At 41.2% G+C, this 72,089-nt stretch overlaps 1 protein-coding gene across 2 annotated transcripts; it reads left to right on the top strand.

The window, feature by feature from the left end:
* Positions 1–27,482: 27,482 nt before the first annotated feature.
* On the top strand, positions 27,483–71,408 carry LOC126259544 (autophagy-related protein 13). Of its 2 annotated transcripts, none has more exons than XM_049956422.1 (5): positions 27,483–28,185; positions 28,329–28,677; positions 44,152–44,338; positions 66,225–66,540; positions 67,241–71,408. In XM_049956422.1, the coding sequence occupies exons 1-5, from the start codon at positions 28,009–28,011 to the stop codon at positions 67,451–67,453; spliced, it is 1,242 nt and encodes a 413-aa protein (XP_049812379.1). In that variant the 5' UTR covers positions 27,483–28,008; the 3' UTR covers positions 67,454–71,408. The 2 variants fall into 2 exon arrangements, with proteins under 2 accessions (XP_049812379.1, XP_049812380.1); XM_049956423.1 differs by having other exon boundaries at positions 27,488–28,161.
* Positions 71,409–72,089: the final 681 nt, after the last annotated feature.

The following is a 72,089-nucleotide window of genomic DNA, read 5'->3' as shown; positions in this document are numbered from 1 at the left end:
GTCATGAAATCCTTTACATTGTAGAATGGGTTTACAACTAACCAGTCATAAAGTGTTTGTTTGTATTGTTGCTCTGGTAAATTTTGTATACCTTGTGGAAGTTTGTTAAATAATTTGTGGCCCATAAGTTCATAACTGTTAACTGATTTTGACAGTTTGTGGTAGGGCGTATAGATAGAGCTGTTTGTCCTAGTGCTGTATATTTGCCCTGCGTTTTACTTTACGTAAGTTCTTTTTTGTGTAGATTAAAACATAATAAATATATAGGTTTATTACTGTCATGATTTTTTGTTGAGTAAACAAAGGTTTACAATGAGCCTTGTATGGTGAGCCTGTAATTATCCTAATAGCTTTCTTTTGCAGCAATAGTATATCATGCACACAAGTGGAGTTTCCCCATAAAATAATGCCATAGAATATGATGCTTTGGAAAAATGAGTAGTAAGATACTCTAACATAATTTTTAGGTACACAGTGCATTAATCGCCTTAACAAATAGATTACCCTAGACAATTTACCGCTAATATACTTAATATGTGGATTCCAAGAAATCATCCAAATATACCCCCAACAATTTAACACAACTAGGATCATCTGATGGAAACTTGTCTTTTAAACTAAATACCATCTGCTGGGTTTTGCTTTCATTAAGCAAGAACCCATTTGCTTTAAACCAGAGTGAAGCTTGCTCAATTGTCTCTGTAACACATGTTTTAAGGCTATTAAGATCATTACTGCTGTTCAGAAATGTTGTATCATCAGCATAGAGTACTGTTCTGGATTTGATAAATGATGGCAGGTCATTTATCATCATTAGGAAAAGGAAAGGGCCCAGCACGGATCCCTGCGGAACACCTACCTCAACTTGTTCTATACTGGACATTTCTTTCCCAACACAGACGGCTTGCTTACGGTTTTGTAAATATGATCTTAATAGCTTAAGGCTGTTACCTTTAACACCGTAAAAGTCCATTTTTTCGAGTAGTAGTGTATGTTCTACACAGTCAAAGGCTTTGCTTAGGTCACAAAAAGTCACTTGGGCAAAGCATTTATCTTCAAATACTTGATGGATGTATTTAACAACATTGTCTATGGCATCAATGGTTGACAGGTTTTTCCTGAAGCCATACTGTGATCCACTTATTAATCCTATGTTATCAAAGTAAACAGATAATTGTTGGTAAATTATGCATTCTAGAACTTTTGAGAAAACTGGGACTATGGATATTGGCCTGTAACTTGAGACAGAATTTTTATCTCCTTTTTTATGTACTGGAACTACCCTAGACAGTTTAAGCTCATCAGGGAAAAAACCCTCCAGTATACACTTGTTTATACAATATGTTAGGGGGTACACTATACAGTCTATTACTTTCTTAAGCATGTTACAAGACAGGTCATATATGTCTACACTGTCTGATGATTTTAACTGCTTCACTATTCTTAACACAAAACCAGGTGAGACCTCAGAAAAATTGAAGGTATTTGTGTTTGTTGATGACATAGCAATATTTTTTGACAGTAACTGTGATGAGCTGATTTCAGGTTTAATTATAGCACTTCCTACTTCCTCAACTGATTTAATAAAAAAGTCATTAAATTCCTGGGGAGAGGTACTAATTTTGTCACTTCTTTTATCTTTGGCGACACTATTTATTAGAGTCCATGCTGCTTTGCACTTATTGGTGGATTTCTCAATACTTCTGAGATTGTGTGCTTGTTTGGCTTTCACAATTGCTTTTTTGTACTCATTCCTACATCTAACATAGGCTAGTTTAGCATGGTTGGTTTTCAGATTTTTATAAATATTGTGCAACAACATAACTTGATTTTTCATAGTAGACAGCTGTTTTGTATACCATGTATTTTGTCTATTTGGAACTTTTGCTTTTAGGACTCTGTCAGTTACTTTGCATTACTTTATTGGTATGCAGTCATTAAAGTGTCCCAAAAATGCTTTGAGAAACCTATCAAATAGTACCTTTACTGGCAGATAATTGCTTAGAGTATAATGTGTCTCATCATAACACAGGCCAAACCAATCTCTGTTAGAAAGGGACGTACGAAACCTGTCAATTTTCTCATCTGTGACTGGTCTAGTGACCACAACTTCTGGGACAAACTTATTTACATAACTCTTAGCAAGAGGGAACCTACTTGTATAATTTAAAGATACTGAATCATGATCAGAATATGGAAATACTGTCACAAAACATGATTCCTCTGTTGTTCTAAAATTTACAAAAATATTGTCAAGACATGCATGTTCTCTTGTAGGTTTGTTATTAACTGAATGTAAGTTGCACTGTGTTAGTAGGTTTTGGAGTTCAGTGACAGTACGTTTTTGTGTTGTGACATCAAATTCAGCATTCACATCTCCACCTATCACAATATCATAATGTATCCATCTAGTATCTGTAAGTACATGTAACAGCAGGTCCAGTTTTTCTAAAAATACATTGGTTATACCCTTAGGTGACCTGTACAGGGAAATTACAACTAACTTAAAACTGTCTATTACTATACCAGCAGCTTCAAAGTTCTGTTCATCACACAGAAAATCTAGATCTAATCTATTGAATGTACCGCTAAGTGACTTGTTAACATATATTGCCACACCACCTCTTAAATGGGCATCTCGTCCGCCGGAGGTAAACTTCCATTCAATTTCTACTTAGAACACAGGTCACTAATGAAATTGATTTTGAGATGTACCCATAGCTTATACAAGTGTCAACAATAGTGAAGTAAGGGTTCTGAAAATAAGCTGAAACGTCAAAAACTACAAAATATAATGTATTTAAGTAAATGTGAAATGATGACAAATGCATGGTACGAAATGTTTTTCGTACAAAGACTACAGGATTGTCCAGAAATGTGATCAAAAGTATCAGGTCACCTGGCTGAGAATGACTTACAAGTTCCTGGAGCCCTGCGTCGGTAATGTTGGAATTCATTATGGTGTTAGCCCACCCTTAGCATTGATTACAGCTTCCACTTTAGCAGGCATACATTCAATCAGGTGCTGGGAGGTTTCTTGGGGAATGGCAGCCCATTCTTCACGGAGTGCTGCACTAAAGGGAGGTATCGATGTCGGTCAGTGACACCTGGCACGAAGTCTGCGTTCCAAAACATCCCAAAGGTGTTCTACAGGATTCAGGTCAGTCCATTACAGGGATGCTATTGTCGTGTAACCACTCCACCGCAGGCCGTGCATTATGAACAAGTGCTCGATCATGTTGAAAGATGCAGTCACCATCCCCGAGTTCCTCTTCAATAATGGGTTCACCGGGCGTTTTCGTCATACCCACACCCTGCCATCGGATCACCACATTGCGTACCGTGATTCGTCACTCCACACAACGTTTTTCCACTGTTCAATCATCCAATGTTTACGCTCCTTACACCAAGGGAGGTGTTGTCTGCCATTTACCTGCATGATGTGTGGCTTATGAGCAACTGCTCAACCATGTAATCCAAGTTTTCTCACCTCCCACCTAACTGTCATAATACTTGCAGAGGATCCTGATGCAGTTTGGAATTCCTGTGTGATGGACTGGATGGTTGTCTGCCTATTACACATTACAACCCTCTCCAACTGTCAGCGGTGTCTGTCAGTCAACAGACGATGTCGGCATGTACGCTTTTGTGCTGTATGTGTCCCTTCACATTTCCACTTCACTATCACATTGCTAATGGTGGACGTAGGGGTGTTTAGGATTGTGGAAATCTCGCATAAAGACGTATGACATACGTGACACCCAATCACCTGACCATGTCCGAAGTCCATGAGTTCCGTGGAGCATCCCATTCTGCTCTCTCACGATGTCTAATGACTGCTGAGTTCAATGATAGGAGTACATGACAGTAGGTGGCAGCACAATGCACCTAATATGAAAAACGTATGTTTTTGGGGGTGCCCAGATACTTTTGATCATATAGTGTATTATCAGTATGGAAAAGATTGGTAGAAGATGGAACTGGCTTCCTAAAGAAGATTCTTAAGAATGTGAATATGAGAATGAAATCAGGAAAGAAGCACTTCCGACACTGGATTTTTCAGTGTTCCTGAACTAAAGTCTTCTGTTTAAGTTGCACGTTAATGGGTAGTATGAATACAATGACTTGCTAAAAGCATTTAAAAAGTTCTGTGCAAGTACACATTTCCAGCCACTTCATAAACATTAAAAAAGTGGGAACTGTATAAACTATGACTTAAAAACTGTTCGGAACAGAGTATGGAAATTCTTAACTAGAAGTCATATGGCATACGATATGCAACATTATCCAATGCTTATGCACAGTAAAATTCTTAAATGTGACAGAAATTTCTGATACTGATGATATTACTGAATTTTTTGAAAAATCTTGGTGGAAATGTCATCATCCAAATCGAATTTGTAACAGAGAAATTATATTCAATTTGGAAAACGTCTGTAATATTGCTGATTCCTTAAGTCAGGTAAACTTGTTCATGATATGAAAAATGGACTAGACTATGATCCTGAGAACAAAGAAATATTATGTAAGAGACAGAGGAACAAGCAGATTTCAGAACAAACACCCCATGAACCAACATATTTTAAAATTTGCTCCTATGCTTAGGGATATGATGGACAGTAACACAGAATATTAGCAGTCTTCTTAAATTTTAAGGCTCCTATAACTCTATGTTCCACCATAAACAATGGTCCTTTTAAAGGTGTGGTGGTTCGTGTGCAAGACAATACAGATAGCTGTAACATAGGTGTGTCATCAAAGGAGTGTCTGCGGTGAGACAAACATGTGGTTTCTGAAGAGGGACAGCAGCCTTTTCAGTAGTTGAAGGACAAACAGTCTGGGTGATTCACCAATCTGGCTTTGTAACATCAGCAAACATGGCCTGCTTTGCTGGTACTACAGTCAGCTCACAGCAGTTTAATTCTTAAATTCTTTGCATGTTTTTGTATTTAAAAGATGTAATCCAATAGCTAGTAGCTGTAAAGTGTAGATTCATGGAGTCTGTGAAATAAGTCACTTCTTTTGAAAGGCCAGCTACAAAGCTCAGTAGGTGTCAGCCTCTATTAGTGACACATCAGGAGTGTAGCAAGTTACATATTTAGCTTTCTCTGTGTGCTTTTATAGTTAGTTTCTAAGTTAGTAATACTGGGATGGATAGAATGTGTGCATGCTATGTGTGAACATAGGAGGAGCTGGCTGCAGTTTGCAAAGAGCTGAAGATGGTTTTGGCCATAGCCAGCAGTTGCCTCGAGGTGTAGCAGTAGTGGAGAATCAGGTATCTTATGGGACATCTCAGATGTCATTTGTTTCACCAACAGGCACTGCTGCCAGTGCAATGCACCTGATCAGTAGACCTGGCCTGACTGTGGCGTGAGTGGCAGGTAGTAACATTCTGACATCGTTTGAGGTAGAGGGTCAATGTGGAAGCTGGCTGGCATCCCCCATTTATCTTGTGAGTGGACAGGCAGCCGCTCCTGCAGCAGAGTCCGAACAGGCACATGGGGGTAGGGGTTTGCAACTTAATAGCAGCTCCAATGTCAGACACACTACGGAGCCCCTCAGGGAAACTGCATCTGGGGCTTGGTATGTCTGTTACAGGGATCTCATCCAAGTTGTGGATGAGGCCCTGCATGTGGCTATCAAGTGTGAAGGGTGCAGTCATCTGCAAATTGTGGCTCAAGTTGGCACCAATGACATCTGTTTGCTTGAGTTCTGAAGCCATCGTCAGTTCATAAGGGCAGCAGGAAGAAGTAGTGAAGACTGCTGACCTCATGTGTGAGGTGTAAGCAGAGCTCAGAATTTGCAGCATTGTTCCCCGAATTGATCAAAGTCTTTTGGTTTGGAGCCAAGTGGAATGTCTCTATTAAACACTCAATCGATTCTGTGGTGGTTTAGATTGCAGATTTCTGGACCTGCATAATGGGGTGGAGAATTGCAGAACTATCCCTGATAGGTGAGCAGTGCACTACACAAAGGTAGTAGGTACTTTGGGTACCAGAGTACTTGTGGAGTGCACATGGGGGTTTTCAGACTAGGTGGTAGTTTTATATCCTCTGATGAGTGCTTGCCAGTTGATATGCAGAGGGAAAAGCCAGACTGAATACAAAGGAAAGACAGTTTGGCTGTCAAGATTTTAACATTAAAATGTCGAAGTATTCATAACAAGGGTCCTGAGTTTACTGGCCTCCAGGGAAATTGTCATGCTCAATTTATTCTCAGAACCGAGAGCTGGCAGAATCCTAAGTAGAAACCTCCGAAATATTTAGTGAGACATGTAACATATATCAAAAAGACAGATTAGATGATACAGGTAGGAGAGTATTCATTGAAGTCAACCACAAGTTTACGTCTGTAAAGTTTGAAATTGAGTCTGTCTGCAAAGTTAACTGGATAGGTGTAACAGAGCTAGGTGAAGTCAAGTTAATTAATTAATATTTTTACTGGACATCCAATTCTGGCATGACAGATTTAGGGTCATTCAAGGAAAGTCTACACTTAGTAGTGCAGGAATACCCAGATCATGCAACATAAGTTGGAGATGACTTTAACCTATTACGTACGAGGATTGGAACTTAAATAGTGGCAACTATTTATTCACAACCGATACAAAAGAGTTACATGTTTACACCTGTTACTGTCCTTCAAAGTAGTCACCAGTGTTGTGTAGAACCCATTGCCAGCGATGTGGAAGCATAATATACTGTCAGCAGAGCCTGTTCTGTTGATGGTATGAATGGATCAGTCTACTGCCTGTTGAATCTCTGGAACAGTTCTGAAGCGAATGCCACAAAGTGGTTCCTTCATCTTTGGAATCAAATCAAAGTCACAAGGACTTAAGTCCGGGGAGTATGGTGGATAGTACAGTACTTCCCAGTTCCATCAACCGAACAGAGCAGCCACAGCTTGCGTTGTATGCGCCTGCACATTGTCGTGCAAAATGATGGGTGGGTTGTGCAGAAAGTCTCACCACATCTTTTGCAAATCTGGTTGCAGATGGTGCTCCAAAAACAAACAGTAATACTGAGCACTGACAGTCTGCCATGGAGGAACGTAATGCATGAGGATAATACCATCACAGTTGTACACAAGAATCACCATAACTTTAGACTGCTCCATTTGCATCATCAACAGATCAGGCTCTGCTAATGGTACACTACCCCTTCCACATCACTGGCAACGGGTTCTACACAATGCTGGTGACTACTTTGAAGGACAGTAACAGGTGCAAACATGTAGCTCTTTTGTACTGGTCGTGAATAAATAATTGCCACTATTTATAAAAGTTGTAACCCACGTATTTTCATTGCAAGTGGTATGGGCAGGCAGTCTTGTGAAGTACTTTTAAGCATGTTTTACAAAAACTGTCTTGAGCAGCTAGTTCAATAGCCCACAGACAATGGAAATATTTTAGAGCTTGTAGCCACCAATAGACCTGACCCAAGCAACTGTATCAGTATAGACACATGGATTAGTGATCAAATGCCATCATAGCAACAGTTAATAAACGTGTCAAGAAGGCTAGGAGAGTATTTTTGCTAGAAATAGCAGATAAGCAGTTCTCAGCATCCCTTTTAGACAGGAAATGTAAAGCATTTAGTTCTAATTTGATGGGTGTAGAGGAATTACGTGCAAAGTTTAAATGGACTGTAAATTATTCTATGAAAAAGTGTGTGTTGATTAAATGGATGAAGAACAGAAAAGATCCACAGTGGTTTAGTAACGAAATTTGGTAAATGTCGAGGAAGTAGAGACTACTGCACTCTCAGTTCAAAAAAGAATGCAGAATTGACAGACAAAAGTTAGTAGAAATTCAGGCATCTGTAAAAATTTTGATGCATGAAACATACACTAAGAGTGTGTGTGTGTGTGTGTGTGTGTGTGTGTGTGTGTGTGTGTGTGTGGGGTGAGCATCCAGAGATGGAAATCCAAGGACTGTGGAATTTTTCTTTCAAAATTTCAATAGACTATATTTTATGATTTCAGTGATGCATTCTGGGAGAAGACAGTGGCTGGACCTGGCCAGATGCATACTGGATGTTATTAGATGTGCCACTGCCCATGCCTGGTTCATGTGGGTGATGTTTCCACCATGGGTACTGCTGATATAAGACACTGTTCCAAAATGTTATTGACAGTAGAACACCATGGGGTACAAACCCTGCCAGCCAATAGGAAGGCTGGAAATCTAATGTGAGGGACACAGAGTGAGCCAGCTAGTGGAGTTCAGGACACACAGTCTCTCCGTTGCCTACCAGCTCTCCTCCAAGTTAGACATGTTTGCTAGCTTCTCTTTTTGGGCACCATGCCCTCAGTCTGACAGTGACAGTCTTCCATTGCCATAGCACACCCCCTTTGTTGCATCACTTAGAATAGAGCTTGGATCAATAAACTCCAAATGTGGCACTAAAGAGAAATTCGCTAGCACACTTGGGCATCCATGACCTGCATCCATCCTAACTTGGCACAATCTGGTGTCAGAAGTGGGACAGAAGCAACTCTTGTTGACATATCCTTTTGTGGATGGTCGCTACTTATTTTAGGGAGAGAGAACTGGTATGTTGCATCATTTCCATCATTTAGTGCTTGATGTGCTATGTTGCACTGTGCTGCACATGCATGAGCAAGGGTGTTGTGAACGTACATTGACATGAATAGAGAGAGCCAGCAAGTCAAACTAATGCAAGCACTTCTTTGGCCTCTGCAGTGAAGACTGAGACATACGCACCAAATGTGGCTAGTACCCTTCTGGCAGTTTCGTTTGTCTCTTCTTGTTTGAGAAAACCTGGTGTGCTACCACTTATCTGCACAATGTCCATGACTTGGGGTATACTTGCTCCTTTCTGGAAAATTTTCTCCTGAATGTAACCAAGTTGAAATTTTCAGGCAGTGCCCTTACTTTTGTTGAATCTGTTGATGTATTACACGATGCGACAAGTTTTGATATTCTGGTGGCAGGTTTATCAGAGCACTACTCAGATAAAAAGGCATCAGCTATTGCCTAGATTGGTTGTCCACTTTGTGCCAGGAAAATGGCGAGGACTTTGAGGCTTTTGCAGATAGAATACAAACTGTATCTTTTCGTGTGTACGCATTGGGCAAAGACGCCACGCGAAATGAGGTTCCCACAGAAGAAGCTGATCTGAGAGCTATTGGTGTATTTATCCATGGAATAAATCCACAGACAAGGACTGAGGTTAAGATGGTACCATGACCTCATTACAGGAAGCTGTGAGATTGGCTCTGTTACATGAGGAAGTAAGTGGATTTGTGTCAGCCCCTTTGTGCAGCACTGAGCCACATCGTGTTTATGTAAATGATACAAACAGTCAGCAGTGTGGGAAACCAAACCATGCAGCTGAGGATTGCTGCACTCCTTGTTGTACAAAATGTCATACGGTAGGGCATGCAACCAATGGCTACTCACAAAATCAGAGGTACAGCTTTCCATAGTGGAACACATCACAAAGCAGTTGGTGAAATGAGACAATACAACGGGGAAATGCAAACACACAGTGGGGAAACAATCGCGGGGCAGGTCCTGCCACTGACCCTCATCCCCTACCAGAACAATGAACCTAGTGAGAAAGGGAGAAGTTGAGGAAGTACCAAATCTAGTGTCAGAAGACAAGCTCAGAGGAAGGACTGTCCAGAACGCTAAAAGATACAGAAGCTTGTTTCACAAAATAACAAATGTGTGTTTAAACTGCCATGCTACAACATCAGTGGTTTAGGTAAGGAGGTAATCATTCCTGCAGATATCTGTCGAGTAGAGTTGTAGACTGATGGGATAAGGTATGAGTTTGACATGGAGGTGGTCAGGAAACGCAGATGCGATTTTGATGTCACTTAAGGGAACAATTTCCTAAGCTGTTCTCAGGCAGTGATACATTACAAGATACGACCTTTGCAATTCAGTGATGTGACTCCCTGTTTTGACAGTAAGCGTGCACCTCAGTCACAAAGAATCTGTAGTGTGAAGTCTCCTCTGCAGGCTCTGACAAAATTGTATACATGGGCATTAAAAACTAGAACTCCTGTCACAATGAGTGGAGCTTTGGGAAACGTTCTCAGATATCACTCAGATCAGAATTTCTGGTTGATCTGCTCAGCCAAATTACATTTTTGACCACTTGCAAATCCATGTCAAAATGAGTGTAAGTAAAGCAGAAGCAGTAGGAAAGAAGATTTGTGTTGATAGTTTTGATCAGATGTAGAGATCCCTTGTGGAACTATATTGGTCAGTGGAGAGGAAGTAATTGAAGAAGTTGTTCTATGTGAAAAACAGTTTAAGCAAAGTAGGAAGAAGAGTTGCCGGTGAGAAAGGGGTCATGCAATTATGCCTTCATTAAGAAATCAGTTATGAGAGAAATTAGCACAAATGCCTGAGTCCAAGCAGCCTCTTTTGTATCCAGTTCTGGAGGAATATAGGTGGCTATTTTAAGTATGGCAGCATTTGCCAGCAACTGACCTCATACAGCATGAAATTCCCATGGGAGACGCTAGACCAATCACCCAGGGACCGTAAAGACTACCATTTCATCATTGAGGAAGCTATTCAACAGTAGTTGGCTGCAGGAATAATTCAACCCTCTGCGAGCCCCTGGTTGTCACCTATTGTTGTGGTCCCTAAGAAGTCAGTCAATGGAGAAAAGTCCTATCTTCTGTGTGTCGATAGGAGAATGGTAAATAAGGTCACAACCTCTGATACATAACCTCTAACCCCTGTCAACAAAACACTACACAGATTAGGAAACTGTCAGTATTTTACCATCCTTGTCATGCACTCTGGATACGACCAAATTCTAATTGCAGTACAAGATTGACCCAAAATCACTTTCGTGTTTCCTTTTGGATTATATGAGTTTTCCATGTGCCTTTAGGTCAAAAGAGTACACCTGCTGCTTTTCAGAGATTTGCTGACCTGGTATTGAGAGATTTTAAGCCCACTATGTGTTTCATATACCTGCATGATATAATAATTTTTCTTGAGAACTGTTGAGGAACATGTAGAGAGGATAAGAAGTGTGTTGTCCATATTGCAAAGTGCTCTTTTACACCTGAAAATAGAGAAATGTTCTTTTGCAGACTCACAGGTCTAATACCTGTGACTTGTTGTTAGTGCAGAAGGAGTTTAGCCAGACCCAAGTTTGACAGACGCAGTTGAGAATTTTCCAGTTCCTATTAACATTAAGGATTTAACAGTCGTTCCTTGGTCTAGCTAACTATTATCATCATTTTGTGAAGAATTATGCCGTGGTGACTAAACCTTTGATGAAGTTATGAAAGAAAGTTGTTGTATTTGAGTGGAGAGAAGAGAGCGAGATAGCCAGGAGACAAATTGAGGATTTTTTCACAAGTTCGCCTTTGCTGGTCTACCCAGATTTTGAAAAATCCTTAATTTTTTTCAACAGACTTTTTGGACTATCTTCACAGAGCTGTCCTTAGTCATAAGTATAATGGAGAAGAAAGATCTATAGGTTACACTTCTAGGCTGATGAATTTAGCAGAATAAACTATAGCACTACTGACAAACCCTAGTGTGGATGTTATGTTTAAAGGATCCCAGCAGTCATTTAACTTGGTGGTTTCTGAAACTGTCGGAATATGTTATGATGTACGATATAAACCATGATGTTTACATCAAAATGCTGATCGGTTAAGCCATAGAGAAAAGGTTACTCAGACAGATGATGATTCCCATAGAAGAGTTGAAAGCAGCAGAGAAAAGAGGTGCAGAATGTCACCAGTGTGCTTCCCATACAGAATTTGTCACGGAGGATAGTATCTTGTACTGTAAAACCACGCTGAGTAACAGAGTAGTAATACCTAAAGAGCTGCAACAACTCATCATGGTGCAATTTCATGACTTTTTACAGGCACGCCTAATGGGCGACGAATCGCAAATGCTAGGATAGCCTCCCATTTCTGGTGGAAAGGTAGGCACACAGATGTTTGGAGGTATATACATAACTGCTTGTGTTGTGTTCAAAGGACACCTCCACCAAGTGCCATAGTTCCTCTACAGACCCTCCCACAAGTTACTAAACCATTCCAAAATGTTGCCCTTGACATTGCTGGCCTCTTTCCACAAAGCACACAGAGTAATAAATTCATCCTCTATATCACAGATCATTTCTCCGGGTACCTTATACTCAAACCACATGCAGATATGACTGCAGAAACTGTTGTGTGTCTCTTTTCCAATCATTTTGTCTTGCCCTACAGCATGGATGCTATTCTGACTGACCCAAAAGGGATCATGAACCAACAGTAATGCAGTTGTTTCATTTACATGCATAGCCATTTTGACACCTCTAGGAACCCCTGTCTTACAGCATGCAGGGAGTATGTGCATGAGTTGCACTCGTCCTGCTATGCCTTTGTCACATTTCTCTTGAAATGTAGTAGATACTGAACCCACTGCAGTGTACCACTCAACCTGCAGTTTATCAGCAGCCCTACTATAGGCTTTATACTGGTCATCATCTGACCGAACAATTGATGCTACTATCGTCCTGGTTTTGTATTGAGCAGACATGAGGTTGTTGATTGGTTCTCTGTTCATCCAGGACCAAGAAACTAGCAAAATGTGATTTGGGATCACAGAGATGCCAAGGCGGTCATAGTATTGTCTTCCGATTTGTTTTCATACTATGATCTACCCGCTGTCTGTCATCTTGCTGTCACACAGAGACACGCACATTTCACTGGAATGCTGGGTACTATGGAGTTTCAAGTAAGTCATAGTGAACCTACTCTTGCACAACACAAACACATACCGAACACACTCATTCTGAGACATGTTGTAGAGGATATTGTGAAGGGTACAGCCTTCTCCTATTTTGTTTTTCCTCTTCTTATCCAACTAGCAACCTTTGTGTTATGGTTAATAATACCAATACTGCCCCTCCACTGGCGTACCTCAGTTCACCTTGCCTGTGACATAACATCTTCACAAAGATGATGATACTTACCAAACAAAAGCGCTGGCAGGTCGATAGACACACAAACATACACACAAAATTCAAGCTTTCGCAAGAAACAGTTGCTTCATCAGGAAAGAGGGAAGGAGGGGAAAGACGAAAGGATGTGGGTTTTAAGGGAGAGGGTAAGGAGTCATTCCAATCCCGGGAGCGGAAAGACTTACCTTAGGGGGAAAAAAAGGACAGGTATACACTCGCACACACACACACATATCCATCCGCACCTACACAGATACAAGCAGACATTTGTAAAGGCAAAGAGTTTGGGCAGAGATGTCAGTCGAGGCGGAAGTACATAGGCAAAGATGTTGTTGAATGACAGGTGAGGTATGAGCGGCGGCAACTTGAAATTAGCGGAGGTTGGGGCCTGGCGGGTAACGAGAAGAGAGGATATACTGAAGGGCAAGTTCCCATCTCTGTAGTTCTGACAGTTGTCAGTTTTACACTATATATAATAATACTAAAAATAGACAATAAACTAATAATATACATGGTGTAACATCTACAAAGAAGTATTTTAATTACAATTATAGTGCATTGTTGCCATTCATGAAATCTTCTACACTATAGTAACATTTATCTTTCAGATATTTTTCCAGGTCTCGTTTGGTACCTTTTACATTTGTGTCATCCATATCTTTCCATATTTTATTTACAAATTTCATGCCCATATAGTATGGGGTTTTTTCATATGATTTTAAACGGTGGGTAGGTAACATGTAGCTCGTTCTATATCTAGTATCATATTGATGCAAGAAGAATTTGCCCTCAAAAAGTTGTGGGTTTCTTTTCGTGAAAGTGAGAGTTTCATAGATGTATATGCTTGGAATGCTCATTAGATCTAGTTTTACAAATAAAGGTTTACAATGTTGCTTTGGTTTTGCTCCCACCATTGCTCGGATGATTCTTTTTTGTAGTCTAAAAGCTCTAAGTAAATTTGTTTTTCAGACCCCCAGAAAATTATACTATACCTAATGACTGAAACAAAATATGCATTATATACAGTTTTTCTTACAGCTAAATCAGTAATACTATACAAGATATTCATAATATATACAAGGCTATTCAGTCAACCCAGTATGTTGTCCACATGGTGACTCCATAACAGGTTTTTATTGACTAATACGCCAAGGAATTTGACACAGTCTGCAATCACTAATTTTTTGTCCGTATACCTTATTTCACTTATAGACTGTGCAGACTGTTTTGTGGTGAAATGAACAATTTCTGTTTTTGTAAAATTTAATGTCAAGTTATTGTTTATAACCCATGCCTCCACTTCCCGAAGTGTTTGTTCAATATGACGAATTAGGTCTACCTCATTTTTTCAACAGACTACAGCTGTTGAGTCATCTGCATAGAGGATAGTATCAGACTGGACCTGACATGGCATATCATTAATATAATACAGAAAAAGCTGTGGCCCTAATATTGAACCTTGTGGAACACCTAATTGAGTGTGTTTCCAGCCAGAGAGAAATTTCTTGCCGTTGATGTTAATAAGTATTCTTTGTTCTCTGTTTGCCAAGTATGATGACATCCAGCTAAGAGCTTTGCCTTGAAAACCATAGCGTGCCAGTTTTTGGAGAAGCAGGTCATGATTTACTGTGTCGAAGGCTTTGGACAGGTCACAAAAGATGCTTGACACACACATTCCATCATCAAGACATCTGCTGACTTTTGTGACTAGTTCATTTATTGCATGGATTGTGCTGTGGCCTTTTCTGAAACCATATTGATTGCCTAAGATAATGCTGTTAGATGAATTGTGATTTTCGATCTGATCACATGCAGCTCTTCCAAATATTTTTGAGAAAATTGGTAACAATGAGATTGGCCCATAGTTGCCCAATTCATCTTGTTTGCCTTTTTTATGTATGGGCTGAACTTCTGCATATTTTAATCAATCTGGGAAACATCCCTCATCAAGAGATTAGTTGATTATGAAAGAGAATGGATATGCAATACTGTGACGGACTATTTTTATTATTTCAGTGGGGACCTCATCCCACCCCGCAGATTTTGAATTTTTTAGGGACATCATGATTTTGATGACATCTGAGATGGAAACATGAGAAAACTTAAAACATGGGCTATCGCTGTCTGTCATATTGGGCTTTGTTTTTGGTGGTGAACAGTCACCAAATTTGTTACAGTTTATGAAAAAGTCATTAAATGATTCACAAATGGCACTGAGTTCTGTAACAGCTCTACCATTTGTCACTATTTTAGAAGGGCATTTTCTCTCTGCCTCACTGCCAACTTCGCTTCTTATAACAGACCAAACAGCTTTTGATTTGTTTTTTGCATTTGAAATGAAGTTATTATTCACAGTACGTTTTGCTAGTTTAACTATTTTGTCAAACGTTTTTTTGTATGTGCTTACATACTTAAGAACTTGAGGGCTTCGATTTACTTTTGCCTCCATATGCAGTTTCCTCTTAGTATCACTAGACACTCTAATTCCTTTTGTTACCCAGGATCTACTTTTTTGGGACCTGGTCCTCACTGTTACAAAAGGGAAGCATTCATTGAATATACCCAAGAATTCAGTTAAAAAGTTATTGTAATTGCCTCTTGTGGAAGTGTGTTTGCTGACTGTCCACTAGGTTTGGCTTAGTTTTTTGCAAAATACTTCCACATTTTCTTGACTGAAATTCCTACATCTTTTTGTTGTGCAGACTGAATTTTGCTTCAGTAGTGATACAAATAGCGCTTTATGGTCTGCTACTCCTAAATCTAGAATAAACTTTTCTTTTACATAATAATTATAACTACTTACAATATTGTCAATACATGTTGCAGAGGTTGCTGTAATTCTTGTATACTGATCAAAATTGAGATTTAGCCCATTTGTGGCTACCAGGTTCTTTAAGTGTGAAGAAAATTTGTCATCAGTCCTTAAATCTATGTTGAAGTCAGCACATATAACTACTTTCTTGTAGTTTCTCACTTTTTAATTTATGTAGCAATGTATCAAACTTATCTAGAAACACAGAGCTTACATGGTACCCAGGGGTGCGATATAAGCTGATGATTAGTATGTTATACTCTAAGTTCTATACAACAACTTTCAAATGTACCTTCTTCATTCAGATGGCTAAAATTCTGTCTGATACCATAGTCTACTGTGGAATGAACTAGTATGCAAGAGCCTCCATACCCATTGGTTCTACAAAGGTTGGTAGCCAGTTTATAACCTGTAAGTTTATTCAGGAGACTGATATTTTCAGATTTTAGCCAATGTTCATTAAGGCATATTACTTTCACAGATTGCTTCACACTTTCTAGCAAAATTTCTATATCATAAAGCTTCCTGATCATTCCTTCAGACAGACCTCTGATGTTTAAGTGCATAATGAAATTACTACTGCATATATTATTAGGTAGAGGGTCTTTAAAACTAATTTGACTATAAAGTAATGGAACATCGGTCGACCTGAGTGTTGACTGCTTGTTCTGGATTCATTGTATTGGGCCAAACTCGGAAAGAATTGGCCCCCTTCATCAGTTTCCCTGTGTGTGAGCATGTGGATGATGAGTAGGTACAGTTTTCTTGACGATAATTTCAATCTCTGCTGTATCTTTTGAGGCTGGTTCTGTCACCGTCTCATCATCTGGACGTGATGTTCCTGTTTGAGCTGTCGCTGTGGCTGCGACTGTGTGTGTGATTTTGAAGTTGTTTTCCCGTTTTTCAATTTCCTTGGTCGAAATTGGTTGCATGGCAATTGGTTTTCTTGCAACGTCGTCATCTTTTTGTATTAATTTTGCTAGCATTTTGCCAACGTATGACTTGCCAGTGTTGTTATAATGTAGTCCATGTTTCGTAAACAAATCTCTTGCATCAGGAAGATCAAAAAATGTTACATTTTGTTGGGACTTGCATATTTTGTAGAACTGTCTGTTTACCTTTGCAAGCTCCAGATTTACGATGGAATTGTGTTGCAGGTTGTATCTGTGAGGCAAGCTAGTAACTATGATGTTCGGAACTTTCAGATCAAGTAATGTAGTTTTTAAACACTGAGTCGCATGTTTACCCTCATTTCTGTATACATCACTACTTTCACCCATGATTATGACAGCATCATTCTTAGTTAGCTCATTAAGTGAGTTGCTGCTCTTAATTATCTCAGTCAAAGGTGCACTGGGTTTCATCATACCTGTTGCCGTGAATAACGTACTGTATTTATTTATTTTTTCGGCAATTTTCTTGGCGTGGCTATCACCAAGTACAACAACTCGTCGTTTGATGTTCACTGGTTTATTTTTCGCATTAGATGTTTTCTTGACTGTGCACTCGATTGGAAGTTTCGTCGCTGATTTTTGTTCGTCATTGTTTGTTGTCCTATCACAGTCTTCGCCTAGTGCTGTGAATTTATTTGATAGCGGTATCGCTATCCCACAAGTATCCTCAAATTACTGTGCCAATTAAAAATAACCAAGCACCACTTAAATAGAAAGAGCTGTTAATATCTCAACCCTTTCTGCATCCGGAGCTGGTATCTCAACTAGCAACGCTATAGCCCTGGTTAAGTTCTTGGAGCTCCTGCATGAATTAGAACCAGAGCAAGATTCATGAAAACACAGTGTGCCTAAGAACATGGGGGCTTTGCAACCCATGCACTAGGTCTCACAAGTTTAAACATTGTGTGTAAAAAATCACAGCATCACTGCACTTATTTACCTGACAGTGCAGTACTGGTAGTGACTACTCATGGATTTCTCAGGTGTTCAACTTGTAATACTCTCTTTTAAAGTGATGGGTAGCCTTGAGGCAAAGTTGGTGTTCCCCATACCCCTGCTAAACGATGCTGTACTTCTGCCTTGGCCACTGAGGTTAGCCAATCTTTCTTGCTGTCTTATCAGACGACGTGTGAGAAACAGTCTTCTGCTTACAAGCCCCTTATTCATGCTGGCGCCATTTACAAGGTGGACCTCAATATGAGGACATCCATAATTATTATATGTGTGCACTACCTTGTGTGTCTGATCATACCTTCACAATTGCCCCTGCTCATTGAAACTTGACTATTAATTTCTTCATGTTTTTGACATTCTGATGAAATTAAGTACTCATACAAAATGGACAAACTCATACACATTACACGTCTGCTGCATCTACATTCACTATGATTAATTTCTTATCTTACTATGGATTTACACCTTTACATACATTGTTTCTTTGCAGTTAATGTAACAAACATGTTCTCACCCGAGAAGTCAACTTACTCTGCTCAGACCATTTGCACGCCCTACACTTTGAGGCCTTATGCCACAACTGACACTCCCTTCTAAACGGATAAAAAGTCTCAAGCTAAAATACATTTGGGATGCATTTTTTAGGCACTTACTACTGATAACAATGGTATCAGGAAGCATTTGACAGTCATTTCCTGTATGATCATATTTGCATTTGCCAGAGTTGTCCATATTACACTAAACAACCATATTTGCGCGCGCGCGCGCGCGCGCGCACACACACACACACACACACACACACGTCACATATTACTGTACTCCTTTTCGACATAGCTGCAAATTTCAATTGTTACACTCTATTACAATGGGGTTGCTGTCCCCATTATTTTTTGGGTAATTGTACCTAACCATACTCAGTATAAAATACTTGCTGTCTTTCATGCCTCCCACCATGCATCGTGAAAACTACATATGCACTGTCTACATTTTCTGGAAGGGGTCTTTCAGCTTTTATGGAAAGTATCTGGCAACCTGGTGGTGCTTCTCTGCAATTGTTGAGGGGGAGACTGCACTTGGTCCTTGGTTATCTTCCCTTGAAATCCAACCTATCCCCCACCACGTTCTATACTTTGTGCCTAGCCGAGAGCACCTATACATGGTTCACCACACTGCAAGTGAACTGGCACAGTGCATAATTTCCAGTTTCCTTAGGACACTGCGGGTCCGAACAAATTGTCAGAAATACCTTCCCAGCCACTCTCACACTTGCCTTCCATTCTACTACTAGGATGAATATTCATATGCATGTTGTATCATTTGATTAGTTTAATATTTCCTGTGAAACCTGCACTACCAATCCGTGTGGAAAACATACCTAACTTTTACTTAGATTTCTCTACAGTAAACTGCTATGCAGCATCTACATATGACACGCAAATCATTAAATTTTAGCTACTGAGCTGGTACGATATGAAACACTAGAACCTCAGTCCAACATGAAGTAGTCACTGTATACAGAGAATTATCAAACCTGACTGCCACCCAGCAGGTACCGAAGTGTTACAAATCTTGTTATACAATACACATGCAACCCAGTTGTATATTAACACTTTACATTCTATTATTCAGCTGGCACTGGAACACAGGTTCGGCCCCAACCTGTTACCCACCAAAGCCTTTTTGGAAACATTAACAAAGATTTTTTTCTTTTATCAACACCTATGCCGATGATTTACCCCATATGGGAATCATCTCTGCCATATTACTACTCAGCTGCTAGGATACAATTGTCACAATCTCTGGATATGCAAAACATGCAGATATTAGTGAGAAATACATCCTCTGGCAAACCAAGCACATCTTAATTGTTAGTAAAGACTGCCAGACACACTTGACTGTGTTGCTATATAGACTTCAATCTTGCATTCACGTTAATTAATGCTGTGGCCTGTCCTGTCCTATGCTATCCCTTAGCACTGGGGTGAATAACTGTGGAATTGTACTATTTTTAGAAGAAATGAAATACCTCCCACTGCCCCTGAACTGTTGTTGTGATATATGAACCCTGGTTCATAAAAGCTCATTATATTCTGTGCCACAACCCACTATAGTGGCCTTACTTTGTTATGATCATGCATTTATGACTCAGACATATTTGGTTTCTTTGGCTAATTGGACTCCTGTTTAACAGTTCCACCTGTGACATAGTTGTGCCTGCCATCAAACTATCTGCCTGTCTTACATATGCACATAAAGCTAGTATTAAGCCTTTTTTGTTTTACCTGCCTGAAGTCCTCCGAGTGTTGTCTCGCCCTGACTGCCTACCTGTATTGACAAATAATACCAGAACTTTCTTCGTGGCATCTATAAATGATTTGTTGGTTCAAGAATGAGGACAGATTACCCTTGACCATGCAACAGTCCATATTAATGACTGTAATACTAAGGATTACATACACCAAGTAGTCGTTACCAGTGTTACATGTGTGATCATTGTCTGCTTCATTATATGGGTTCTGCACATTGAGGTGTCAAAAGTCGTGGCATAATGATATGCACATACACAGATGGCAGTAGTATTGTGTTCACGAGATGTACAAGGGCAGATCACTGGCAGAGCGGTCATTTGTACTCAGGTGATCCATTAACAGACTTTGAATGCAGAATGGTAGTTGGAACTAGATGTGTTGGACGTTACACTTTGGAAATCATTAGGGCATTCAATATTCTGAGATTCACAGTGTGCCGAGAATGCAAGATTTCAGGTATTACCTCTCACAACAGACAATGCAATGACTGATGACCTTCACTTACTGACCGAGAGCAGTGGCACTTGTGTAGAGTTGCCAGTGCTAACAGACGAGAAACACTGCATGAAATAACCACAGAAATCAATGTGGGATGTACGACAAACATATACATTACAACAGTGCAGTGAAATTTGGCATTAAATGGACTCTGGCCGCAGACGTAATGCAAGTGCCTTCACTAACAGCATGACATCATGTGCAGCACCTTTCCTGGACTCGTGACCATATTGATTGGACCCTAGATGAATGGAAAACTATGGCCTGCTCAAATGAGCTCCCATTTCAGTTGGCAAGAGCTGATGGTAGGGTTTGGGAGACCGGATGAAGTGATGGACTCATGTAGCCAACAAGGCATTGTACAAGCTGGTGGTGGCTCCTTAATGGTGTGGGCCGTATTTACATGGATTGGACTGAATCCTCTGGTCAAACTAAACTAATCATTGGCCGGAAACAATTTGCAACAATTCATGAACTTCATGTTTGCAAACAATGAAGGAATTTTTACAGATTACAATGCATCACATCGCTGGGCCACAATTGTTCATGACTGATTTGAAGAACGTTCTTCTGGACAATTCGAGCGAATGATTTGGCCACCCAGATTGCCCATCATGAATCGCATCGAATATTTATGGGACATAATCCAGAGGTCGGTTTGTGCACAAAATCCTGCACCAGCAACACTTTCACAATTATGTATTGCTACAGAGGCACCACGGCTCAATATTTCTGCAGGAGGCTTCAATGGACTCATTGAGTCTATGCCACATTGAGTTGCTGCACTACTTTAGGCAAAAGGAGGACTGACATGATATTAGGTTGTATGTCATGACTTTTGTCACCTTGTACACCCAGGGCACTGTAGATGGAGTAAAACACAGCCTTAAGCAATCCTTGAGCAGCAGGCATCTGGTGAATACTATGGCTAAACAGTTAGAAACATGGAACCCTTCAGGCATGGGCCCTACTCCCTAGTTTAACATTTAACCATTACATAGTCACAACAGTTAGTTATTTTCCTTTTAAAACAAATATTTTCATTTTATGTACTTTATACTGCAAGAATTATTTAACTAAACATAATGAGATGTAGTAATACAGGAGTACTGAGTTGCTAACTACTAATGTTGTATACCATTCTTCTGTAAGAGTACAGCATAGATTATTAATTAGCCTAGTAATATAAGCTTTTGCTACTACCCCCCCCCCCCCCCCCAGACTGAGTGTGGAGATTGTTGCTCTGAATACTTTGTACAATTACTTGTAAACCCCCCTTCCTCCTTTCTATTGACATTTCCCTATGAGCCCTCACTGATGCACACCTGTGATTCAATGCTGCAGTCCCCTACCACATGTGGAGCGAGACCGCCATACCTGCCGGCCTTCCACGGCAGCATCAATGCATTTGGTTACTGCCTCAGCCACATCACTGCACTCAGGCACTACCAACGCACTGGCTTGGCCACCGCCTGGCTGCTGCTTCCGCACTGCCTTCCGTCAACTCTAACCACTGTTGCCGCTCTGGCACAACTCCCATCTCACAGCGTCACATCAGCGTAATGACTCAAAGAGTTGCTTTGTCTCTCTGTTTTGTAAAGTTTTCTATTGGGCTCATTTCACAACAAAATTCTTGTATATGCTTTTGTAACATCAGTGAATATTACCTTGATTTGTATCCCATGAACACCTATAAGCAACTTTGTTCCGGCACCTCCCAATAGAATAAGCCCCATACTAAATGTCAGCAACCTGTACACAGGAACCCTTAACCTTTTGCTACCAGTTGATGTTATGTTATTGATGTTTGAACATTCCTTTGACCCACAAAATGGCTCCTGTGGAAGGGGGAAAGTTGTGCATGATGAGCAGCCAGACAGGGAGAGAGAAAAATCCCAGGATTAAGGAATTCTTCATTCAAAATTTTTTTACACAATATTTTATGATTTCACTGCTGCGTTCTATGATGAGACAGTGGCTGATCTTGGGCAGTTGCATACCAAATCATACTCAATATGCCAATGCCTTGTTCACATGGGTAATGTTCCCACCAGGGGTGTTGCTGACAGGGAATGCTACTCCAAGGTGTTGCTTTGGTGTACCACCCTGCCAGCCAACAAGAAAGCTGGAAATCATCATGTGAGGCATACAGAGTGGGCTGGCTTGAAACGACTCACGGTCTCTCTCTCTCTCTCTCCCACATCTACCAGGTCTCCTACCAGCTTGACTATTTGCTAGCTCCTCTCTCCTCTTTTAGGGTATCATGCCCTCAGTCTGCCTGCAGCAGTCTCCCGTTGACGTAGCACATCTCTTTTGTTGTATTCCTTGGTAATAGAGATTGGAACAATAAATTCCAAATATGGCACTGAAGTTCTTGTCATATTTCTCATTTCGAGAAATTTCATAGTACATGTGGGCACCCACATCCCACCTCCATCCTAACTCAGCTGTCCCTGCACACAACTACTTGTCATAACTCTGTAAAAGATCTTGCCAAGATCCTGAGAAAATCCTTGTCCAACTTAAAAATGGTGAATGGGTCAAAGGTTTTTATCCACTAACTCATTGACCATCAGGTGTGGCAATAAAAGCAGCAAAAGGAAAGCTTAAGTTTTAAATTTCACGTTTAAGAAATCATTCAGGCAGGAGGATCGTACAAACATACCACTGTTTAACTGTCCCACAGATTCCATTATGGAGCTACAGTTATAGGCATTCCTGGTAAAGAGAAGCAATTGAAAGAATTGAAAACAAGAAAGTGACTAGGGTCTGAATAGAATCCCAATTTGGTTTTACAGGCAGAACTCTGCAGCATTGTCCCCTTACTTAGCTTGGATTTATCGCAAATCTCTCGCCAAATGCAAAGTCCCAAGTAACTGGAAAATAGTGCATGTGACTCCTGTACGTAAGAAATGTAAAAGAATGGACCCACTAAATTACAGACCAATATCTGTAACATTGGTTTGCTGTGGAGTTCTTGAATGGTAGTTTCAATTAGAACACAATAAATTTTCTTGAGATGGTAAAGCTTCTGTTCACCAATCAGCACAGATGTAGACAGCATTGCTGGTGCGAGACTCAGTTTGCTCTTTTCTCATGTGATAGCCTGCGAACCACAGATGAAGGACAACAGACAAATAACATATTCCTAGGTTTCTGGAAAGCATTAGACATAGTGCCCCACTGCACATGTAACAAAGGTACAAGCGTACAGAATAGGTTACCAGGTATGGGAGTGGTTCAAAGACTTGTTAATTTTATTTAGTATGTTGCCCTGAATGGCGAGAATTCATCAGAGACAAGCGTACCATCACAAGCGCCTCAGGGAAGTGTAATAGGACCACTCTTATTCTCTACAAACAAATGATCTGACAGAGAAGGTAGAGCAGCAATGTGCAGTTGTTTGCCGATGATGCTGTGGCATATGGAAAGTTGTCATTGTGCAGTGACTGTACAAGGATACAAGATTACTTACACAAAATTTTTAGTTGTTGTGATGAATTATGTCTTGCTCCAAATGTAGAAACACGTCAGTTTATGTACACAGAGTATGAAAAACAATACTGCTATATTTGAATACAACATTAGTAGTGTGCTACTTGACACAGTCATATTGATTACATATCTAGGCATAATGTTGCGAAGTGATACAAAATGGAACAGCCATGTAATGATGGCAGTAGCGAAGGCAAATGGTCAACTTTGGTTTATAGGGAGAATTTTAGGAAAGTACGCTTCATGTGTAAAGGAGACCACATATAGAACATGTACAAGTATTCGGGCTCTCCACCTCATCAGAATAAAGGAACACATTGAAGCAACTCAGATGTGGGCTGATGGATTTTTTATCAATAGGTTCAATCAACATGTATTACGGAGATGCCTCATATACTCAAATGGGTATCTCAAATGACAGCCGCTTGGCTTCTCTTGTAAATAATATATTTAATGACCAGTTTCGTAGCCTAGAAGCCACATCATCACATTAGATTATCTTGTATGAGGGACAACTTCAGCCAAAAGTAGACATCTTGAATAATAACTGCTTTGCTGCTCTTGTAAATAATTTATTTAATTAATTAAGGCTCAATAGGGAATCCATGAAGGGAAAACGACATTCTTTTCATCGAGCACTATTGAGAAAATTTAGAGAACTGGGATTTTAAGCAGACTGCAGAGCAGTTGCCAACATACATTTCACATAAGGATCATGAAGGCAAGAAAGATAAATTAGACCATATATGAAGGCATATAGGTAGTCATAATAGAGGGTAACATTCCACGTAGGAAAAATATATCTAAAAACAAAGATGATGTGACTTACCAAATGAAAGTGCTGGCAGGTCGACAGACACACAAACGAACACAAACATACACACAAAATTCAAGCTTTCGCAACAAACTGTTGCCTCATCAGGAAAGAGGGAAGGAGAGGGAAAGACGAAAGGATGTGGGTTTTAGGGGAGAGGGTAAGGAGTCATTCCAATCCCGGGAGCGGAAAGACTTACCTTAGGGGGAAAAAAGGACGGGTATACACTCGCACACACACACATATCCATCCACACATATACAGACACAAGCAGACATCTCACAAGCAGACATATTTAAAGTGCAGAGGCAAAGATGTTGTTGAATGACAGTTGAGGTATGAGTGGCGGCAACTTGAAATTAGCGGAGATTGAGGCCTGGTGGATAACGAGAAGAGAGGATATATTGAAGAGCAAGTTCCCATCTCCGGAGCTCGGATAGGTTGGTGTTAGTGGGAAGTATCCAGATAACCCGGACGGTGTAACACTGTGCCAAGATGTGCTGGCCGTGCACCAAGGCATGTTTAGCCACAGGGTGATCCTCATTACCAACAAACACTGTCTGCCTGTGTCCATTCATGCGAATGGACAGTTTGTTGCTGGTCATTCCCACATAGAATGCATCACAGTGTAGGCAGGTCAGTTGGTAGATCACGTGGGTGCTTTCACACGTGGCTCTGCCTTTGATCGTGTACACCTTCCGGGTTACAGGACTGGAGTAGGTGGTGGTGGGAGGGTGCATGGGACAGGTTTTACACCGGGGGCGGTTACACGGGTAGGAGCCAGAGGGTAGGGAAGGTGGTTTGGGGATATCATAGGGATGAACTAAGAGGTTACGAAGGTTAGGTGGACGGCGGAAAGACACTCTTGGTGGAGTGGGGAGGATTTCATGAAGGATGGATCTCATTTCAGGGCAGGATTTGAGGAAGTCGTATCCCTGCTGGAGAGCCACATTCAGAATCTGATCCAGTCCCGGAAAGTATCCTGTCACAAGTGGGGCACTTTTGTGGTACTTCTGTGGGAGGTTCTGGGTTTGAGAGGATGAGGAAGTGGCTCTGGTTATTTGCTTCTGTACCAGGTCGGGAGGGTAGTTGCGGGATGCGAAAGCTGTTGTCAGGTTGTTGGTGTAATGCTTCAGGGATTCCGGACCGGAGCAGATTCGTTTGCCACGAAGACCTAGGCTGTAGGGAAGGGACCGTTTGATGTGGAATGGGTGGCAGCTGTCATAATGGAGGTACTGTTGCTTGTTGGTGGGTTTGATGTGCACGGACGTGTGAAGCTGGCCATTGGACAGGTGGAGGTCAACATCAAGGAAAGTGGCATGGGATTTGGAGTAGGACCAGGTGAATCTGATGGAACCCAAGGAGTTGAGGTTGGAGAGGAAATTCTGGAGTTCTTCTTCACTGTGAGTCCAAATCATGAAGATGTCATCAATAAATCTGTACCAAACTTTGGGTTGACAGGCCTGGGTAACCAAGAAGGCTTCCTCTAAGCGACCCATGAATAGGTTGGCGTACGAGGGGGCCATCCTGGTTCCCATGGCTGTTCCCCTTAATTGTTGGTATGTCTGGTCTTCAAAAGTGAAGAAGTTGTGGATCAGGATGAAGCTGGCTAAGGTAATGAGGAAAGAGGTTTTAGGTAGGGTGGCAGGTGATCGGCGTGAAAGGAAGTGCTCCATCGCAGCGAGGCCCTGGACGTGCGGGATATTTGTGTATAAGGAAGTGGCATCAATGATTACAAGGATGGTTTCTGGGGGTAACGGATAATAATGAGGCTTGCACATGCTACAGTGGCAAGAAGTGCTGCAGCAAGCCCATCTCCAGCCGAAGTCCACAACAAAAGGTTACTCAAATAAAAATCAGCGTTACAATCACAAAAAAATGCTTTTAACGACACGTGTACAACTAGCTAAAAAAATCTATTGCGTTATTAGTGGGGTAATGTAATATTTAAATTATAAACTAAGAAACTTTTCATAATAGATAAAAGTATAACTCTCAAATGGTTTTCTGTGGGTTTGTGGCTACCAGTCGCTATTTTCTTTTTATTTATGTTTTGAATGACGTAATTTGGGAAATGATGCCTATTTTCAAGTGCGTTTTTCGTGTGCTATGCCATTCATTCAATCCGTTCGTGATGGGAGATGCTGCCTTTTTCTGTAGTCCTTACTATTTATATGTATTTAAAGTAAACACAACAACACTGCATCATCTGAGACACTTATAAATGACACAGCACACGCAGAAACGCACTTGAAAACTGGAATCATTGCCCGAAACGAACCGTGCAAAAATATAAATAAAAAATAAATCTTGACTGTTAGCAGAAAAAGTTATTTTATAAACAGCTTCATTCCTTTCAAATTTGTCAGACTTTCACGAACAATTTGTAAAAGATAAAATCAAATTTGTATGTGTAATTGCACATTACAGTTCAAGTCACAAGTTTATCAAATGCAACTGATAACGATAACACACTGGCGTCAGCATTTCCAGTCTATGACTCTGCAGTACACATACTGATACGTTTTAAGATTTCTGTTTATTACTTTTGTGCTTATCACACATTATTATCCGCGTGACATATTATGTAAATGCCTCTATTAGTGCAAGACAAACACATCTCAAGGGCAGAGACCTTGTGACGAATTCCGTAGGGGACGAACCCTCGTAATTCCTAGTACACAGCCAATAGCAAACCGACACTTTGCTGCCGCTGACAACGGCACCGCCTTCTTGGCGCCACTTTCACCTTCCTGTGTACTTCCGGAACAAATGAAGGCCGTTGATATACACGTCGGCTTTTATGGGATTATTGTGATTGCGGTTTGTGTGTGTAAAATGTTGAACTTCTTAAGTATTCAATGCCGCTACTATTAATATATTGGATACTTTTTTAGTGTACAGCCCGTTCAAACTAAGGAAATACAAAATTATGGCATTGACTGTAGTTCTAATGTCCGGCATTTAAGCTCCCAAGTGGGAGTGGTTCTGATCTTGGGAACACTGTTCTCAATTGATGAGAAGCTTTTAACATCTTTAATTGAAGTCAAGTGATTAGACTTTGGAAGTGTAATGTTTGTGTAGTTAGGCGAAGTGATTAGTGACATTTAGTTCAAGTGGATTTTCTCCAGTAAGGTTTCGGTGATCATGCTGTCCAGCGTATGGGTATATGTTAAAGCTTGAAGAGACGAGAAAACTGCTTGGATGAAAAATGGCAACTGTTAAATTAAGTATACATGATAAAAAGGAACTAGATAAATTTACAAAATTTCTTGTTTTGAAAGCTGCGCAAATAATTATTCAGTCGAGATTAGGTGAGAAAGTGCACACCAAATGCAAACCACACTCAACGGGGACAGATTGGGTAAGCGGCAATAAAGAACCCACTGTAAGTTTCTGACATAGAGCTTTTTACAAAATGCCAAAGGTTCCGAATTGCTCGGTTTCTTTAGGCTGTGGTGCTACGTAGCAAATGGTAAGACATTCTGTTCATATGGAGTTAATAATATCAACAAATTTCTTTCTTTTTAGTTTAACCTGGCAATAAAAGATCTTCCCGAAGTGCTTGCAGAAGCCAAAAAGGCGTTGAGCGGTGAAATGGCGTCTACTCACACGTCGCTGTGTGTGGAAATATCACTACGGACTGTTGAGGGCGATGCAATGGTATTAGAGACTTGGTGTTTAGCTGTGTTACCAGACCAGTGTGATACATCTGCGAGAGTTACATATACAGTATACAACAGAATGGGCATTTTGTTAAAGTCACTTGTTTCCGTGACTCGAGTTACTCCAGCATACAAGTTGTCAAGAAGACAGAGCCCAGACTCCTATGTAATTTGTTATAGAATATATGTGGGAGAGCCCCAACTTCACACTCTCGGTAAGTCTAAGCCTTTTATTATTCAGTTACTTGCCGTGTTTTCGGCCAACAGTGTTTGAGATAATTTCAACTTGGGTTTTCTCATAAAAGGTGAAAATGTTTGTCACTTTGAGATTTAAATTCACACCCATTTTCTACTGTGGGGCCATTTTTTGACATATAATGTCTGTGTATGAGTATTTCAGCTGCCACATTTATAGTTTTGTAAAAGTTTTTAGTTTCAACTTAACCTTTTGCTGTGAAGGAAATTGAAATTTATGTAATGATTGCTCATTTGATGTGTTACAAAAGTTCTAGTGAAGAGAACGAATGTCGCATTCAGTAGCTTACTCTAGAAGAATTATAAGTCAATTAATAATATATTTGTTGTTGCAAAGTTTAAGAAAACATTTCAAAATCTAATGTAAGTAAACCATATAACACACAGAAGTGCTACAAAATACTACCATTTCCTAGATTGTTTACCTTGGCTGTGACTTGTAGAATACATTTACTATAAGAGTTAAGTGGAAGAAAGACTGAAATGGTGGAAAAAGATGCATTGTCAGGTAAAGGATATAATAAGTGAAAGCAAAAACAGTAGATAGTAATGGTGGTCCTGGAAGTGAAGAGATGACTGCATAGCCTAGTTCTAAAATGTTGATACACTGAGATTGTGTTAAGATGGCTCAGATGGTAGAAATGTGATATATTCTGTTGGTGTTTAAGAAAAAATATTACATCATTATATCTGACCCTTTGACTTAATCCTGTGAGTATGACCACATATTGTGTGGCAGAGGACCACAGAGATCTTCAACATTTCAATCAATGTTTATACCTTTCTCAGTATGGCTCTTCTGATACTTTTATCCAGATGTGAAGTAAACTCAAAGGCTTTAAATGTCAACTCACTAAACCATGTGCAATAACAGTTGACCATAGGTTAGCCCATAGGAATTCATGTAGGTGAAGACAAAAAAATCTGACCTTAATAATCTTAGACGATATTCAATTTAACACATCTTAGTTTCCCACAACAGTGATCAAATTCAGTGTATCTCTCTCTCTCTCTCTCTCTCTCTCTCTCTCTCTCTCTCTCTCTCTCTCTCTGTCTGTGTGTGTGTGTGTGTGTGTGTGTGTGTGTGTGTGTGTGTGTGTGTGTGTGTGCGCGCGCACACAAGTTCATATGTGTATATTACATTCTTTCTTGCAAGTATTCAGTGAATTGAAAGGAACATTACTGTCATTCCAGTTCTTAATATGGTGTATAATCAAAGTAGATATTAATTGTCAAAAACTAGACAACAGGGGCCAGTATTAATAACTATGATCAACCCCACATATGTGTTATGTTGTGGGTCTTATGTCCTTTTATTTGAGAAGGATATTAAAGGAAATCATTAGTGAACACACTTATTTTCCAGTTTATGAAATTTAAAAACACCAGTAGGCATACTTAAGAAAAGAAATGACACCATTGTTCATTTTCCCTGTGCCTTGCAGTTGTTTTATGGAATATAATTCTCTTTTGTTAGAGGTCTTAGCTGGTCCTCAAATTTTGCAAATTAAATCAGATTCGTTAGACATAAGAAGATCCCTTTCCTCAGGCCAAATCTTCAACTTCCTGCTTCATATCATGCAGGTCATTTCTGACCCAGTTTTGCAAACTTTAATGGCTATACATGGCCAAATGAAGTTGAGGAAAAGATAAATCGATAAGGTGACATTCAACAATATCGTGGAATAATGTTCTGGGATAACTCAACTGTAAGAAAAGTATTCATTGCTTAGAAACATGCTGGAAGAATAATGTGATGACCACACATGATAATTTTGTAGACAGCTGTTTAAGAAGTTAGTCATTTTGTCTACTGCTTCACAGTATATTTGTCTCTCATGAAGTTTGTTGCAAATAATCCAGTGCAGTTTGAAAGGAACAAAAGTGTGCATAATTACCATATAAGAAGTAAAAAATACCTTTGTTACTTCACATTAAGGTTTTCTGTAACATTAAAAAGGGGTGCACTATGCTGACACGAAGATTTGTAACCACTTACCCAATTATGTAAAATGTCCAACAGCAAAGAAATTAAATTTGAAAACTGACCAAAAAAGTTTCTCCATGACAACTCCCATTCTGTAGAAGAATTTTTTAATTTTGTAATGTGTAAAAGGTGGTCGGTGGGGATCATTAACTCGCAACAGTGCTAAAAAATATATTTTGCAGATGGTCGGCATATATCCATATGTACATATGAATATTAAATGTGAATGTAAAATAACATGTTCCACATCATTATGGTTAATCATACAAGTGATCTGCAGAATATGAAACTAAAAAACCAACTCTCAAATTTCACAATGAAAAATCTTTAACAGAGGTTGAAAATACTGCTTTCGTTTTCAACCTCTGCTATAATGCTCAGTTGCTGATGTTCTGCCAGCAGGATTGTTTGTAGAAAAATCTTTAATTTAGAAAACTCTCCCCCTGACTCAGTATTGTCCACCCCCCCCCCCCTTCTTCTTCTTCTTCTTCTTCTTCTTCTTCCCCGGTAAACACATCGATTATATCTAAAGTGTAAGGGCGATATGGCCTTGGACCTATTCGTGTTCAGTGTTTATTGTTCGTTATTTACTGTAGTATAAACTGTAATTTGGATCAGCTCACTTCCACCAGCTAGTACGGGCCAAGGGCTATTATTAAACCACGGCATACACGCACTTTTACTGTAGTATAAACTGCAATTTGGTATTAAAAAGAGCTACTTTAATTTCAAGTATTTAAATACTGTACCAGTACTGTAAATTAATTTAACATGAACACCCCTTGAGATGGGAATTGTGGAACTCCAGTATGTTGTACGGACTCTGCTACTGCTACAGATACCTATGGATTTGTGACTAATACCATGGTTTACCATAGGTATGGCTGCTGGTTATGGTGTATTACTGTAAATGGTAAATGGAAGACTGTGTTTGATAATTTTGTTCTGCTGCTGTCCAAATGAGTTATGTCAGTGGATGAATAATGTTTTCTTCTTGCATTTATTTACGCAGCTACATAAACTAATATGGAAATTCTGGGTAATCAAGTGCTTTTTCAACTTGTGACATTTTATTTCAATTACAATACCTAATCCTTCTGGTAGCCTTGACCCAATTCATTGTGGGAACGGGTGCAGTGGTCTGCTTTACAAATACCAAGAACCAACAACACACAAAAAAAGACTGGAAAGATTCAAAGGAAGCCTGAGTGATACAGATTTGGATTCTTCTCATCGTTTAAGGACCAAACAATGTTACAAAAGCAATGAACAGGCTAGTGAGTATGCATTATATGTGTATATCTCAAGATGAAAAACATGTGAAGGTGCAGAACTGTACATTGCCCACATCTACAGTTTCTGTGATAAGGACCATAATTTTCAGTTTACTCTCTTCTGAATCCTCAGATGAAATGATTACTACATGTCATTGAATAATTAATTAATTTCATTTCATCTCGTTTTAATGCCCACCAACATACTCCTGCATTCTTGTGTTAGCTGTGAAATTGTATTTGTGTGTGGCACAATACTGCACATAGACACAGTCGATTTTTAGGTGCCAAGTATTTGATGATCTGTTTCACGACGTGGAGCAAGGGTGATTTGCAATTATTCATTATTGTATTGAAATAAATTTTTATTGCAAACTCTTTTTATTTTGGGGAAATTGTAATCATGATGGAAAATTATATACCTCAATATTTCACATGTCATATGCTACATGAGTAAAAACGTAACATAATTTGCTTGCTATTCTTGTGCTGAAATTACATGACACTGGTGTTAACAACCCCTTGCCACGTAGAAAACCATCTAAAATAAGCAATTAAATGTAATTGAATACCTTAAATGTAGATAGTCTGAAAGGTGACATTACAAAGTACCAGAAGATAATGCTGCTTAAAAACCAAATGTGCCCCTGCCTCCCCTCTGAGAGATTATATAAGGTGTTCCAGAAGCATTTTGCTACATAGCTGCCTCTAGCTCAGCTAATAATTGATATCGTCATTGCCACTATTTGGCAACCCTGTGACAGTGCATTTACTTCCACTTGTGGTTCTGAATTGTTCAGCTGAATTCCTTTGTTCTTTCTTTTTCCATTTTGAAGATTTGTGCTACATAATCCTTATGCAAGGTGATACACTGAGACAGAACATTTAATTTTTGCACCCCAGGCATGCCATACTTCACATATGAACGAAATTATTTAACAAAAATCTGAAGGAAAAACCCACACACAGTAAGTCTTCACACAAGCTTGACTCAGTAACCTGTTTTAGTTATCATAGATATCTACATTGCAAATATTAAGCTGCTTTACTATACAAATGCCTCCGAAGAGTTCTGACTCGACCGTCACCAATACAAATTTGAATTTTGTTCATCACGTAAAACCCATATGCCAAGAGGATAGTTATGAAGTGAATATAGTTCCTCTGTGATGAATCTGTGTAACAGCAATTAGACGTCCCTGTGGATGTTTGCTGACAATGCCATAACACATCCTTCCACTCTGGGTGGCTTCAAAAATTGTCAATTTTGTTGATTTAAATCTAATCTAGCTCCTTAAATTCCCTTTCGATCAGCATGAAGTTATCCATGAATCCATACATGGACTCCAAAATGTGCAGCGTGCCTGTGTTGCTATGGAGCATGTGCTGCAAGGTATTGACACTATCACATATGTTTACCATACAGAATCAAATGACTGCAGTAACATTATACTGCAGTTACTCTCTGAAAACACATGAATTCCTGCTCAAAAAAATGCATGAAGAATTGCTTTTAAGAGGAAAAGGAACAAGAAGTAAAGTGTTACTGCATTCAACAATGCAGTGAAGTATTATGATTGGATCACAGAGTATAAAATTAATTTTGGACAATACTCATGTCCCACATATTATAGTAATATGAAGCTCAACATATTAAAATGCGATGTCTTCCTCTTTTGCTATTGAGCTTGAAATGTAAATTGTGGACAACTTCAGTAGAACACCTAACAACAGTGAAGCATTTATTCTATCCAGAGTGATTAGAGTAAGTTGACTCTTTGGGCAAAGGAGCACAGCATAACCACAGTAGTCAGTACCGGGTGCCAGCAAATGGACTTGAGAGAGCTCTGGTGCATATGGCATTCAAAGGCAGGCAGTCTGCTTAGAAATCTGTTGCAAAAATGTTATTGGACAGATCTGTTATTCAGTTGCTTTTTAGTCCAGTCTTTGATCACAATATCAATTCTTTTGACGATGACCAGTTTCAGTCTGTAATGACCATCCTCAAATCTTTTCTACACTGTGTCCTAAAGTGATAAGGCCATAATGGCCATCCTCAGATCTTTTCTACACTATGTCCTAAGGTAATAAGGCATTAATGGCCTTATCACTTTAGGACATGGTGTAGAAAAGATCTGAGGGGCATTACGGGGGAGGATTATCAGTTTGGCCGTGTTATTTGTCCCACATTGTGATTGGTCGAACTAGAACTCTGCGGCAGCCAGCTGGTGGCCAGGTTTTTTTGTCAGAGTGTACATTGGACAGTTTTGGGCCACACTGACTTAATGATTCGTCTGAAAAAGACACATGATTATCATGAAGAAATGAGCATGATAGTATTGCAGAAGTGATTAGAGGCATCGCTTGTCACAAATCTGATAAGTCCATCACCGATTGTTATGTATAATGCTCCATTTCATTCAGTTCTTGGCAACAAGAAGAGACTATATTCAGGAGCCGAAAAAAAATTAGATGTGGATTTCGGATGTGTAAAGAAAGCTGAACTGCTCAAAATTGTGTCACGAAGAATGACAATTTCCATCATGCATAATTGATGAGATTGCTAAAAGGCATAGGCATGAAATTATTCGGCTTGTTTCATGTCTTTGTCATTTCAGTGACATTGAGGGGAACACACAAGGTCTAGACAGAAACCGTGAATAGCACTGAAAGTTTCATTAGAGAGACAGGCAAGCAGATTGTCTTCTCAGATGTATTTTACAACATGTAAATCCCACAAAATGCCTAGCAAGGAACTAACTGTGGTAACTTCATGCAGAAACCCCATTCCAGCCTTTATATGTTGGCTGGTGAACACACAAATCGGATTATATTCATTAGTGCAATAAGAGTGCATGGAAGACCTAAGTGCGTATACAATTGTGGCAGTGAACATTTAAACAAGTGGTCATTTCCCATTTGTATTACGCTCAGGGGGCTCAAGTATCCTTCACGAATATGTGTATGATGAGTATGGGACCCCGATCCATTGCAGTACTTAGTCCTCTTCTGTACCACAATTCCTGCCTCTCTCTGTACTATTCTATACTGCTGCATTCTCCTAACTTTTACTTGTACCCAGGTCTTGCTTAAGTTCATTTGTGTTTCCCTTTATACTCGTTCAGTTTTCTTCAACTTATTCACGATCACCATCAGAATTTGTTTCTCAAATTCTTAGGAAGTGTGAACTGCTTAGGGAAGGGCACCTAGCATGGCATGTGGGTGTGACCATCCAGGAATTTTGTTTTTGGTGACCCACTCACTGTACCCAAAAACCCAACAGAGTAACCAATTTGTCAGAGGGTAGTCTTCTTTTACTTCCCCAGTGGTAACACCCAGACCAGTCAGGGAAGGCACTATTGCTATAAGAGCTGTGAACTTTCCACGCAAGCTGTGGATTTTGTGCCTATCTTCTTTGGGGTACTGTGACTCCAGGCAGCACCCACCATACCATGTAGACCCTGCTATGCCTGGGTTCAACTCATGTGGGCAGCTCTTAGATGAAGTGAATGATAAATGGGGCCACAATCTTCAGTTAAATGTTTTACTCCAAAGCAGGTGGCAGTGAGGCCCCAGCAGTCTCCTTAGATAGGCATGGTGATTATGCTGCTGCCCATTACAACCCTATGGCATTCTCATGATTAGCTATGCCATAGGAACAGAGAGACTGACATTGTAATTGAAGGCAGTGTTCCACAAATATTTAATTTTTACTAGACAATATCTACCCCCTCATCCTGAGGTGAGGCGAGTGTACTCTTGATTTCCTCTTCTCCAACACCCCAATGTGACATTTCCCCAAAGCTAACAAGATAGCCAAACTAATGTAGTGGCATGATTGTGTAAGATTTCAGTTGAGCCTCCCTGACAACACAGGAATCATACTGCTTAGACCTGAGCTGCTTGCTCCCAATGCAGGCCTAGGAGTTGCTGACCATTTTCCTTAGGCATTAGGACCCTGGCAAAGGCCATTGTGCCACTTGGCTTCTGCTGCAGCTTGGTGGAGCCCATGGGGAGAGCTCTTGGATGGAGTAGGTGGCGTCAAGGTGGATATTTCACACATGAAACCTATTAAATTACACCAAAACAGTGGCCATTCTGATCCAGCCACCTCATCAGACAGGTATAGAAATTTCAATGCAGACAGTTCCAACAATACTGCTTTCCCTGCTGTGGCTACGCCGTGGTAAGAAGTAAAAGTCAGACATCCTGAAGCAAAACAATTTATACGGTTCTTAGTATATACTCAAACTAATGGGGATACTATTACTGCATGAAAGCCATTAATTCTTGTGGAACATATTGAAGATAAATTTGGGGAAGTTGAGTCATTGGGAAAAATGAATAATGGATTGCTGTTGATTAAAGCCGCCTCTGCTGCATGGTCCACAGTTCTTCAGGCATATGAATGTGTGTCTGAACCAGTGACTGTTCCCCACACACAAAACTTTGTAAATGATCCAAGGAATTGTCTTCAACAGAGACACTGTTCCAAACAGATGAGAAGCTGTGGAATAATATAAGGAGTTAAGCCCTACATTTTGTCTGACATGTCAAAAAAGGTCCCAAGGATAATTAAACAGATGCACGTTTCTTTATTTTAGCCTTTAAAGGGAAAAAGTTAGTCATGGTACACAGGTGTGATGTGAAACCTTCTGTTCCACCACCCCTGAGAAGCTTCTAATGCTTACTGTTTGGCCATTGTGAACTCACTGCATGGAGGACCCAAAATGTGGCAACTGGGAACGACCACTATACGAAGGTAGTCCCTGTGAACAACCACCTTTGTCAGTTTCACAGAACATCGTCCTCCACATTCGCTGGTTCACCCAGTCTTCAAGAAAGAAAAGGAAATACAGGAATTAAATATACTGATCAGCTGACGTATACTGAGGCACGTAAAAATTATGAATGCCTGCATCCCGTTGATATGATGACAAATTGTATGAAAGTCACTACCATCACTCCTGGTATCTTAGTGCTTTTCCATACCAGAGCTCTCCCACCTCCTTCTGGTTCCCACAGCCCCGTCTTCAGGAACTACTTCCTGCACCTGACCAATGCAGTAGCTTCAAGAAGAAAAATTGGGACAAGGCTTTTTTGGTGAGCTTGGAGGAGCTAGATCCCCCTCCTTCCCCCCCTACACCTTCAGATTATGAAACAATGTTCATTGATACGGTTCTATCAATATTGGTGACAGGTATTGATTGTGGGGCATGACTGGTCCTCCTGTTCTTTTCATGGAACTGTAATGAATGTGTCACCTGCCAGAACTGCACAACCTTATTTCCTCCTCTTGTGCAATTTCATTGCTAGCTGGGCCATCCCAATTGTCGCCTGCTTTTCCCTGCCATGGTCCTCCATCTGCCCGAAAGGCGACCTAGGTTGGGGCTTTCCATAGCTGTCCGCGTCCAGTCCCTGCTGTTGGAACTGGGGTCCTTCCCTCTTTTGCCTCCCTTCCGGGTCCGTGCACCTACGCCTCCCTGGTGTTTGCCCCGGCCGGCCGGCCGTCTGGACTTGGCACAGGGACCCAAGGACTCGGTTCCGCCTGTGGCCCTCCGTCGCCGTTTTCTTGCACTCCTCGCCTCATTTTCGGGCTGTGAGGCTGTCTACACTGATGGTTCCATGGTTGATGGTCGCACTGCCTACGCTTTTGCTCACGCTACCCATGTTGAGCAGCGCTCCTTGCCGGCTAGCTGCAGTATTTTTACTGCAGAGCTGGTGGCCATATTGCGCGCTCTTGAGCATATGCGTTTCTGCTCAGGTACGTCCGTCGTCATCTGCAGTGACTCCCTGAGCAGCCTCCAGGCCATCGACCGCTGCTATACCTCTTCTCCTCTAGTGTCCTCTATTCAGGAGTGTGTTTCCGCCATTACCCGTTCTGGTCGTTCGGTGGTCTTTGTTTGGACACCAGGTCATGTTGGCATCCCGGGGAACGAACGTGTTGACAGGCTGGCCAAAGGGGCGATCGACGCCCTATCTTTGGAGATCGGCCTCACAGCTCGCGATCAGCAGCTGGTGTTGCACCGTAAGGTGCTTGGGATGTGGTCTGCTGAGTGGCGTGGCATGTTGTTGTTGTTGTTGTTGTGGTCTTCAGTCCTGAGACTGGTTTGATGCAGCTCTCCATCCTACTCTATCCTGTGCAAGCTTCTTCATCTCCCAGTACCTACTGCAACCTACATCCTTCTGAATCTGCTTAGTGTATTCATCTCTTGGTCTCCCCCTACGATTTTTACCCTCCACACTGCCCTCCAATACTAAATTGGTGATCCCTTGATGCCTCAGAACATGTCCTACCAACCGATCCCTTCTTCTGGTCAAGTTGTGCCACAAACTCCTCTTCTCCCCAATCCTATTCAGTACCTCCTCATTAGTTATGTGATCTACCCATCTAATCTTCAGCATTCTTCTGTAGCAACACATTTCAAAAGCTTCTATTCTCTTCTTGTCCAAACTATTTACCGTCCATGTTTCACTTCCATACATGGCTACACTCCATACAAATACTTTCAGAAATGACTTCCTGACACTTAAATCTATACTCGATGTTAACAAATTTCTCTTCTTCAGAAACGCTTTCCTTGCCATTGCCAGTCTACATTTTATATCCTCTCTACTTCGACCATCATCAGTTATTTTGCTCCCCAAATAGCAAAACTCCTTTACTACTTTGTCTTATTTCCTAATCTAATACCCTCAACATCACCCGACTTAATTAGACTACATTCTATTATCCTCGTTTTGCTTTTGTTGATGTTCATCTTATATCCTCCCTTCAAGACACCATCCATTCCGTTCAACTGCTCTTCCAAGTCCTTTGCTGTCTCTGACAGAATTACAATGTCATCGGCGAACCTCAAAGTTTTTATTTCTTCTCCATGGATTTTAATACCTACTCCGAATTTTTCTTTTGTTTCCTTTACTGCTTGCTCAATATACAGATTGAATAACATCGGGGAGAGGCTACAACCCTGTCTCACTCCCTTCCCAATCACTGCTTCCCTTTCATGCCCCATCGACTCTTCTAACTGCCATCTGGTTTCTGTACAAATTGTAAATAGCCTTTCGCTCCCTGTATTTTACCCCTGCCACCTTTAGAATTTGAAAGAGAGTATTCCAGTCAACATTGTCAAAAGCTTTCTCTAAGTCTACAAATGCTAGAAATGTAGGTTTGCCTTTCCTTAATCTTTCTTCTAAGATAAGTCGTAAGGTCAGTATTGCCTCACGTATTCCAGTATTTCTACGGAATCCAAACTGATCTTCCCCGAGGTCGGCTTCTACTAGTTTTTCCATTCGTCTGTAAAGAATTCGTGTTAGTATTTTGCGGCTGTGGCTTATTAAACTGATTGTTCGGTAATTCTCACATCTGTCAACACCTGCTTTCTTTGGGATTGGAATTATTATATTCTTCTTGAAGTCTGAGGGTATTTCGCCTGTTTCATACATCTTGCTCACCAGATGGTAGAGTTTTGTCAGGACTGGCTCTCCCAAGGCCGTCAGTAGTTCCAATGGAATGTTGTCTACTCCGGGAACCTTGTTTCGACTCAGGTCTTTCAGTGCTCTGTCAAATTCTTCACGCAGTATCGTATCTCCCATTTCATCTTCATCTACATCCTCTTCCATTTCCATAATATTGTCCTCAAGTACATCGCCCTTGTATAGACCCTCTATATACTCCTTCCACCTTTCTGCTTTCCCTTCTTTGCTTAGAACTGGGTTTCCATCTGAGCTCTTGATGTTCATACAAGTGGTTCTCTTATCTCCAAAGGTCTCTTCAATTTTCTTGTAGGCAGTATCTATCTTACCCCTAGTGAGATAAGCCTCTACATCCTTACATTTGTCCTCTAGCCATCCCTGCTTAGCCATTTTACACTTCCTGTCGATCTCATTTTTGAGACGTTTGTATTCCTTTTTGCCTGCTTCATTTACTGCATTTTTATATTTTCTCCTTTCATCAATTAAATTCAATATTTCTTCAGTTACCCAAGGATTTCTACTAGCCCTTGTCTTTTTACCTACTTGATCCTCTGCTGCCTTTACTACTTCATCCCTCAAAGCTACCCATTCTTCTTCTACTGTATTTCTTTCCCCCATTCCTGTCAATTGTTCCCTTATGCTGGCATGGCATGACAGCCCCGAATAAACTGCGGGCTGTCAAGGAGACGACCGATGTGTGGCGCTCCTCCCTGCGGGCTTCTCGCAGGGACTCTGTGATCCTGTGTCGTCTCCGTATCGGCCATACCTACCTGACGCACGGCCATCTTTTGCGTCAGGAGGATCCCCCCCTGTGTCGGTGTGGGTCCCGGCTGACGGTCGCCAACATTTTGTTGGAGTGTCCCCAACTGCGCACCCTCCGGCAGTCTTTTAATCTCCCGGGCACTTTGCCTTTTGTTTTATGCAACAATGCCTCCATGGCTGATGATGTTTTAACTTTTATCCGTGGTAGTCCTTTTTATGGTTCTTTTTAAGGAGGTCCTGCACCTTTCCCTTTCTGTGTCTTTTGTCCTCGCGTCTCTCAAAATTTGTTGCTGTTTTGGTGCATAGTCGGATGGTTGACTCTTTCCCTTTTTTTGTTCTCGTGGTCAGTCAACCAGTCTCCGGCCTTCTTCTTTTCTTCTGTTTCTTTCTGTCTGGTGTTCATCTGTACTCTTCTTGTTTGTAGTGTTTGTTGCTGCATTTGTGTTCTTTTAGTGCCTGGGGGGGAGTCTCCTCCCCCCTTTGGTTTTTACCTGCTCCGCACATTTTCGGCTCGCCTGTTTTTGGAATGGGGGACTGATGACCTCCGCTGTTTAGTCCCCCTTAAACATCCCAACAACCACCACCATCTTGTGCAATTTATGTTACTCTGCTAGAAAAGCACTTCAGTGATGGCCATTTCCTAAGCTCTGTGGTCATGGTGCATTCTGTCAGAACCATTCTGGCCTCAAAAGGGCATATGGAGCAGTCTGTACATTGGTTTGCACAGATATAGTGAGTGGACAGCCCCACCATTCTGTGTTGGAAGCCTTAGAGATGCAGGTGACCTTGGCATTCACCCTTTACAGTGCCTATGTAGCTCCACCCAGGCCACTTATTTACAATGGGTTGACCACCTTAATCCAACAATCCTCACCCCCCCCCCCCCCTCCACTTCTCCTGTTCTCCTTTTCTCCTGCTTTGGGAATTCAGTTCACACTGTTCCCTGGAGGAAGTCCCATGTTGTCTGACAGGGCCAGCTTCTTACCATCCATGATCTGTCTCTCCTCGATGATGGTATTCCTACCAACTTCAGTGCTGCCTGTTACACCTTTCCAGCTGTTGATCTAATATTCCCTTCATCCAATTTTGCAGCTTCACAATATTGATCACATGACCATCTTCGTGACAGTGACCATTTTATGATGATTCTGTTGCTTCCTTGCTAAAGCCAGACGGACCATCTACCATTTGGGTGCATTAAAGAACCAACTGTGAATTTATGTTTCTGCTACTACCTGTCAGATCGCACCAGTGAGGTTGTGGAGTACATCTCCGATGTTGTCATTTTGCTGGACCTGCTATTCCCCTTTCCACAGGTCCCATCCATTGCTGGGCCATGAAATGGTGGACCAAACACGTAGGAACTGTTATTCAGGAGCTCTGAAGAGCCCTTCAACATTTCAGGTGACATCTTTTACAGACAAAACTTGTCACTTTTAAGTGACTTCATGGTAAGGCTTGCTGTCTAATTAAAAGCAGTAGCAACGAATGCTGGGAACGTGATGTCTCCTGCATGGGAATTTATGCCTCTTCTTTCCAGGTGTGGGTCAATGTAGTCTCATGGGCTTCCGAAGATTCACAGCTTCACTGGTGTGTTCCTCCAGGATGGTCGCTGTACTGGCATATCAGCTCTCGCTGGACATGTAGCAACTCATAGTGTTGGCGCTATCTTATGTGGCTGCCTCCTGGGCATGTAAGTGACGAATTGAAGATGGAGCCCCCCCCCCCCCCCCCTGTCCTCGTTCATCCCTTGGGATGCCAAATTATGTAATGAACCTTTCACTGACTTAGCCAATTGGCCTCACCAATGTGCTCTGCAAACTACTTGAAAGGATGATTGCCTGCTGATTGCTGATTATGCCTGGGTCTAGGATCTTGTGGTCTTCCCCCCCCCCCCCTCCCATTCTATCGATGTGATTTCTGGGAGAGTTGATCCACAGCTGACTAGCCAACATCTGATTGCAATCTTTTTTGATCTGCATAAGGCATACAACTGGCGCCATCACATTTTTCTTAGCCTTCTTGTCTGGGGCTTTTGAGGCTCCCTGCCAAATTTTATTCATTGCTTTTTATCCCACTGGTTGTGCTGCACTCGAGTTGGGACTTCACTTGGCTCTCCATGGGTCCAAGAGAACAGTGACCTGCAAGGCTCCATGCTGAGTGTAGCACTCTTCATCACCACCACCACCAATGGGCTAGTGATGACTGTCAGGCCATGGTCACCCCTGCAATTTGCAGCTACAACTTCAGCATTTGCTGCAGCTCCCACTCTGTAATCTTGTCTGAACGGCAGCTCCAAGGCACCATCTGAAGGACCTCTGTCTGGATGCTTTACTATAGTTTACAATTCTCTCGTGCAAAAACATAATTTGTGAGTTTTTGTAGCAGCATGGACCATCCCGACCCAGAACACTACTTTGGTACCCCAAGCTTAGATGTTGTTGTACAGTTTGGCCATTTATGTGCCTTCCAGTCTAGTAGTGTAGACAATCTGCTTGCCAAAGTGGGGAACTACCTCTTAATTCCACTGGTACCAACACTTGCTCACCTATGCAGTTGCCAATTGACAATTTCCTGATCGTCCAACATGTCCAGTTCTTTTTGCATGTGAGGGACATCGACCCCCTGACAACCACTCTCAGATGGGAACACCAATTGGAATACATCTTGCATACCCCTGCCAGGACAGAATACATGTTGCAGGCCCCTGCCAGGACCTCTTCCTATCTTCCTTAGAATGTGCTCTGTATGTTTGTGTTCACTTGTGCCCCCTCCCCACTAATGATTGGCACCCATGCCATGAATTAAGGACATAACTGTTTAAACGACCTACAGTCTGTCACCTGGATGACCTTCTGGCTGCAGTTTCTCTCATTTCTTCAAAAATATCAGAGTGCTGTCATCTTTAACACTGACTGTTCTAAAATCAGGGATAGACTGGGTTATGACTTTTCATCTCCCACCTGTCAGGAACACCATTCATTGCCTGTAACATGTAGTGTTTCTGTGGCAGAGCATATGGCCACTAACAGAGTTGTCCCTTGACTGCACATGATGTGTAGTGACTCAGTGAGCAGTCTCCAGGCCAGTGACCAATGTCACTTTTGTCATGCTGTGATATCTGCTGTTCATGACCTTTCTTCGAATTAATCATACTGCCTGCACAGTTGTCCTTCTCTGGGTCCCCAGTCATGTGGGTATCCCAGGGAATGAACTAGCAGACCATTTGGCTAGAGAAGCAGATTGCTCCCTGCAACCCTCGCACCCCCACCCACCCGCCTCCATACACTTTGACAATCCCAAGTGTTAATTTGTGAGTGCAACTAAGGTATCTGCTCACTTGGAAGTGGAACAATATTTGGGGTATAGCATGACAACTACTGTGTGCCTGTCCTGCTTTTGGTTCAGGTCACTCTACTTTTTATTATCTTTCACATCTCTTTCTGATACCTGCATGCTCTTGGTTATTTACGCCTATTCCATTTGCATTACCTTCCCTTTGCCTGTTTAGAAGACTTTTGTTTGTTACACCGTAGTTTTACACAAATCTGATGATGTCATCTGAAGGTTGGGCCTGATTGGAAGGGGGGGGGGGGATCTTGCCTCTGGGCTACGCTTTTGCTTGTGCAGCGATATGCGTGGGTGGCTTTCACTTTTGGTAAGTGATAAAGCCCTCTTAATAGACTTGTTCTGCAAATGAAAGACTGGTGACTTCATAGTCTGCTGGAGCCCTTAATCCCCCCTACAATCTATCAACCCACATGTGTTATCTCAGGAGCATGTGGAAGAAGTCTAGCACAAACTAGTTACTACATTTGGAGTAGTGAAAGTGTCAAGTAGCTTTCTGATTTTTCTTAAATAGCCCAATAGTACTTTAAGAAAGAAGTTACACAAACATATGTTAAGTGAACAGTAAAGATTGCTTTTTTTTGCAGGTGAAGGCTACAACAAACTGAGAGTTGGACAGCTGTGCACACCTGTAGGCACAATACATCTTACGGTGGCATACAGAACAAAAATGACTATCTCACCACAGCACACAGGCAAAGATAGCTCCATAATGTTGAAAAGTGATCATTTCCACTCTGACCTCAGTCCGAAGCATGGACGATACCAACAAAGGTAAATGCTGTTGTATACTCACATTGAGATGATGCCTGATGTCTGCATAAGGTATTTCCTGTTTCCAGTGAAATTGTCATTTGTAAGGAAAAGTTCACTTTTATACTCTTCCCCCCCCCCCCCCCCCCCCCCCCAGCAAGGCTTGGCTCAGGGCTTTCATACTGACTCTTTTATGGCTGAGCACATTAGTGAAAACTGTTAAAGTATTGTGTGTGTGTGTGTGTGTGTGTGTGTGTGTGTGTGTGTGTGTGTGTGTGTGTGAGAGAGAGAGAGAGAGAGAGAGAGAGAGAGAGAGGGGGGGGGGGAGGATGAAATGATAGAATGGGAAGGTAATACGATGATAGCAAACATCACTAGATTCCTGAAAGATATATGGGAAAAAGGAAACATTCTAGACAATTGGACGATGGCAGTCAGATCCTTATTACCAGGAATGGAGAGCCTGAAGATGTGAAGAACTACAAAGGGATGATACCCTGCTACCAGTCACTGTGAAACTTCTGTTTAATATGATAGAAAAACAGACAGAAAGTCATATCAGTGAATATCAGGTAGGATTTAAAAAAAGAAAACACCCACCTTGAACAGATACACAACCTGAAATAATCATAAAAAATAGGAGGCAAAGAAACGAGCACATGACCTTGAAATTCATGGGTTTTTAAAAAGGCATCTGACTACAGACAGACAAACACTATTTAACATCTTACAAGGGACGTACCTAAGTTTGAACAACTAAAACAAAATAAGAACAGTGATTTCTGTTCTACTAGTCATCAATGTCATTTATCTGCAAAAATTTGAATTTGTGTGCAGTCAGTGTTTGAAGGCTAACAGATCTCAAGACTCTGAGAGCAGGAGTCACTGAAGAAACAGTGAAATGACCAAGAGATTCACAAGAGTTATAAATGAGATATTTTCAGTAAGCTAAACACTTGCTTGAACAGTATACACCATCTGTCAAAAAACTTCAAAGACTGTATTCCTGTCATATAAGTGACATCAGTGCAGTAACTATGATGGCAGCTTGAACTAACACTGTAAGTAACAGAAACATATTTGAACAGTCACTTCTGAGGCAAATTGCAATTTGCAACACATCTAAACCTAGTGTTCAATACATTCTCCAGAATGTTTTGAAGAAGAGGATCTCAAAGGTGGACTTCACTGACAACTCTGTGCAATGTACTCAAGAGGGAGAAGACTACACAGAACCCTGGAAACATTGAAATCACCACAACTTCCCTATAGTTTTTATTAATCCAGTCTTGATGAAACTTTTTGGACTGACAGAGTATGTTAACACCTGAAGTACTTATGGAGTCAGTTCGAAAAAAAGAGAAGTTTCTGTTTTGTTATAGATTCTTCTCTTATTCGACACCGAAGAGAAAAATGTGTAGTGTCAGTGAAGTGATTAATACCCAGCAGGGTGCAACAGTATGCCCATAAGCAACATGTGGATGTGGCAGATTATTTTCATTGTATCTGCACTGTAGCAGTCCAATATCAAAGCTATAGTGATCACAATATCCAGATCTTTGCCTTGCCAATGTGTTTGAATACGTTTATTGAAACTCCTCACTTTCACTTCAGCGACAAAGGAAGAATGTAAAACAACACAGCAACTTCTGTTGTGGGAAGCTTTACACTGCAAGTACTGCACATGATAACATATTGTTCCAATCAAATACTTAGCTTTCATGGTAGCCATAGTGACTATTCTTGCCAAACCAAGACAGTGAATTCCTTCTACTGCCTTCATGGAATTTCTTTATAATTCCATGGTATATTTGAAGCCACAGCTTCATTACCACCCAGAAGCACTGTATGTTTCCGAATGTTTAACACACATTAGGGAAACAGAAACCAAGAAGTTAAGAAAACAGATAAGAAGGTGCTAAGGGAGATATTCGCCCAAAAAAGGAATAAATGCGTTATGAAGAAAAGGAGAAATCAGAAGCGATACACAATAATAAATTGACAGCTGAAGTGGTGAAAAGTTAGTTGAAGTTCACTGGGAGTACCCATGAAATTAGTGACAGATTGCCCTTTAGGGTCTGAAAGAGCTCAAAGAAATGCAAGAGTACCACATGACTGATGTAAGAAGTTACGGAGGAATTCAGCTTAATCACTGAAGGCATGGACAAAGATGTATAAAGACAACTGACACATGCAGAGAGTTCAAGAAAATCAAGAAACAAGATGAGTAGAAGATTAGGTGGAGCTGTGGAAAAACCAGAGTTAAAACACGAGCAGTTCTCGCTTGTCAGGATGGATTCAGGTTTTCCTGTGGGAATGATAAGGTCTGTAGGTGGTTTGAGAGATGATAGGCTTGAGGAGAAGCAGCAGACAGGTCAGCAGTGGACATATTCACAGTCCTTTATTCAGTCATTCAATTTGATTCTGACATGGACAAGTCTTTAATTATTCTTTGTGGCTGGTACAGTCATTCCTGTGTGTTTTCGTTTTCATGTAACATTCTGCTCTGAGCAACAGGCGCAGTCATAGCCAGTGTTGTACACATGTTGCCTGGATTCGAAATCTGGATCAATGATGAAGAACAGGGGCAGGTAGCTGGTGGGGTGTTGGCTGTCCAGGCTGGGCAGACAGGCAGAGGTCCCTTGTTCATGACCCGATGGAGGCAGAGTTTACAACAAAGACTCTCAGCAGTGCCTTGTCAAACATTGCAAACAACCTGGAATGGCGCAGTGGTAGGGGTCTGGCATAATTGGCAGTGCGGGTCAACAGCGCAGAAGTCGACGCCAGAGTGGCCTCCCAAAGGCTGGTCCCAGTGCATTGGCACCTGGAATGGTGTCACAGAAGTCTTGCTGCTGCTGCTGCTTGAAGAGTGCTGATCAAGCAAGAATGACAGATGGCTGCAGCCAATTTCTTTGGCCTGTGGCCTGATTCCACAGGAGCTGATCTCACAGTTCAGTGACCAGCACCTGCTGCCTGGCTGTGGCCGTATTGCAGTTCTGGGCTCTGACATTTGCTTAAGGTTTCCTGTAGTTTTGTCCCATTTCATGACACTGGCTGACTGACTGAGAGGGGCAAGAAGTCACAGTGCAGTGGCCACAACTAGAAATTGATGCGCTAGGCAAAATCTATAGATTTGTATTTCATCAGGCTTCTAAGCATACCTTCAGTGTTCCAAAGAAGGGAGTATTGCAGGCTTGCTATCAACAGGGGGCTTGGATATGGGAGAAACTATTTACTGTGGAAGGGACAGCAGCTATCAAAACGGAGGTACTCCTGTCGGTTGATTGGCTCTATAGGGGTGGACTTTTTATGGAGATATAGTAGAGGTGAGAGGAAATATTCAGTTAGGTAGCACACTAACCTTGAAGAAATCCCATTGTAATTCATGGGTGAAATGGAGGCTGTAGAGGTATGAGGATAGTGTGTGTGAGCCCTGGGTCCAGATTATGATATCATTGTCAGTGGACTTCAACCAGTCAAGATCTTAGATTACTTGGAAGGCTTCCTCTAGGTGGCCAGTAAACAAGTTTGCTTATGACGGTGCCATGTGGATCCCTGTAGCATGCCACAGATTTGTTTGTGTATCTTTCTATCGAAGGACAAGTTGTGTAAAAGCCCACAACTTCTTCATATTTGAAGGCCAGACATACCAACAATTAAAGGGAACAGCCATGGGTACCAGGATGGCCCCCTCGTACGCCAACCTATTCATGGGTCGCCTAGAGGAAGCCTTCTTGGTTACCCAGGCCTGCCAACCCAAAGTTTGGTACAGATTTATTGATGACATCTTCATGATCTGGACTCACAGTGAAGAAGAACTCCAGAATTTCCTCTCCAACCTCAACTCCTTTGGTTCCATCAGATTCACCTGGTCCTACTCCAAATCCCACGCCACTTTCCTTGACGTTGCCCTCCATCTGTCCAGTGGCCAGCTTCACACGTCCGTCCACATCAAACCCACCAACAAGCAACAGTACCTCCATTATGACAGCTGCCACCTATTCCACATCAAACGGTCCCTTCCCTACAGCCTAGGTCTTCGTGGCAAACGAATCTGCTCCGGTCCGGAATCCCTGAACCATTACACCAACAACCTGACAACAGCTTTCGCATCCCGTAACTACCCTCCCGACCTGGTACAGAAGCAAATAACCAGAGCCACTTCCTCATCCCCTCAAACCCAGAACCTCCCACAGAGGAACCACAAAAGTGCCCCACTTGTGACAGGATACTTTCCGGGACTGGACCAGACTCTGAATGTGGCTCTCCAGCAGGGATACGACTTCCTCAAATCCTGCCCTGAAATGAGATCCATCCTTCATGAAATCCTCCCCACTCCACCAAGAGTGTCTTTCCACCGTCCACCTAACCTTCGTAACCTGTTAGTTCATCCCTATGAAATCCCCAAACCACCTTCCCTACCCTCTGGCTCCTATCCTTGTAACCACCCCCGGTGTAAAACCTGTCCCATGCACCCTCCCACCACCACCTACTCCAGTCCTGTAACCCGGAAGGTGTACACGATCAAAGGCAGAGCCACGTGTGAAAGCATCCACGTGATTTACCAACTGACCTGCCTACAATGTGATGCATTCTATGTGGGAATGACCAGCAACAAACTGTCCATTCACATGAATGAACACAGGCAGACAGTGTTTGTTGGTAATGAGGATCACCCTGTGGCTAAACATGCCTTGGTGCACGGCCAGCACATCTTGGCACAGTGTTACAACGTCCGGGTTATCTGGATACTTCCCACCAACACCAACCTATCCGAACTCCGGAGATGGGTACTTGCTCTTCAATATATCCTCTCTTCCCGTTACCCACCGGGCCTCAATCTCCGCTAATTTCAAGTTGCCGCCACTCATACCTCACCTGTCATTCAACAACATCTTTGCCTCTGCACTTCCGCCTTGACTGACATCTCTGCCCAAACTCTTTGTCTTTAAATATGTCTGCTTGTGTCCGTATATGTGTGGATGGATGTGTGTGTGTGTGTGCGCGCGCGCGCGCGCGCGCGCGCGAGTGCATACCCGTCCTTTTTTCCCCCTAAGGTAAGTCTTTCCGCTCCCGGGATTGGAATGACTCCTTACCCTCTCCCTTAAAACCCACATCCTTTCGTCTTTACCTCTCCTTCCCCTCTTTCCTGATGAGGCAACAGTTTGTTGCGAAAGCTTGAATTTTGTGTGTATGTATGTGTTTGTTTGTGTGTCTATTGACCTGCCAGCGCTTTCGTTCGGTAAGTCACATCATCTTTGTTTTTAGGTATATTTTTCCCACATGGAATGTTTCCCTCTATTATACATATAATTTGTTATGTGTATATGGAATGAGATGGTGTGTATTGTTGATCCTGTAGTGGAAGTGATAGTGCTTAATGGCAACAGATGGCTTGAACATGGGGAATGTATTGTTAGAGGGAGGTGGCATAACAGTGACAGGGCAGACTGTGAACAGTGGAGTCATTGGTCAGCTTGGAAGAAGATTCTTCTGTGGGAGCTCCGTAAGCATATACTATAGGTTGTATAAAATGGTTAGGTTAGTTACCTACTTCTTACTGTTCCTTTGCAAGCCATGTATACCTGTAATGCTGATGCTGCATCACTGAGTAGGGGAAAGAGATGCAGTTTTACTTCATGTTGTTTGTGGATAACACTATCAGCTTACTGTCCTTTACATACCAGGCACTGGAAGAATAGGAACAGTAGTAGTTTTTCTATAGTCTGTTTAAAATTACTTGATAGTTGATGTCTGTCACTTGCAATGACAGTATTACCAAATCAGATGTTGGCTTCAGCTCTTGTTGTAAATGACACACAGTGCATCACTTCATAAGTGCTGCTAACAGGCCTGCAAACATTCAATATTTATTGACAGTTCTAGTTTTTCATACTTTTAAAACATTAAAGCAAGCATGACATCATCAATAATACTGTCAGTGGGCAATGTGATTTTACCAGGTTATATATGCTTGACATTATTCCATTCTGGAATTCTGAAAATTGAAGTAACAAACTTCAAACTGTCACAATCTAGAAGATCGTTTTTTCAGGTTACCAGTTTCACTCTGCTAAAGCTGTGGTGGCATTTTGAAGTTTGTTACTTTGATTTTCATCATTTTACAAGATTGTAGCTGACAAACAACAGAAAACAATGAAAAGGGGGCAATATGTCAGAGAATGGTTGAGAAAAAGCTGTCGTATGTTAATTTACTGACTAAAATCTTAATCACGGAAACAGAAGATGTCAAACCATTTTCATGTGAGTCCTTCATCTTATGACTAATTATTAATGTTGATATGATGTAAAATAGAAAAACAAAATTTGTCAATGGGAGAGGCAGTTGCAGTCAAAAACATCAAGTATAACTTGAGATTTCTCTCAACAGGCAGGTCATTTGAATGCTTGAAATTTCCTGCTGTAATATCATAAAATACAATTAGCAAAAAGTTATTGAAACCTATGAAGTAATTACATCTGTACTGCAATGATATATTCAGGTAATTAATGTAAATAATGTGACCATTCTGATTCGTATTTCTTAGTCATTGCATATACAGTACATGTTGAGGCCTACTATGCTTGCTTCCTAGTTAAAGAAGAAAATAGGATGCTCAGTTGATCACTGTAAAGTGATAAATATGACTACTGCATAGACCTTTCAGCTATTTCTGTTAAGACTACTATGAAAACTGAATCTGAAAGATGTTATGCTCAAAGATGAACTGATCAATTGAAGAGTGCACATTAGCTGTGTGGCTAGTTCGTAAAGTTCTGCCAATGCTTGAATGGTGAATAATGTTAAACCATCAATGCTTGCCCCCACAGGGTCGGTACACATTGAGAATGCTTTTGGGGCCATCAATACTGCTTGTAAATATTTCTGGTATTGGCAGTACATCAGTAAGTGCCCTCAAGTGGTCAATATGATGACACATTGATAATATTATTGAACACATGAGACCCCCTTTTCTTGTGTATAATGCAAAGCAATGATGGCAGTGGCTGTTCTGAGATTTGATGAACATAACCGCAACCTCATGAAGTGCGGTGTATCCGAGGAGACAGCGGTCGAGAACTTGTAGCAGAACTCGTCACACTCACTCGTTTACTGCGATTAAAGCTAACTAATGCGAGGAAACTCAAGAGAGAAATCGGTGCCTAAATCAAACTGTTATTTCTGACTTACATTGATTACATGGAACTACCCTCACACTGGCGTCAGGAGCTGACACATTACATGTTATAGGCCACATAGGCACAGCACATAGAAATAATGTACACTGTTTGAAAGTAAGGAAACTTTTTTGTGTGCGTTCCTCCACTGATTGCTAGCTGCAGGTAGCTTCTCTGTCCAAAAGAGGGTGGATACCACTCTTATCAGAATCACTGGAACCTTCCAAAGTGGATGAGTAGCTTGAAGTAATTTGTGTCATTACAACAGCCCTCCAGTCCATTTCTGTGATATTTTCTAGGTCCTGAATAGTCAGTTTCTCAACTTCACTCATAGTAATTTTTTTATTTCTGCAAGTAACATAGCCTTTCACTTCTGTCCAAATAAGTTCAATAGTGTTAAAGTGGCAGTGATAAGGTGGTATTCTTATGACTATTTATAAGCTATCTTCTCGATAACATAGGTTGGAAACTGTGGCTTGTGTGAAGTGACACAAATACTTCATCCGCAGTAACTCAGTGTTGTTGTAACTATTGAATAATGGCTTCCTTTTGAGAGGACAGTGTTGGAGTCTTATCCTTCAAAACTAAACGGTATGTGGCTTTGTCGATAATGGTTACTGATGAATTTTCTAAACTTAGTAACAATGTATTTTCGAACCAATTTAAAAATGTTTCATGGTTCATTTCCTCATGGTACTCTGACGTTTTCTTGGATATGAAAAGCAGTTGACAGCTGGAAATAAAGCTATGGTACATGTTGTTGTTGTTGTTGTTCTTGTTGTGGTCTTCAGTCCTGTGACTGGTTTGATGCAGCTCTCCATGCTACTCTATCCTGTGCAAGCTTCTTCATCTCCCAGTACCTACTGCAACCTACATCCTTCTGAATCTGCTTAGTGTATTCATCTCTTGGTCTCCCCCTACCATTTTTACCCTCCACGCTGCCCTCCAATACTAAATTGGTGATCCCTTGATGCCTCAGAACATGTCCTACCAACCGATCCCTTCTTCTGGTCAAGTTGTGCCATAAACTCCTCTTCTCCCCAATCCTATTCAGTACCTCCTCATTAGTTACGTGATCTACCCATCTAATCTTCAGCATTCTTCTGTAGCACCACATTTCGAAAGCTTCTATTCTCTTCTTGTCCAAACTATTTACTGTCCATGTTTCACTTCCATACATGGCTACACTCAATACAAATACTTTCAGAAATGACTTTCTGACACTTAAATCTATACTCGATGTTAACAAATTTCTCTTCTTCAGAAACGCTTTCCTTGCCATTGCCAGTCTACATTTTATATCCTCTCTTCTTTCGTGTGTGGTGCACACGGGTGCCTTGAGCTATTGCAGCCAATTCTTCCTCCCCTGGCCGAATTTCCTTCACCCTGCCCTCCCTCCCTATCCTCACTCCTTCCCCTTTGCCCCATCCTTCCCCTCTCATGGCGTTCTAACTTATATCGACCTGACTATCCAACTGGTTCCCTGTACTGCTTGCAAATTTGTTCCTTCTGCCTGTTCTTTTATTCTTTTTGCATTTAGTCCTCACTTGAGGTTTGACCTCCACTTCTAAATTTTCTGTTTTTAGTTTGAGTCATTTGGGGAAGAACCACCTCCCTAGCGTCTATGGTGTGGATTCCTCTTCCCCCACTTCCTTCCCCTCTCCCTTCCCCACTGTAGCCCACTTCCACCCTGCTAGGTCACCAGCATGTGTAGCCAGTCCGTGATGTGGGGCTGTTATGATGTACCCAGCCAGATGGCTGAGCCTTCAACACAGGGATCACACTACTGATACCTAAGCTATTCCCTCCCCATGTATGCCAAGAAGTGGTTGCTTATATTCTTGGAGCATCAGAACTCCCACAAATGGCTGCCATGCCAAGTGGTCCTTGCTGTGGCTTGGTGATGCCCATAGGGAGAGCCCACTTCGGGTGGTACCAGGGCGGATGCGTGGAACATGAAACGTATCAAGCTACAAAAATCTGTTCGTTCTCAGATGGTCTTCTCTTCAAGTGGTGAAGGATCATTGAATGCTCCTTTGTATGACCAGGCAGCCTTCCTTCGCCGTCTTGGGATCAAACACTTTCCCCGCTACCTCGTCTGTACTAGGATGGATGGGGACACATTCACTGCCACAAAGCCATTGTTTTTTGTGGAGCATATAGAGGACAAGTTTGGTGAAGTGGAGTCTCTTAGTAAGATGCGGTCAGGCTCCCTGTTGATAAAAGCCTCTTCTGCCACCCAATCTGCAGCTCATGGTGCTTACGATCGTCTTGGCAATATCCTAATGTCTGTTACTCCTCACCAGTCTCTGAATATGGTCTGGGGTGTTATCTTCCATAGGGACCTCATCCTGCAAACTGATGAGGAACTCCGGGCTAATCTGGAGCAATGCGGTGTTCATTTTGTTCGGCTTGAGCAGAAGGGTTGCAAAGGCAACTGCACTGATAACAGCTTCTTCGTTCTGGATTTTGGGGGGTACCCTGCCAGAAAAGGTCAACATTATGTGTTACAGGTGAGATGTGAAGGTGAACATCCCAACACCCATGAGGTGCTTTCGGTGCTTGCGTTTTGGGTTCTGCCACCTGTGTGTGTCAGTTATCTTGACCGCCACTCAGCTTGCTTGCCAGATTGGCCAGCTTACAAGAGAGAAAAGAAGATGCAAGAGTACAAGTCTGTGGATCGCCAGTCCTATGCTGAGGCTTGCCAAAAGTATGAGAGACTCTATCCAGTGTTTCTATCTTTCACTTTTGCCTCTGTTACATCCTATCCCCATCCTACCTCTTCCTTACCCCAGCCCAGTCCTCCCTCTCTCATCCCCCTCCCCCTCCCATGCAGTTCCCATGACGTCCCGTCCAGGAGCCTCTCCCTTCCCCAGCTGAAGAAGTGCCCTCTTCTTTGGCACCTGCCGGTAATCGGGCTCCCTCCTGGGACCCCTCTCCTCAGCGTCTCTCAAGCCGGAAGATTCCTACCACCATCGGCCACGAGATGCACCATCTGTGTGCACCAAGGTCACCTGCTCTCTTTCGGTTCCAGATCTTTCAGACACCTGTACTCCCTCTGTATCCTGCCCTCCTCCACCTTAAAAGAAAAAGAAACATAAGTCCCAAGACAAGCCCCCCCCCCCCCCCAGATGCTCCCGGAGGTGCCATCTCCCCCCTTGCAACCTGAGATCTTATTTATAGATGTCACCCCACCTTGTCGGTGACGACCATTGTCAGAGTGACGTGACATCCTCTCTGCTTCTTTATGTCTAACCTGGACTCTCGTGACATGTTCATCCAGTAGAACTGCATTGGATACTATCATCGCCTACTGAAAAAAATCCTCGCCTTCTCCTATTCTGCGTTCTGTTTTGTTCTTCAAGAAACATATTTCCGTGATGACCAAGCCACCATTTTGTGGTTATCGGGCATTCTGTCGGAAACAGGTCCCCGGTCCTCCTGCCTGGTCTGCGCTTTGGCTCACTCTGATGTCATTAGTGACTGGATCCTCCTATGTATCAACCTGGAAGCAATAAAGTTTAGAGTGCAAACGACTCCGGAAATCACCATTAGCAATGTCTGCCTCCCTTCAGGTAGGCCACTTCCTTACATTGAACTTTCTGGCTTAATCCAGCAACGTCTGCCCCCGTTTCTCTTCCTTGGGGTCTTCAATGCCCACCACCCATTGTGAGGGAGTGCCACTTCAACAGGTAGGGGTCTCGATTTGTCTCCCCTCAATGATGGTTCCCGTACCCACTTCAGTGCCGCTCATGGCACCTTTACTGCTATCGATCTCATGATCTCCTCCCATGATGACCTTTGTGACAGTGACTGCTTTCCGGTGATTCTATTGTTCCCCGGCTGCCACCAAGTACTCATCCGTTGATGCAGTCATGCAAGGCACCTCTGCCACTGTTTTTCAAGCTGCTGGCACTGCTGTCCCCCTATCCACAGGTCCCCCTCGTCATCGACGTACCGTGGCAGTCCAAGGATGTCGCAGTCACTGTCCAGGATGGCTGACGGGTGCTTCAGCGATTTAAATGACACCCTTCACAGACCAACCTCCTCGCTTTTAAGCATCTCCCTGCTAAGGCTTGTTACCTTATTAAGCAGAGAAAAAGGGAACGCTGGGAGCACTATGTTTCCTCCCTGGGGGCATATGCCTCTTCATCACAGGTTTGGTCCAATCTCCGTAGACTTCTGGGCCACAAGCAACAGTCAACTGTCCAGGGTATTACCCTACTAGGAGCTCTGAGCACTGATCCAATGGTTCTTGCAGAACACCTCGCGACACACTTTGCGACGGCATCGGCACCCTCTTCCTATCCCGCTGCCTCATCCTGCACCATTCTGAGCCCTATAATGAACCCATCACTGAACGTGAATTCTAGCAGGCTCTTCCCTTTTCACGAGACACAGCACAGTCCCAAATACCATCCACAACTCGATGATCCAACACTTGGACTTTCCCCAGAGGCAATATCTCTTCAGGGTCTTCAACCACATTTTGCTCACGGGTGCTTTTCCGTCACAATGGTGAGGAAGTATAGTTATCTTCATCTTTAAGTCCGGGAAGAGGCCAGCATCTCTCAACAGCTACTGCCCAGTTAGCCTGATGAATGTACTTTGTAAACTGCCTGCTTCAGATTATTTTGTGTACTCGAATCTTGGGGCCTTTTGTCCCCATATCAGTGTGGCTTCCAGGCAGAAAGATCTCCAACTGACTATTTACTCAGATTGGAAACAGCCATCTGACAGGCTTTTACTAACCACCAGTACCTTGCCACGGTTTTCTTTGATCTACGTAAATCATTCAACATGGCTTGGCGCCATCACATTTTAGTTACCCTCCGTGACTGGGGCTTCCGTGGTCTCCTTCCAATTTTTATCTCCAAGTTTTTATATCGCTGGCTCATCAGGTTCGAGTTGGCAGTTTACTCAGCACCCCTCGGATTCAGGAGAATGGTATCCCACAGGGTTCTGTGCTAAGTGTCACACTCTTCCTCATAGCCATCAATGGGCTTGTAACCTCTGTTGGGGCTCTGGTTAACCTGGCGTTTTACGTCAATGATTTCTGCATTTGGTGCAGCTCCCACTTATTAGCATCTGCTGAGCGCCGGCTCCAAGGCATCATGCGATGGGCCTCTGTGTGGGCCACCTCCCATGGCTTCCAGTTTCCTCCCTCCAAAACGCGCATCATGCATTTTTGCCATCGACCCACAGTACACCTCAATCCCGAACTTTATTTAGGTGATCAGCTCCTCAATGTTGTAGCACAGTCCCATTGTTGCGTGTACTGCCATAATTCTTTGTTTGAGATAACATTTGGCCAGTGTACTCCCAGTATAGTCCTCAAACATTCATTGAGGAAGGTTTGTACTTTTGTTTTAATTTGTGCTGCCACCTTCCGTGTCTCACACTCGTAAAAGAGAACAGATTTTACATTTGAGTCAAAGATTTTAAGCTTTACCTTCAACAATATTTCACGAGATGGCCAAACTGGTCGCAGCTGGGCAAAAGCCCCTCTGTCTTTTTGATCCTACTTTCGATGTCTTCTGTCGCCCCTCCATTTTTGGAAACTACTTCCCAGGTAACAAAAGCTCTCCATCTGCTCAGTCTCCTCTTCTTTCACAGCTAGTGTATTCTTGTTCTTACTGTTCATCCTAAGCTCTTTAGTCTTAGCCGTGTTTATTTTTAATCCAACTCTCTGAGCTTCTGTTTCCAATTCCTTAAGCTTTTCACTCATCTCCTCAAAAGTGTGGAACAGATGGAAGATGTCGTCCTCAAAGTCCAGCTCCTCGAGGCAATCATATAGAGTCCACCATATACCTCTCCTTTTCTCTCGGTTTCCCTTCTTCATGACACCATCTAATGCCAGCCAAAACAGTGGTGGTGAAAGAAAACAACCCTTCACTACTCCAGGATTTAAACTGAATGGTTATGAGAGTGCCAGGACAATACAGGTTGTGTGTGTGTGTGTGTGTGTGTGTGTGTGTGTGTGTGTGAGAGAGAGAGAGAGAGAGAGAGAGAGAGAGAAGAGCCTAAAAATTCACTCTACTGTAGCTTTGGGAGTAATGATGAGTATACAAGGTGTGTTCAAAAAGTAAGGTGTCTATATATTTTTGTGAAAAAAATATTGATTTATTCATCAGTATTCATGTTGTCCCCTTCAAAGTAATCCCCCTCAGATACAATACACATGTGCCAACGCTTCTTCCAATCCTCGAAGCACCTTTTGATCAGCCTTGAGTACTTCCAGCGTTGCAGTTTTTATTTCCTCAGTCGTTGAAAATCTTCCTCCTCTCATAGGTCTCTCTTTGTTTTGGGAACAGGAAAAAGCCACAGGGAGCCAAATCCGGAGAATATAGTGGCTGAAGCATGATTGTCATGTTGTTTTTGGCCAAAACCTCTCTCACAAGCAAGGATGAATGAGCAGGTGCATTGTTGTGATGCAAAAGCCATGAATTGTTTTTCCTCAATTCCGGACCTTTGTTGCATATTGCTTCTCGCAGACAGGGCATAACATCAAGGTAATACTCATTGACTGTACGACCTTGAGGCAAAAATTCATGATGCACTACAACATTGTAATTGGGGGGGGGGGGGGGGAGTGGGCAGAACTTTAACATTTGATTGAACTTGGCATACTTTTTTTTTGTTTTGTCACCAGTTGTGACACTATTGAGCAAATTAAGATCATCATTGACATCATTCAAGAGGTCCTGAGCGATACTCATGCGATGGTCCTTCTGGTCAAAATTTGGATGTTTCAGAACAAACTTTGCTGGCACACGTCTCATGCCCAAAACATCTGAAAAAATTGCATGACAAGAGCTGACCGATATGCCAACATCCTCAGCAGCTTCTCTTATGGTAATTCGACGATTTTCCAAAACAATTTTCTTCACAGCTTCGACATTATCATCTGTTGTTGTGCTGGGGCGTCCAGAGCGAGGTTCGTCATTGCCATCTTGCAAGAGCATGTACCACTTGCAAACATTTCTTTTTACTTAGAGCAGACTCACTGTATGGCACTGTCAACATTTAAAGTGTTTTAGGGCACTTGATTCCATTTTTCACACAAAATTTGATGCAAATTCTTTGCTCCATTTTTTTATAATAATCGAAAATCACCAAGCACACTCAAACATGTCAAAAACAAACAAAGTAGGCTGTACACATGAAACTGTGAACATATGTTCGGGACATGTGTACCAACATAACAAAAAAAAAAAAATGCCCGTGTAATTTGAAAAGTCACCTTACTTTTTGAACAGCCCTCGTGTATGTTTAAGAGCTGATTCATGTTACAAGTCTACAGTCAACTTTGTCAGTACTTTCAGTGTTTGAGTTACCCTACTAGACTGGCTCTGAGGAAATCTCTCTCACTACCTCTATTGTCCTACCCCCATGAACCATGGACCTTGCCGTTGGTGGGGAGGCTTGCGTGCCTCAGCGATACAGATGGCCGTACCGTAGGTGCAACCACAATGGAGGGGTATCTGTTGAGAGACCAGACAAACATGTGGTTCCTGAAGAGGGGCAGCAGCCTTTTCAGTAGTTCCAGGGGCAACAGTCTGGATGATTGACTGATCTGGCCTTGCAACACTAACCAAAACGGCCTTGCTGTGGTGGTACTGCGAACGGCTGAAAGCAAGGGGAAACTACAACCGTAATTATTCCCGAGGGCATGCAGCTTTACTGTATGGTTAATGATGGCGGCGTCCTCTTGGGTTAAATATTCCGGAGGTAAAATAGTCCCCCCATTCGGATCTCTGGGCGGGGACTACTCGAGGACATCGTTATCAGGAGAAAGAAAACTGGCATTCTACGGATCAGAGTGTGGAATGTCAGATCCCTTAATCGGGCAGGTAGGTTAGAAAATTTAAAAAGGGAAATGGATAGGTTGAAGTTAGATATAGTGGGAATTAGTGAAGTTCGGTGGCAGGAGGGAGAAGACTTTTGGTCAGGTGAATACAGGGTTATAAACACAAAATCAAATAGGGGTAATGCAGGAGTAGGTTTAATAATGAATAGGAAAATAGGAGTGCGGGTAAGCTACTACCAACAGCATAGTGAACGCATTATTGTGGCCAAGATAGACACAAAGCCCATGCCTACTACGGTAGTTCAAGTTTATATGCAAACTAGCTCTGCAGATTATGAAGAAATTGATGAAATGTATGATGAGATAAAAGAAATTGTTCAGGTAGTGAAGGGAGACGAAAATTTAATTGTCATGGATGACTGGAATCGAGACTAGGAAAAGGGCGAGAAGGAAACATAGTGGGTGAATATGGATTGGGGTAGAGAAATGAAAGAGGAAGCCGTCTGGTAGAATTTTGCACAGAGCATAACTTAATCATAGCTCACACTTAGTTCTAGAATCATAAAAGAAGGTTGTATACATGGAAGAATCCTGGAGATACTAGAAGGTATCAGATAGATTATATAATGGAAAGACAGAGATTTAGGAACCAGGTTTTAAATTGTAAGACATTTCCAGGGGCAGATGTGGACTCTGACCACAATCTATTGGTTATGAACTGTAGATCAAAACTGAAGAAACTGCAAAAAGGTGGGAATCTAAGGAGATGGGACCTGGATAAACTGAAAGAACCAGAGGTTGTGCAGAGTTTCAGGGAGAGCATAAGGGAACAATTGACAGGAATGGGGGAAAGAAATACAGTAGAAGAAGAATGGATAGCTCTGAGGGATGAAGTAGTGAAGGCAGCAGAGGATCAAGTAGGTAAAAAGACAAGGGCTAGTAGAAATCCTTGGGTAACTGAGGAAATATTGAATTTAATTGATGAAAGGAAAAAATATAAAAACGCAGTAAATGAAGCAGGCAAAAGGGAATACAAACGTGTAAAAAATGAGATCGACAGGAAGTGCAAAATGGCTAAGCAGGGATGGCTAGAGGACAAATGTAAGGATGTAGAGGCTTATCTCACTAGGGGTAAGATAGATACTGCCTACAGGAAAACTAAAGAGACCTTTGGAGAAGGAGAGCCACTTGTATGAATATCAAGAGCTCGGATGGAAACCCAGTTCTAAGCAAAGAAGGGAAAGCAGAAAGGTGGAAGGACTATATAGAGGGTCTATACAAGGGCGATGTACTTGAGGACAATATTATGGAAATGGAAGAGGATGTAGATGAAGATGAAATGGGAGATATGATACTGCCTATAGAGTTTGACAGAGCACTGAAAGACCTGAGTCGAAACAAGGCCCTGGGAGTAGACAACATTCCATTGGAACTACTGACGGCCTTGGGAGAGCCAGTCCTGACAAAACTCTACCATCTGGTGAGCAAGATGTATGAAACAGGCGAAATACCCTCAGACTTCAAGAAGAATATAATAATTCCAATCCCAAAGAAAGCAGGTGTTGACAGATGTGAAAATTACCGAACTATTAGTTTAATAAGTCACAGCTGCAAAATACTAACGCGAATTCTTTACAGACGAATGGAGAAACTGGTAGAACCCGACCTCGGCGAAGATCAGTTTGGATTCCTCAGAAATGATTGAACACGTAAGGCAATACTGACCCTACGACTTACCTTAGAAAATAGATTAAGAAAAGGCAAACCTACATTTCTAGCGTTTGTAGACTTAGAGAAAGCTTTTGACAATGTTGACTGGAATACTCTCTTTCAAATTCTAAAGGTGGCAGGGGTAAAATACAGGGAGCGAAAGGCTATTTACAATTTGTACAGAAACCAGATGGCAGTTAGAAGAGTCGATGGGGCATGAAAGGGAAGCAGTGATTGGGAAGGGAGTGAGACAGGGTTGTAGCCTGTCCCCGATGTTATTCAATCTGTATCTTCAGCAAGCAGTGAAGGAAACAAAAGAAAAGTTCGGAGTAGGTATTAAAATCCACGGAGAAGAAATAAAAACGTTGAGGTTCGCCGATGACATTGTAATTCTGTCAGAGACAGCAAAGGACTTGGAAGAGCAGTTGAACGGAATGGACAGTGTCTTGAAAGGAGGGTGTAAGATGAACATCAACAAAGGCAAAACAAGGATAATGGAATGTAGTCAAATTAAGTCGGGTGATGCTCAGGGAATTAAATTAGGAAATGACACACTTAAAGTAGTAAAGGAGTTTTGCTAGTTTGGGAGCAAAATAACTGATGATGGTCGAAGTAGAGAGGATATCAAATGTAGACTGGCAAATGCAAGGGAAGCGTTTCTGAAGAAGAGAAATTTGTTAACATCGAGTATAGATTTAAGTGTCGGGAAGTTGTTTCTGAAAGTATTTGTATGGAAGTGAAACATGGACAATAAATAGTTTGGACAAGAAGAGAATAGAAGCTTTCGAAATGTGTTCCTACAGAAGAATGCTGAAGATCAGATGGGAAGATCACATAACTAATGAGGAGGTATTGAATAGAATTGGGGAGAAGAGGAGTTTGTGGCACAACTTGACAAGAAGAAGCGACTAGTTGGTAGAACATGTTCTGAGGCATCAAGGGATCACAAATTTAGCATTGGAGGGCAGCGTGGAGGGTAAAAATCGTAGAGGGAGACCAAGAGATGAATACACTAAGCAGATTCATAAGGATGTAGGTTGCAGTAAGTACTGGGAGATGAAGAAGCTTGCACAGGATAGAGTAGGATGGAGAGCTGCATCAAACCAGTCTCAGGACTGAAGACCACAACAACAACAACAACAACAACAACCACCTCTATTGTCATTTGTGCTACAGAGCCTACTCTCAAACCATAAGGTGATGACATTCCACATAATGTTCAACATCAAGCAGCCCTTAGGGTTCTTATCCTTGTGGCAGCCTCAGTTGCCAAGTGTCCTACATACACTCATACTTCTGCCTCCCCTTGGCTCATCAGTGGTACTACATCAGAATGGAATCTAACATTGAGGCAACTCCTATTATAGGTTGATTTGCAGATGCTGTTCCACTTACTGCATCAACAAGGTATAACTTATGTTGTCAAAAAGGATGAATGGGTTTGGTGGCTCTGTGTATTATATACTGTTGTCTGTAACAGTGCAGAGCATCCAGTACAGTAGCATTTGATGGTGTCTGCTTAAAGACACTGAGTAGCATTTGATGGTGTCTGTTTGAAGACACTGAAGATTTTGAGTTTTCCTCTTGGCACTGTAAGAATTCTCCAGTTACTGGACGTCCTGGACCCCAGTCAACTTCCTTTTCCTATACGTTTATGCCATTTTTTAACTCTGATTTTTAATTTTGTTTTTCACTCTTGCTTCCCCTTCACCCACCCCCATCCTCTTTTTGCCTATTTTTCTCATTGCTGAAAGCTTCCACTTTTCTTACTTTCCTACCTGTGTCTTATTAAAATGTCATTGTTGATTTGCTTCATGTTTGGTCATGCCATTCCATTTAATTGTGAACTGTGAAGTTTTCTCTGTGAACAGGAACCAAGCTGCATGCATGCATGCTCTTCACAATTACATAAAAGGAAGAGTTACACATGGTAGCTCTCAGTTATCTCTGATTTAGGCAGCAGAATTTCTGTGGACTTGTCAATAGTGCAGTCCCCTTTTCTCTCTTTCGTTGTATGAAAAAACTGCTGCTTCTGCAAATTGTTAATGACCATTTTTGCTGCTACTTGCTAAATATTTCGTTAGACATATATTGAAGAAGACCTCTTTTAGTACCTAAGTGGACTAAAATTTTCCAATAGAGATTATATGCTCCATAGCTCATCAAAATCAGATATTTTTAACAGTGAATTAATTCAGAGATCTCTCCATCTGTAAATGTTTCCAAAAACTAATGTCAGTTATTTAAACAGACCAAACATACGTAGCAGGGAAACACTGAGAACATCTTGTAGAGTTTTATTTTCTTTTTATATATATATATATATATCTGCTTGTGTCTGTATGTGTGGATGGATATGTATGTGTGTGTGTGTGCGAGTGTATACCTGTCCTTTTTTCCCCCTAAGGTCTTTCCGCTCCCGGGATTGGAATGACTCCTTACCCTCTCCCTTAAAACCCACATCCTTTCGTCTTTCCCTCTCCTTCCCTCTTTCCTGATGAGGCAACAGTTTGTTGCGAAAGCTTGAATTTTGTGTGTATATTTGTGTTTGTTTGTGTGTCTATCGACCTGCCAGTGCTTTTGTTTGGTAAGTCTCACCATCTTTCTTTTTATATATATATATATATATATATATATATATATATATATATATATATATATATATATATAGTGTTACAAAAAGGTACGGCCAAACTTTCAGGAAACATTCCTCACACACAAATAAAGAAAAGATGTTATGTGGACATGTGTCCGGAAAAGCTTAATTTCCATGTTAGAGCTCATTTTAGTTTCGTCAGTATGTACTGTACTTCCTCGATTCACCGCCAGTTGGCCCAATTGAAGGAAGGTAATGTTGACATCAGTGCTTGTGTTGACATGCGACTCATTGCTCTACAGTACTAGCATCAAGCACATCAGTACGTAGCATCAACAGGTCAGTGTTCATCACGAACGTGGTTTTGCAGTCAGTGCAGTGTTTAGAAGTGCGGAGTTGGCTGATGCCCATTTGATGTATGGATTAGCACGGGGCAATAGCCGTGGCGTGGTACGTTTGTATCGAGACAGATTTCCAGAACGAAGGTGTCCCGACAGGAAGACGTTCGAAGCAATTGATCGGCGTCTTAGGGAGCACGGAACATTCCAGCCTATGACTCGCAACTGAGGAAGACATAGAACGGCGAGGACACCTGCAATGGACGAGGCAATTCTTCGTGCAGTTGACGATAACCCTAATGTCAGCGTCAGAGAATTTATTGCTGTACAAAGTAACGTTGACCACGTCACTGTATGGAGAGTGCTACGGGAGAACCAGTTGTTTCCGTACCATGTACAGCGTGTGCAGGCACTATCAGCAGCTGATTGGCCTCCATGGGTACACTTCTGCGAATGGTTCATCCAACAATGTGTCAATCCTCATTTCAGTGCAAATGTTCTCTTTACAGATGAGGCTTCATTCCAACGTGATCAAATTGTGAATTTTCACAATCAACATGTATGGGCTGACGAGAATCCGCACGCAATTGTGCAATCACGTCGTCAACACAGATTTTCTGTGAACGTTTGGGCAGGCATTGTTGTTGATGTCTTGGTTGGGCCCACTGTTCTTCCACCTACGCTCAATGGAGCACGTTATCATGATTTCATACGGGATACTCTACCTGTGCTGCTAAAACATGTGCTTTTACAAGTACAATACAACATGTGGTTCATGCACGATGGAGCTCCTGCACATTTCAGTCGAAGTGTTCGTATGCTTCTCAACAACAGATTCGGTGACCGATGGATTGGTAGAGGCGGACCAATTCCATGGCCTCCACGCTCTCCTGACCTCAACCCTCTGGACTTTCATTTATGGGGGCATTTGAAAGCTCTTGTCTACGCAACCCCGGTACCAAATGTAGAGACTCTTCGTGCTCGTATTGTGGACGGCAGTGATACAATACGCCATTCTCCAGGGCTGCATCAGTGCATCAGGGATTCCATGCGACGGAGGGTGGATGCATGTATCCTCGCTAACGGAGGACATTTTAACATTGGCTGTAAGAAAGTGTTTGAAGTCACGCTGGTACGGTATGTTGCTGTGTGTTTCCATTCCATGATTAATGTGATTTGAAGAGAAGTAATAAAATGAGCTGTAACATGGAAAGTAAGTGTTTCCGGACACATGTCCACATAACATATTTTCTTTCTTTGTGTGTGAGGAATGTTTCCTGAAAGTTTGGCCGTACCTTTTTGTAACACCCCGTGTGTGTGTGTGTGTGTGTGTGTGTGTGTGTGTGTGTGTGTGTCATATATATATATATATATATATATATAACAGAGGGAAACATTCCACGTGGAAAAAATATATCTAAAAAGAAAGATGATGAGACTTACCAAACAAAAGCGCTGGCAGGTCGATAGACACACAAACAAACACAAATATACACACAAAATTCAAGCTTTCGCAACAAACTGTTGCCTCATCAGGAAAGAGGGAAGGAGAGGGAAAGACGAAAGGATGTGGGTTTTAAGGGAGAGGGTAAGGAGTCATTCCAATCCCGGGAGCGGAAAGACTTACCTTAGGGGGAAAAAAGGACAGGTATACACTCGCACACACACACATATCCATCCACACATACAGACATGTCTGCTTGTGTCTGTATGTGTGGATGGATATGTGTGTGTGTGCGAGTGTATACCTGTCCTTTTTTCCCCCTAAGGTAAGTCTTTCCGCTCCCGGGATTGGAATGACTCCTTACCCTCTCCCTTAAAACCCACATCCTTTCGTCTTTCCCTCTCCTTCCCTCTTTCCTGATGAGGCAACAGTTTGTTGCGAAAGCTATATATATATATATATATATATATATATATATATATATATCAGCTTCAGGTTATACAAATGTTACCATTACTAGTTTGGACTGAGTACTAAGTTGCCGTCTGTCATCTTATGATTGGAATGTGTTACATAGTAACTTCACAAATTATGTGATGATGACTTGGTAGTAAATTGAAACCAGCAATTATACCAATTGAGTGAACTGATGTTGAAGTATATAATTTAAAACTTATACCGACTTGACTTTTGTTTGAAAGTGTGTGTACAGAATGTAATACTTGTCTCACTGTTTATTGTTTCAGTTACACATAGTAATTGTTAATATTGTTTTACCAATGGATCTGTAACACTCTTGAATTCTAAGTGTCTTTATTATTCTTTCACAGTGAAGACAATGCCTCATCTCTGTCAGAAACCATGAAGCTTGGAGCATTTGCAGATAGTAAAAGGCATCCTTTGAAAGCTGTTGAACCAGAGCTCATAATTCCAAATGTTCCATTCAGTAGTTTGTTAACTCCAAAGCAACAATTACCATTACAAAGTCCAATGCCACAACAGCAAAACAAAGATCAGCAACAACCATCAAGGGAAAGTGAAGCGGAAGACGAAGGGAATGGTAATCTTACACCTCACTGTCATTCACCAACAGAATCAAGGCGATCAAGCTGTTCTGTAAACGAAGATTTTATTATGGTGGACTTGGTAAGTGTAAAATACGGTGTGAATAATAAACTTCAGACTTTGTGTTTCATTTACAAGATTTATTAAAAATCTTATTTGTTTGATCATCACCCTAATTTTGAAACAGCTTTAGTCTCACTTTACAGTTACTGGGTAAGTGTGTGTCAATGAACAGAATTTCTGCACTTGCATTGTGCCAAGAAACGATAGTAGTGATGGCCTGTCTTTGTAAAAAACTATACTTGCAAGCCTCATTGTTAACACTTCTCTTACAGTGACTTTTTCCAGTGGCACTTAAATAATGCATAGAATGTTACTTTAAAAGTGCATTTGTCTGATTGTAATACTGAAATCTTCATCTGTCTGGTTTGAGTGTGAACATGGGTACAGCACTAAGATTTTGATTAGATGTTTCCTTCCCTATTTCTCTCACATTTGTAACATTGATATGCCTCTTGCAGTTATTTTCACTGTCAAACAAAATTACAAAATGATTGCAACAAAATTTAGTCCTGTGCCTTAACCTTGCTTTTTTTCCCAATGTTTCTCTTTTCAGTGGTTCCTAAGGTTATTATAGCAATTGGCTTCACAGCACCTCTAAAAATTTATTAAAAGCCATGAAAAAAAACTACACACAAAAAAGATAAAGTGCAATCTCATTAGTAGGATTATGTTGTAATTTTATGGTGAGATATTTGATATGTGTGCCCTTTGTTTTCAGAAAACCCCATTTGCTGGGAGCAATGCCAACAGCGACTTAGGAGCATTCTATCGTGAATGTCAGAGTGCTCCCCAGCTCAAGACTTTCATGGAACAGCCAACTCTTGCGGAACAAGTTAGTGACATCTCGAAAACACTTGAAGCATTCGAATCAAGTATGCGTGAATATGATGACATGTTAAATTCTCTTTGTATAAATGATAACAACAACTAACCTAGCACAGACCATGAAACTATGTATTTAGGTGTGTAATATACAGATTACATGAGAGACTGTGTGTGTGTGTGTGTGTGTGTGTGTGTGTGTGTGTGTGTGTGTGTGTGTGTGTGTGTGTACGTGTACGTACATCTCATACATGAAAATGGCATATCAAGAGTTGTCAGGCTAGTTCTCTCTCTCTCTCTCTCTCTCTCTCTCTCTCTCTCTCTCTCTCTCCCCCCCTCTCTCTCACTCCCCCTCCATCCCCCTTTCTCCCTCTGCCTCATAAGTGGGTGGCTGGATGTGCATGCATGCGTGGGTGTCCCCCTTTCCCTACCTACTATGTGCTGAGAGAGAGAGAGATGTGGGAAGGATATATAATCATGCCTTATTTTGTTGCTGATGATTTTGCAAGACTGTTTATGTAATTCTTCAAAGATTTACATATTAATTTTGTTTTACTATGTTTTTAAGGAAATAAAATTTATTTTGTACTGATAAATGTAAAAATATATTTTAGCAAAACTTTTGTTGAAGTGGAGTGTTTTGTACATAAATAATGTAAAGATATTTGTATATATTATATACAAAAAATGAAATGTACTAGTCATTGTTATAAGGAAAATGACACTCCAAAGCTTCATTGAGGCCTTTGTGTTTTATGTTATGACTGTTTGATGATGTTACAGTGTGCTGGCTCATACTGAGTCAAATGAAGTTTTATATAGCAAATAAGTGGAGCAGGTGTGATCAGGAAATGTATATAAAATGTATGAAGTCAGTTTTGTAAGTATTGAATTTAAAGTAGCCAATCTGAACAAACCTACTGAATCTAGGCAGGGTGTGTTTTTGACATTCTGCATTGGATTCTAGAGTTAAGTTTCATCACCACCATTTCTGATGAGTAAGTCCAAGGCCAGCCAAACTGGCATAGTGAATGTGTGAACTAAATCAGTGGCTAGTGTTTTCAAATCACTGCACGACTTTCCTGAATAATATTTTTGTGCTTACCCCTTTTTCAGGTGAATAGGGTGATAGCTGCTTCAACAACACTATGACTGATGTCAGTGCCTGCCTCTTTTGAACTATTGTGCTGCAGTCTCTAGTGTCTTCACAGCTGATGGAAGTGAGCTAAGACTATAACACAGTAGATATGTGCCATAGCTATTAAAAGGACACACAAAGCTTTATTGTTGTCTACTTTATCTTATGTAGGAATAAAGTTCCCTCTTTGACATTTAGTACCCTTATAATTACTTTCCCACATAGGACAGTTGCAGCTGTTCATCATATTGCATGTAGCAGAAGGCAAACATTCATAAAAAGTTAGGTACAGTTTCACAGCCTAATGTCCAAAAGCTGTGAAGTGTCAAGTCATTTCACAGAAATGCTGATCCAATCCAGCAAAACAGTTGTTACTATTTTGACTGTGCCATTGTCACTTGATATTACATAAAGGCAGTTGCATTGTATCAGTTTGGAATTTTTGTCAAAGCTCCTTTTATTTAAGATAGTTTTACTTTAAAATTATTTTTTGTTCTTACGTTACACTGCAGCAGAAGTAGCCATTTCTAAAAGAGTTCTCAGAAATACTTTGGTTGAAAAGTTAGTCCTAAGTAATGTCTCAGCCGTGACATTTACATTGGACTCCTGAAACCAGATTTCGTAAACAGATTTCCCATTGCCACTTCTGGATGGTCCTGTAAAGACTTCAAAATCAATTCTGGAAATTCGCCTCTGGTTATCAGTTTTCTAATTCCACAATAGATTTTCACACCCATGTAAAAACAGCCGGTTTTGAAACATGCTTGGGCTGTCAGGTTTCATCTAGTTTTTAAAATGTTTTGGCTGATATGGATGGAGTGGCTTCTTTTACAGTGAAGGATAAGTGTAAATATTACACTGAACCTGTTTACGCTGTGTCTGTCTGAAGAGAAATGGAATCAGTGCCGACTAAATCGTAAACTGTAACAGCTGCTTTCCAGGCACCGTATTTAACTGGACTAACAAATCTGCATCAGACCTTAATACGTAAACATGACAGTGGAAAAACAGTTTCCAAAATTCAGTTTTAGACTTTCAGAAGATGTATTGAGTACGATCTTAGCAAATGTTGCCTTTGTGTGTTTCAGGAAAAAGAAAAGTAGAAACCGCTCAGCATGTGTATAATTCTGTATGAAAAATTGAGAGGGGGCAAAAACATGTTTTGGCTGAATTGTCCAACACATTCTTCCCTCAAATAGAGTGCTTGAAGCAGCCCCTGGCTTAAATTTCCACGTATCAAAACTTTTCTTAATGTGCAATGGTGCACAGGAGGAACACACACAATTTTCCGTCCTGTTGATGATAAGGTTGTTAGCTATTTAGCACAAGTGGGAACCAGGATGAGGCAGAAAATGGATTGATGTCATTTCGAAGATCAAAAAGCATTTGTCTGAAGTGATAGTGGAAAGCAAAATTTAGGGTTCTTGGAAGGAGTTTTTAATGTGAATCGCATTCCTCCAGTGCCTTAACTACTGGGCCATTTCTGTAGAGTTGTGCACAGAAGACTGATGTTTGTGCCGCAAGTTATGTTTTAAACAGCAAGTACCGAGTATCCTACGCAGGAAATTGATGTCTGTTGTCTAGTTTGTTCCAGATTGTGCCACCTAGATTCTGTTGTTCTGTATATATCCTGATCACACCTCCTACAGTGAGATCTGAGATTCATCATGTAAATACGCACTTAGTTAATATTTTAATATGTATCTGAAGTAATGGTTCTATTTGTAAAACTCCTATTTATTAAATTTAAAATGAGTTTGCAAAAAATGGTTTGATGATATCTTCCTTGTTGGTTTATTCTTAAGATTCAGTACAAGAACAGTGTTGTCTTTTACTGTTTGTTTGTGACTGCTTTTCGGTTTCATTTGATATTCATTTTCTTGCCTTCATAAATTTTGTAATGAATATCAAACAATAGAAAGGAACAAAAACTGGCATAGTATTATTCCATGTCTTTACGAAACCCATTAAAAAGAATTTACATTTCTAAGGATTTCAAAAGGCCATATGTCATTTATGTTTGGAATTACCAGTTTTATACATGTTTTGTGTTTTATAGATTTTTAGTGAGTCCACAATTTCTTTTGGTTTACATTACATAACAAAAAATGGCAATTTTCTAACGAATGTCTGAAACAGCTACATTAGATTGTGAGAGATCATGAGACTTATGTTTGTGCTTGGGTTGTCAATATATTTAGAACAAAAAAAACACAAGAATTGAGATATTGGAAGCCGCCTCTAGTGAAACAACAGATATTGATTTGTCTAGGAATTTGTAGAGAAACAAAATGGCGATTCTGTATATTTAAACTTGACAAAAACGAATACATTGAAGAAAGTTATTATGTACATTCTGTGTCATCGGATCTAAAAATATACATTTCAACCATTTAAACATATACACACATTTAATCTGTTCATATTTATATGCTGAATAGCAATTTAAGATATTATTCAGAGGCTATGAAAACCTGAAATATTTTTAAGGCAGAAAATCAGGCATTGTATTGAATAATTGATGTAAATGCTTTGAAATTATTAGGACAGGCAAGGCACGAAGTTTTGTTAGGTTGTGTGACAGGCGAGTTTATACATTTTGATTACATTGTACAAGTGCACTAATTAATTTAGGTATATAGGATATTGTTCTAAAACTGATGTTCCTTTATCACAGTTTTACATTGTAAATCTTTAGTGATGTTAATCTTATAAGAAAGTCAGTGGCTAAAGGTTGTGAGAGTGAATTTAATGTATCGTATCACTGTCATCCTGGCTCAGATCTTTATGTATGAAACTGGCAGGATACTTTAAATAAAGACTGTATTTTTTGTTGCAATTAAAATGCATAGCTCGATCGATGCACATGCATTCATGTAACTATTTGCAAATTTAATATTGAAAATAAATTATTGCTGTAACGTAATGTCTGTGCCTGTATTTTACATTGAAATGGATTTATGTGAGTAATTAATGAATTAGAAACATTTTGAGTGTTGCGTTACACAGTATGTATATTGATAGCATAGGTCACCTTTTATTCACACTTGAACATTTATTATTGATTATTCTGTAATAATTGCCCTTCAGTAGCACAATAAGTTACATATTTGGTGCCATAGTCACAAACTATTCATCACAGAAATAGCAGTTCAGTATTTTGCTATTTTGGTTATTCTGTCCTCTTTGTCTAGTAACAATGAGAATGGGTATGTGATAATGTGAATTATGTGCTGAACTATAAAATAATGGTGACTGAATCTCTTCATGATACAAGCTGTGTTGTATGAAATGAAGCTTGGTGCTGATACTGTTTATTATTGGTTACTTAAAAAATAAATAAAGACATAAGAACAGAATAATAACTGTAGGTATTGACATCACAGAAATACAATTGAGGTCATGTTCCAAAATGAATTAATTAAAATTATTACCTTTTAACTTGATCCTATTTTGCACCATCACCGACCCCAATTATTTGTCACTTTTGAAATGCATCCTGACAGTCTTTCTTCATTAGAATGTTGAGTGCCTTCTGTTATTTTGCTCGAATCTGTTCCATTGTATCAAAATATCACACCTTCAACTCGGGGAAGAGGTAGCTACA

Source organism: Schistocerca nitens, chromosome 5, assembly GCF_023898315.1.
Source record: "Schistocerca nitens isolate TAMUIC-IGC-003100 chromosome 5, iqSchNite1.1, whole genome shotgun sequence".
Classification (NCBI taxonomy): Eukaryota; Metazoa; Arthropoda; class Insecta; order Orthoptera; family Acrididae; genus Schistocerca; species Schistocerca nitens.
Note: the sequence above shows the minus strand (reverse complement) of the source record. Positions and strands in the feature narration are given on the sequence as shown.

Bases quoted from the DNA above. Each gene is read 5' to 3' on its own strand.
- LOC126259544 (XM_049956422.1), top strand. From the start codon at position 28,009: ATGGCAACTGTTAAATTAAGTATACATGATAAAAAGGAACTAGATAAA. The intron at 44,339-66,224 runs GTAAATGCTGTT...ATTCTTTCACAG, and splicing joins CATGGACGATACCAACAAAG to TGAAGACAATGCCTCATCTC. The intron at 66,541-67,240 runs GTAAGTGTAAAA...CTTTGTTTTCAG, and splicing joins ATTTTATTATGGTGGACTTG to AAAACCCCATTTGCTGGGAG.